Below are 70,841 nucleotides of genomic sequence, written 5' to 3' on the forward strand. Positions count from 1 at the left end.
TGAAGAATGAAAGTGTTTGTAGGTGTTTTTGGTCGTTGGTGTATGGATTAGATATAAAGGATATGTAATTTTGTTTTCATGTAAATAAGTCATGAATGATTACTCATATTTTTGTAATTTTATGAGATATTTCATGCTAGTTGCCAAATGATGGTTCCCACATGTGTTAGGTGACTCACATGGGCTGCTAAGAGCTGATCATTGGAGTGTATATACCAATAGTACATACATCTAAAAGCTGAGTATTGTACGAGTACGAATACGGGTGCATACGAGTAGAATTGTTGATGAAACTTAATGAGGATGTAATTGTAAGCATTTTTGTTAAGTAGAAGTATTTTGATAAGTGTCTTGAAGTCTTTCAAAAGTGTATGAATACATATTAAAACACTACATGTATATACATTTTAACTGGGTCGTTAAGTCATCGTTAGTCGTTACATGTAAATGTTGTTTTGAAACCTTTAGGTTAACGATCTTGTTGAATGTTGTTAACCCATTGTTTATTATAACAAATGAGATGTTAAATTGTTATATTATCATGATATTATGATATATAATATATCTCAGTATGATGTATATACAGTTAAATGTCATTACAACGATAATCGTTACATATATGTCTCGTTTCGAAATCATTAAGTTAGTAGTCTTATTTTTACATATGTATTTCATTGTTAATACACTTAATAATATATTTACTTATCATTTAACATAATTAACCAAGTGTATCAATATCTTAATATGATTCATATGTACCTAGTAAGACGTTGTTATAACGATAATCGTTATATATATCGTTTTCGAGTTTCTTAAATTAATAGTCTCATTTTTATGTATATAACTCATTGTTAAAATACCTAATGAGATACATACTTATAATAAAAACATGTTAACTATATATATAACCATATATATGTCATCGTATAGTTTTTACAAGTTTTAACGTTCGTGAATCACCGGTCAACTTGGGTGGTCAATTGTCTATATGAAACATATTTCAATTAATCAAGTCTTAACAAGTTTGATTGCTTAACATGTTGGAAACATTTAATCATGTAAATATCAATCTCAATTAATATATATAAACATGGAAAAGTTCGGGTCACTACACCTCCCTGGTCTATAGAGATGCAACCACCGTATCCTACGTATAACCCAGCCGAAGCATTTTATAGCACCTATGGTTATGCATGGAACCCCTATTGGTATCAGTATCATCCCTAGTCAACTTAGTTTTATTTATTTTGTAATTTGTAATGTTGATACGTTTAATACTTATGTTAATATTGTAATAGTTGTTATAATTTTTTAACTTTTATTCTTAGATTTTAATAATTTTTGAATGTGGGGTAATATACCAAACTTCAAAAATATGTATATATGTTTGCAGTTTATCTTATGTACACAACAGGGTAAAACAACGCATTTTCAAAGACTGGCATTAAGTTCAGCAAAAGCAACTAATTTTGACGACAAGATGCAAAATATATGTGAAATAACAACAAGACGGAATGAACAAATGATGTGCACCATTTATCATTCAGTAAACAAACGCCAATATGTTTGGAAACTTTGGAAAAATTTAATCATTTTCACACAAATCACCCTCAATAATTTAAATTGTTACTGATTTCTTGCAAATGAGGGCATTGCAAGATCTTAAGTGTGGGAAGGGGTTAAAATCTTTCGGATTTTAAAATTTTTACTTTATACACTTGGTTACCATTAGAAATACTAGTAAAGTAGTAGTTGTATTAGAATCTAGTGCTCTCTGATAATAAAGAACAGCCCTAGTCTTATATACTGACTACCCAATTCTAGTAAAATTTTTCAAAATTTTCAATTAAATGAACTCAAAATCATGTTTATACATATTTATGAACGATAAAACTAGGTTTTAACACCGAAATTATTGTAACCTCGGAAAGGACATAAATTGAGAAACAAACAAAAATGTTAAAATTCATTTAAAATGGAATAGAGGACAATAAAAAGGAAAATAAAAGCCAAGGGTGGGAAAATTCTCCAAGTTATTCAAAACATATATCACATATTTTTGTACAAATAACTGAAAATACTTTTGCTTTGGACTAAACTAAAAAGTTTTACCTGATTTACTGTAAGAAAGATGGATCTACACGATGAATCAATTCCATCATTAAAAGGAAGTAAAGTCTTCCGAAAAAGACACGCGCTTCTTGATTTAGGTCAAGAAGTTGTCGTCCAGACCAGCTGTAGGTTGACGAAAAATCTAGAAAAGTCATCACTAAAATCAGCAGGAAATCCACGGACCTCAGCATTAAACAGGGTCGCCAAGTGGTCAGATTTATCCCAACCATGAGAAGGATTTATCTCGTACAATGGGGGGCACCATGCAAATTAGCTTGATAAGACTAATGAATCAGATCCCCAGAAAGGATAATCTCCTTAAAAGATCAAAAATCAGCTTTTAAACCTGATATTACTCAATCCTAGAGATTGACCTTAAAGATTGAGAATTCAAACTCATGGAATTCAATGATATCTAAACTCGAGCTTGAACGAGAAAATATTTTGATCAAAATTACAAACCGAATTGTTTTCTGAAAACCCTATTTTCAATGCGTTCATTACCATTGAACGTAAAATCCTAGGAATTCACCTGGAATTCATTAGGTCACCTGAACTAAATCGGGTGTCAACCGTAAGAACGGTGGTTGCATAGTGGTCAAAGACAGGACCTTGTGCCAGACCGAAAAATCATAAGGGTGAGCTTTACTATTGCTCCTACCAAGGATAGTAATTGCATCCGACACGTTATAGACCATAATTAAAAGCATGTCAGGGGACATTGCCTTAACAGTTGCTTGTTCAACGCTTTCCTTTACAACCGGACGGTAGTTTACCGAAAGGTAATATACGGGACAAGTAAACTGGACGTGTTGCTTTCCTAATACAAGGTTAGCAAGTGGGTGACACAAAACCGCAAGTTTTGAGCTAAAATTTTCAAATCTGAAACCCACCAAACCCACAAAAATATTTTGCAAACACCGGTGAAGGGTTATTCCGGAAAACTTATCTAGGGTAAAAACTAGATTTAATTTACAAAAGATCAAATGTTTTCATAAAGATCCAATTTCCTTAATGGATCTAAATTTTTATAGTCATGTGGGACTGTAAACCATATCATTACTACCATTGTTTATACCACCGTATAGAAATCACTGATGTACAAAGTGTGAAGAATAAAGAAGTGATTCTAGTATTTCAAGACGATATTGCTTGAGGACAAGCAACGCTTAAGTGTGGGAATATTTGATAATGCTAAAAACGAACATATATTTCATAGCATTATTCCTCAAGAAAGACAAGCTTTTAATTGCAATTGTTCTATTTACAAGTGATATTCGTTTAAATAATAAAAGGTGAATATAAAAGACAGATTCGACGAATTGAAGACACAAACGACCAAAAAGCTCAAAAGTACAAAAGACAATCAAAGAGGTTCCAATTATTGATAAGAAACGTCTCGAAATTACAAGAGTACAAGATTCAAAACGCAAAGTACAAAATATAAAATTGTACGCAAGGACGTTCGAAAATCCGGAACCGGTACACGAGCCAACTATCAACGCCCGACGCAATGGACCAAAAATTACAAGTCAACTATGCACATAAATATAATATAATATTTAAATAATTCTTATAATTATTTATATATTATATAATATATTATAAACCGTCGGCAAGAAAGGCTCCAAACTTGTGTGAGCTGTAAAAGCAAACTTCGCGACTCGCGGAGTTTGAAGGAAAAAAGGGCCACGAGTTGCGGAGCCCCAAATTCTGAAACTCCCTATAAAAGCAAACGAATTCTGATCGCAAAAACCAACATATATCTCCATCTCTCTATCTATATACGTAATATATATATATATATATATATATATATATATATATATATATATATATATATATTATAATTTTAATTTTAATTCTAATAATAAGGGTATGTTAGCGAATGTTGTAAGGGTGTAAGTCGAAATTCTGTCCGTGTAACGCTACGCTATTTTTAATCATTGTAAGTTATGTTCAACCTTTTTACATTAATGTCTCGTAGCTAAATTATTATTATGCTTATTTAAAACGAAGTAATCATGATGTTGGGCTAATTACTAAAATTGGGTAATTGGGCTTTGTACCATAATTGGGGTTTGGATAAAAGAACGACACTTGTGGAAATTAGACTATGGGTTATTAATGGGTTTTATATTAACTAAACAATACCTTGTTAATTTAATATACAAACTTATAATTCGACGTATTTATATATAACCACATACGCTTGACTGGGTACGGTGGGCGGGATATCTATAAATACCAATAATTATTCATTTTACCGGATACGGAACTGGATTAATAGTTAATAGACTTGTTGAAACAGGGGTGAATTACATTCAAGGGTAATTGGTGTAATTGTTAACAAAGTAGTAAAACCTTGGTTTACACGCAGTCGATAACCTGGTGTATTCATTAAACAAAGTATTAAAACCTTGTTACAATTCGAATCCCCAATTAGTTGGAATATTTAACTTCGGGTATAAGGATAATTTGACGAGGACACTCGCACTTTATATTTATGACTGATGGACTGTTATGGACAAAAACCAGACGGACATATTAAATAATCCAGGACAAAGGACAATTAACCCATGGGAATAAACTAAAAATCAACACGTCAAACATCATGATTACGGAAGTTTAAATAAGCATAATTCTTTTATTTCATATTTAATTTCCTTTATTTTATATTTAATTGCACTTCTAATTATCGCATTTTTATTGTTATTGTATTTAATTGCACTTTTAATTATCGTACTTTTTAATTATCGCAAGTTTATTTTATCGCACTTTTATTATTCGCAATTTCATTATCGTTATTTACTTTACGCTTTAATTTAAGTCTTGTATTTATTTTTAATATTTTACATTTGGTTTTAACTGCGACTAAAGTTTTAAAATCGACAAACTGGTCATTAAACGGTAAAAACCCCCCTTTATAATAATAATATTACTTATATATATATTTGTATTTTTATAAAAGTAAACTAATATAGCGTTAAGCTTTGTTTAAAGATTTTCCCTGTGGAACGAACCGGACTTACTAAAAACTACACTACTGTACGATTAGGTACACTGCCTATAAGTGTTGTAGCAAGGTTTAAGTATATCCATTCTCTAAATAAATAAATATCTTGTGTAAAATTGTATCGTATTTAATAGTTTTTCCTAGTAAAATATAAGCTATTTCATATACACCTCGCTTAAACATCAGTCACATCAAACGTTTAAAGGTTTTTCAAAACTTCCTTGGTTGATTTTATTAAAGGTTTTCGTATTAGACTACACCATGTATGGATCACACTACTTCTCGTCCTCCGTTTAGGGATGAAGCTTACCATTAAGATTTTTGTTAAAAACTCTTGATCTACTTTGGATGGCAGTTTTATAAAATTTGTTAGGAAGTCTTTGCGCTCATAAAATGTTCCTTTTAAGGTTAGACATGGCAAAAACGTGGGCCGATGAATCAGTTTTCTGAAGTACACTCAGTGGTCACCCCATTGTAGGAAAGGCACTAGGTAGGTTTCTACTCTCAATATTTCACGGCTAATCGCAACACCCTCGTAAACATCAACTCTATGAATCGGTATGTCGAGGAACAAGAAATCATTTTTGAGATTCTTTTCACTTGGAGTAAACCATTCTTTATGACCAAGGGTTTACGTATCTTCTCATCTGTGCATCCCCTTAAGTATAAGGATAAATTCAGAACAACCCACTCGAAGAAGTTCACTCTCGTTCAAAGATCACACCCTTCGTGCGATTTTCTTTCGGAAATGTAATGTAAAATACTTTAAGAATCTATGAATCGTGTTATCCGCTTGGAAGGGACTGCTTAAAACATCTATAACTCAGATGTGGTTACTCTACATATTCCTTCCTTCGTTGGTTGCAACTATATGTTGTTCTAGTTAATATTAACCATAACTTCAACATGTAACTGAAAGGATAAAGTTACATTATGGAGCTGTGCTTTCATTCCATCCAAGGATAAGTTCACATGAAGTATGTTGTGATCGCCATATTTTCCATTCTATCTGTCAGCTTTATATTGCGACATGAGCGCTCAAAGTTTTAGATGAGTTTGGTAACATTCATGATGCATTTCATGCATCCAGCTTACTGAAGATGCCTATAAGGCTGAAAACATCATCTTTCCTTTTGTAGATATATATTCAGATGACATATTCATGTTAACAAGAAACGAAATTAATTTGTTGATCTCTAAGGTCAAGAGACTTTGTTAATGGCATATACCTAATCATACGTTTATGGTCCCAAGTACCTTTCAAGGTAAATAGCTCACTACTGAGCCCACGAGTCCCTTGGAACTTTGATACGCTCATTCTTCTTCAAATTAGGTACCATTGTTAGTCACTCCTCAAAATTTCGGGACGAAATTTTCTTTAACAGGTGGGTAATGTAACGACCCGACTTTTTCGACTTATATTTTTGTGCTCTATACTTTCACGAATCTGCGTATATATGCGTACTGAGCTATTTTATGCTCTGGGATATTTATTCATGATTAATTACTTTCGTTAATACCTTACAGCGCGTTATTAAGTGCGTAATCACTTAACTTGATCCCCGAATGCTTTATGACCGTTAGTGTCACTTGACGTTTAGAACGAGCTATGTACTTTGTACACGTTTAACTTTTGTCGTAATTGGAATATTATGACTACGTAATACTAATTGTTATTTCCTAATAACAATTACTTGGGTTTTTGGTTGCTTAATTACGCTTAGTAATTTACTTATGCTCACTAGTTAGTCTTGTTAGACTTTCTACCTTGTTGGACTTTAGCCCACCCTACTCTAGCTAATGGACCATTTAATTAGCCCAATTTTAATAAGTTTATGACCCATATAAATGTAAGACAAAAACCCATTTATAAGAGCCAACATACTAGCATTTTTGTTAACCATAATCACAAATGTTGCATGTGATCCTAACAATAAGCACCACCTTTAGACCACCACTAACCAAAAAGCAAAAAGGTGTCCCCCTTGTCCCCCCATGTACCCACGGTTTTGGAAGACCACCACCACCATCACCACACTATAAATACAAGCCTTGATCATCCATTTTACACTTGATCTCATTCACATTTTACATACACTTACTCTCTAATTTTCTCTCTAGTCTTTCTCACTCTAAAAATTGTAAGTTTTAAATTTTCTTCTTCTTCTTCTTCTCTTCTTCATGTACACGACATCATCATCATAAGATCAAGCTTTTTAGCTTTTGATCTTGTTATATCTTGTAGATTCAAACTTTGATTTGAATCCTTCAAGAACATGAAAGATTCAATCTTTCTAGCTTTGAATCTTCATTTACTTTGTTGGATCTAAGTTTCTAGCTTGTGATCTCTTTATTTTGTTAAAAAGATCAAAACTTGTGTTTATTTTCATGTAACTTGTAGATCTAGCTTTTTGCTTTAAGTATCTTCAAGAACATCAAAGATCAAAGCTTTCTAGCTTAGGATTTCATTATTTTGTTTAGATCTTAGCTTTTTAGCTTATGGTCTCATTACTTTTACTAGATCTTAGCTTTCTAGCTTATGGTCTCATTAATCTTGTAAAGATCCAAGCTTTCTAGCTTAGGGTTTTCTTAATACTTGAGATATAAGTTATTATTGTAGATCTCACTTACTTGGAACCTTTTTGTGATTTTTGTGATGATAAAGATCAAGTCTTCATCATCTCATATGATGAAGATGCATAAACTTGTGTCAAAAGGGCAAAGGTTGAAGCTTTATTGTGTTTATGCAATAAAGAGGCAACCTTGATGTTCAAAACTTGTAGATTGTTAGCTTTTACTCTTAGTTGTGTGTTGATGGTTGAAACTTGGTCAAAGTAATGCTAAAACATCAAAGAGTTGTACACTTGAAGCTTACACGCATCAAGGATGAGAACCGTGATGAGCATCAAGCACCATGAAACCTACCAGAGCATTTGTTTAATGTTTTTCGGGTCTAATCAGACTCCTGGGACTTTTGGAAAATTGATTTTCAGATATTTCGTTTCGAGTAGATGACTTTTCGTTTAGGACTCGCCTAAATTTGATATACGGTTTAGGATTTATAGCCTTCCAAAAGTCACTACGCCTTTGTAACGACGTGTTGAAAATTCTGACCTACTCGCGCTTGAACTGTCGCCACGGTCAAACGACATCTAGTTAGGATCTAAAAATTGGACAGCAGTTAGAGGACTCACATACGGAGCCTTGGCCACTGACCAAGCATCTTTTTGATTTGTATAGAGGTCGTAACAGCTGTCTGAAGTCAGCCTATTATTTTGATCTCTATTCTTGTTGAAAACTTACTTTAGCTTTTACGAATGATGATGATGATGATGATGATACTTAAGACTTAATTTATTCACTTTTTAAACCTTTGGGGACAAACTTACTGATTTAGTAACCATTGACTTAGGTTGAGGACCTTTTGAATCGACCAACTTACCTGTTTGGGCCGACTTACTACTTGCTTACATTTTCGCATCGACTTTTACCGCACATTCATTGTGAGTTATAGCTTCTCTTTTTACTTTAACTATTTTTGGGACTGAGAATATATGCGCTTTTTATGTTTTACATATTAGACACGAGTACATAAACTTTATATATGTGTGGGTGATATAATGGCACAAAAATTCCCTTAGCTCGGTAACGTTTAGTCATTTGTTTATGAACTGGTGAACGCGAATCTTAGATATGAATCCATAGGGTTTGACATCCCCACTCAGGCTAGTCGCGCTAGCATTCAACGGGTGTTTAATACTTCGTAAACAGACGCACTCGCCAAGTGTACTTTTAGGGGGTAATATTACGTTAAGTTAGTTACCGGGTGCCCACGGATAAGCATATACTTTATCATACTGATTAGAAATACTGATTTGAAACGCTGGTTTGAAGCACTGAAATCTCGTTGTCTACATTACATTACTGATTACAAACAAACTATAGCTCACCAACATTTGTGTTGACTTTTTAGCATGTATTTCTCAGGTGCTTAGACGTTGTTACTTCCGCTGTTAGACTTGCTGTTATAGTCTTGGTGTTATAGACTTGCTGTTACAGACTCGCTGTGTTAGACTTCCGCTGCATTACTTAGAGATGTCCCAAGCATGGAACTTTTACTTTGCATTCACAACTCATGTTATTTACGAGCTATGGTTTTGTAATGACCTTTGTGTCACATACTTATGTTAATGCTAGAAGCACGTTATCTTTTGTAAAACATTTGACGTTGGTAAAAACGTCACCTTTTCATGAATGCAAAACTTGTTTTAAAACAGCATATAGTATTGTAACCGTGTAATGGACCTGTTGTTGATGATCCGTACACGATGATTTTGTACGGGGTGTCACACGCATTAGCCATGAACGAGAAGATCGAATCGTTACCGGTTCCGACACCGGTGCAAGCCCCCGACATAAGAGGACTAAAATCGTGTTGTTTAAATTCATCGAGAAAACCCCTTTTATCTAAAGAACGTCCCAACCCCGAACACACATACAACCACTTGCAAAACCCGTCCACTTGAGCAAAGTCGGCAGCCGGTTCCTCATCAAACAAGTCTTAAACCGCAACACCATAAGTTAAATCATCCTCGTTGTCTCGTAAGTGAAAAGATGTACTTTTACCCTTAAACAATAATTATTATATATAATTATTAATCCTATATACTAATAGGAGTAAAAAAAAATGGTCGTTTGGTGAAATATACTAATAGGAGTAAAAAAAATGGTCGTTTGGTGAAACAAAAACGACACCACAAAATTACACCCAACCCCCTCAAGAATTCAACAAATACAATTTTTCAAGGGTATAATCTGTAAATTTTCAGGGTTTTAAATGTAAATTTAATTTTTTTAATTAAATAAACAAAATCCACTATAAACTTCAACGGTCTTTATCTTCCTACTCGACGAGAGTTAATTTTCACCGCTATCACCATTAAACTTGAAATAATTTTTGAAACAAAATAAGACTAACTACGTTCAAAACGGACAATTTTTCAAAAACGGTACGCGCATCTACATCTAAAATGGATCTTAACACATGAGCCGTTTTTCTTTCTGTACATACACAACGCTACGTTAAATATGAATATGCAGACCGAAAGATCCCGCCGCATTGCGCGTCGCACGGATGAGCGGGACAGAAGGACTGTTTTGCAATTTATATATATAAGTTGAGGGACTCGATTGCAATTTTTCATGTCCGGTTTTGGGTGCTATTTGGTCATATCCAAAGCTCATCTTTCTCATTTCTTCTTCATTCAAACACATTTTCTAGTAAGAGAGTTATTTAGAGTGAGAAAGCTTGCTTTGGTGAAGATGGTGACCATGAGAGCTCAAATTGGAGCACCAACCTTGTTATGGCTGTTCCTTAGTTGTTTCACACTTGAGGTAAAGCCTCAAATCCGAATTGTATTGTTTAATTTCAAATGGGATTAGGGTTTGGGTTGGTTTTGAGATATAAACCTCATTTTCTTTAAAATTTGGGGGGTTTTGGTGTAAGTATGGGTATGTAAACCCTAATGTTGTGGGTTTTGGGTCTAATAACGAATTGGAATTGTGTGAGTTTGGTCATGATTATTAGGTGTTAATCAATAGATTACTAGTGTATTATTGTGGTGGAACTAGAGTTTGGTGGTTTTGGGTGTTGGATCGTCAAGGAAATTGGTCATGCACACTAAGTGTTTGATGAAATGCTCCATCTAGAAATTGTTGTTGTTGATGATAATATTTATGGTTAAAATGAGTCATTTAAGTGTGTATAAACTGATTTTGATTAAATAAAAGTGTTATGGTTCATTTTGAGTTGAAATGGTGTCATTTTGGTGAAACTCGTATTTTGGACAAATTCGGAGTGTCATTTTGTGAGATCATATCTTGTAAACCGTAGCTCCGTTTGAAGCGTGTGAGCACTTTTTAAAAAGGTTTTTGAGTATACTTTCCAATGAATAAGTATGTATCTACTGATTTAGCGATTAAATGGGTCAAAATCTGCTGTCAATAAGGGGCTGTCCAAATCGTCAATTTAGGTAAAAAGTGATTAAAATGTTGTTGATGCAGACTTTGGGCTTGGTTCTAGTGTCATTTAATTATAGGGTGTTTTTAGGATTGAATTACCACATGTAGTAATGATGGGTCGAGTCCTTTTTGGGTTAAGTGCAACTTGGTTAAATTGTACTTGTTTGTGTGGTTGGAATTACCAACCGTAGTGGTTATTTGGTTATGTCCATTTAGGTGACTAAATGGGCAGGTTTTTGTAAGCAAGATGGAAACCCTAGGCCAAGGGTGTTTGTGTCGAATTCTCTTATAAAGAATGGTTGTTTATGTGTTTATATGCCTATATTTATATATGTGATTACTTGCTTGGATGCGGTGGCGATGGTATAGCATACATGACTTGCGTGTGCGTTCCAAGGTGAGTGGAGTATTTATATGTGTATGCATATAAGTTGGTTGCTTGCGAGTGATGTGGCGAGTGACATCTGGGCGTGAGGATTCACTCTTTGTTGGTCATTTGGTGCAAAGTGGTAAGTGTTATCCGTAAGGATTCACTTTTTGTTGGTCACGTTTGCGATTGTGACATGTGGTGGGTTCTATTCGTAAGAATTCACTCTTTGTTGGCCACATTTGTGTGATGTATGTGGTGAGTGTCTTCCGTAAGAATTCACTCTTTGTCGGCCACATACATGCGTTGAATAGTGTTATATCATTTGATGAGTAACATTATTGTGTATGGTTTATTTGTGTGTTTGTAGTGTAGCATATTATATTGATTATATGCGTTTGTGATGATAGCTTGTATGCGGATTTATGTAAGTATGTGCAAGGAAGTAAGTTATGTATGTATGCATATAACTATTGCACTCACTAAGTATGTTGCTTACTCCCTTGTTGTTTACCTTTTTATAGGTACCCGTTGGATGTATTGGAAAATTATAGTAGTTCAACTAGAATGTTGGGAGCTTGCTAGAGCTTGGAGGAATGGCTTGTAGCTTTTGGACTTGGGTGTGGGATTGGTAAATTCCCTCGATCGTGCTCGTGATATTGGGTTAGGTTATCGAGTCAAAACCCGACATTTTGTGTAATTGGGTTGGGAATCACCACTTTATTTGTAACGGGTCGTTGTGTCCCATTGGTTGGATCGTTATGAATTGTCGTTTAAATTGTTGAAAACATGATGTATCTTGTGAATGGCAGGTTTTAAGTATCAAACGATGCAATAAATCGACTTTGGTAAAACTTGATTTGGTGTAAAACTTAAAAATAGGCCTGACCTGCCTCTCAGTTATACGGCGCGCCGCGCCAGTATTTCACGCGCCGCGCAAACTGCCTATAACTGGTGGTCAGGTCTGGTTGAAAGCTTCGGGATTGAAATCCCATTGTGGGGTGCGCCACACGGCCTTTGGACAGCCTTTCCAAAACTCCAAGGGAGATACTGTTAACGAAGCCCGTAAAGGCAAAGTTCACCCCTCCGGCACCATTAGAAAAACGGGATGGTCAAAAGTCAGACAAATACTGTAAATTCCACGAAGACAATGGTCATGACACCGATGAATGCAAAGCACTTATACGTGAAATCATTATCAAAATCAAGGCAGGCGAACTTAATCACTTGTTATCAGGTCGGAAGTTCAAAAAGGCTGACCCCAGCAAAACATTCAGTTGGCAAAAGGAAGATGGCAAGAAGCGTGAGAAGGCGAAAGATAAAGTTGTCATTAACATGATCAACATCGAGAAGGACGAGTTTACTCCTCAAAGTTCCTGGAAAGATGCTACCGTCACATTCCCGGAACTACCGGCGCGACACTCTAGGGATGAACCGGTAGTAATTACCGACTTGATAGATGGATTCCCGGTCAGCGAAATGTACACCGACACGGGAAGTGAAGTTGAAGTCTTGTATGCCTATTGCCTTTCAAAGCTCCCAAAGTATGTCGGAAGGAAGATGAGACAATCTAATGCTGTCATTTCTGGGTTCACGGGTTCCAATGAAGAACCCATAGGTAGACTCAAGGCAACGGTCACGGTGGGTACTCAACCCTACCTCCGTAGTGAAGTAATCAACTTTTATGTCGTCAAATCTGTGACTGCTAAAAATGTGATACTAGGAAGACAGTTCTTCAGGAAGTTCGGTGCAATAGTGTCTACCGTTCACGGTATACTCAAACTCCCAACCCGGCGAGGCGTGGCAACAGTTCAATCCACCCGACACCCTTTCCCTGGGAATGAAGGCACTCGAGATAGGCAATGTGCCGAATCATGGAAGACACCACACGTCATGGAGGAAAAACGTGTATCTGTTCTTAAGAGGCTAACTTTCTTCTCCCTATCGGCACACCTCGGTAGCAAAAATCCAGTCATTGTTAATGAGGCAGAGAAGGCAGTTGTCGGCTGGCGTCGCAGGCCAGTATGGGAGAAACCATTTAATGGCTTGTACGAAAAGGCTGAACCCTTCAATCCGACACTCAAACGTTCCAGGACTGAAAGTTGTGAAAGCTCCAACCGAGACAAGGTAGCGGTTGAAGGAAACAAAAGTGGCTAAATGAAACAATTGAGATTTAGATAGATACCGTGATTGAAACTGATCACTTTAACTCATGATTATCTTGATGTTTGTTTTTTTCTTTTAATAAAGAACTCATGTATGTTTTTCCTTTTTAGGAATGAATAAAAGCATTTTACCGTTTACAATAACTTGGTCATTATGTTATTTACAACGATGTTCAAATAATTATAACCGGCTAGCGGTAGACGGATTTCGGCATCCACATAAGTCCCATGCAAGTTATTTTGTACCCCCTTAAGAGGTGATTGTCTAGCCCTCGTCTGTACAAGTTTATACTGATAAACGGCCAATGAGTAGATGACATAAACACGCGTGTCTGCACGGTGTACACGCCAAAACTAATACAAGTGTAGTCTAGAGCTACATATGAAGATATGAGCTAGTTCAACTGAAGAAAATTCGATACAAAATACTTGGATTTAAACTTTCATTAATTACACGTGATTTCATTACAAGTTTCTTCAAAAATACACAACAATGTGCAATACAATAAACTAAAAATTAAAATCTAAGAGTTGCTGCACGGTTGTACCATCATCGGTGCAAAGGTCCTCGAAACTGCCAAAACAGATCTCCGCAAAGGCCTTCTGAGCAGCCTGGAGCTCCTGCACAGCATCCGGATTAACCTTCCCGGCAATATCCGAATGCAAGGAGACGGCCCCACTAACATGATGCTTCTGCATCAGCCTAACGATGTGGGTAAAATTGGCCGCCCCAAAGCTATCCAAATAAGCCTGAAAGGGTGACTTCACGGTGGAGGAGTTGATAGCCTTCCTCAAAATAGAAGGAAGACCACCCCGCAATCCTTTACACTCTTCCAGGGCAGCCTCCTTGGCAGCAACAGCAGCGGCAACCTCCTTATCCTTCTCCCCTACCACCCGGCCAAGCTCATTCTTGGCAGCCCTCAGCTGGGTCTCCAAGCTCTTAACAGTTTCCCGGGCAATGGGTACCTGGGACAGCTCATCACGGGCGGTTTTCAGCTGACGCTCCAGATCCGCCACCTGCTCCTCCCGGTCAAAACTGTCCAGAAAAAGTGTATTAATCGCCATGAGTGCCCGGGCTCGGACAACCTTGGAATCTTCCCGGGGGAGGGCAGAAACTGCTTGGCGAAGGGAAGAAGAAGACCCCTTCTCCAAAACACTCTTGCAACCGGGGTAATCAATATCTAGCTGAGAGAAGGCACGAACAAGATCATCGCCTGCAGAGAAATTGAAGTGCAGGTCATTAAAGCTTTCTAGGGTAAACTGTTCACCCTCCCCACCCAAGTTTATGGGCTCTGTCTCGGTCGTACCGGCACCCACAGACGGCTCAGCAGCAGTTGCAAAAAAAAAATTATTAAAGTTAGGCATGAGGTAAATCAAAATACTAGAAAAGATTGGTTTACCAAAACAATACAGTCACCTTTGGCCTTCTTTCGAAGATGAGGAAGCTCCTGAATCCTCCTCTTCAGCACCGTGTGCCCCTCCGGCACATCAGGACCGGGAAGAAACAAGTCAGCCCCGTCGCCGGCATTTTGCTCCAGGTCCTGGGGAGTGACATCCGGCTCGGCTCCCGGATTGACCGGGACGCTGTCCACCCGGATCTCCGCCAGATCACCAAAATTCATTGCAGTAGCAAACTCCATTACTGTTGTATAAACATCAAACACAAACAAGGTCAGTATACGATTAATAAACTAGACGACATAGCAGTTGGCTAGGATCAGTCTTCACCTGCTGATGTTTGCAGCGGGGTATACGAAATACTATTAAATTTTACAAGAAAATACTATTAAATACGATACATTTTTACACAAGATATTTATTTATTTATAGAATGGATATACTTAAACCTTGCTACAACACTTATAGGCAGTGTACCTAATCGTACAGTAGTGTAGTTTTTAGTAAGTCCGGTTCGTTCCACAGGGAAATCTTTAAACAAAGCTTAACGCTATATTAGTTTACTTTTATAAAAATACAAATATATATATAAGTAATATTATTATTATAAAGGGGGGTTTTTACCGTTTAATGACCGGTTTGTCGATTTTAAAACTTTAGTCGCAGTTAAAACCAAATGTAAAATAATAAATAAATACAATACTTAATTTAAAGCGTAAAGTAAATAACGATAATGAAATTGCGAATAATAAAAGTGCGATAAAATAAACTTGCGATAATTAAAAAATGCGATAATTAGAAGTGCAATTAAATACAATAACAATAAAAATGCGATAATTAGAAGTGCAATTAAATATAAAATAAAGGAAATTAAATATGAAATAAAAGAATTATGCTTATTTAAACTTCCGTAATCATGATGTTTGACGTGTTGATTTTAGTTTTATGCCCATGGGTTAATTGTCCTTTGTCCTGGATTATTTAATATGTCCATACGGATTTGTCCATAATAGTCCATCAGTCATAAATATAAAGAGCGAAAGCCTTCGTCAAATTATTTTTATTCCCGAAGTCAAATATTCCAACTAATTGGGGATTCGAATTGTAACAAGGTTTTAATACTTTGTTTAATGAATACACCAGGTTATTGACTGCGTGTAAACCAAGGTTTTACTACTTTGTTAACAATTACACCAATTACCCTTGAATGTAATTCACCCCTGTTTCAACAAATCTATTAACTATTAATCCAGTTCCGTATCCGGTAAAATGAATAATTATTGGTATTTATAGATATCCCGCCCACCATACCCAGTCAAGCGTATGTGGTTATATATAAATACATCGAATTATAAGTTTGTATATTAAATTAACAAGGTATTGTTTAGTTAATATAAAACCCATTAATAGCCCATAGTCTAATTTCCACAAGTGTCGTTCTTTTGTCCAAACCCCAATTATGGTACAAAGCCCAATTACCCAATTTTAGTAATTAGCCCAACATCATGATTACTTCGGATTAAATAAGCATAATAATAACTTAGCTACGAGACATTAAATTAAAAAGGTTGAACATAACTTACAATGATTAAAAATAGCGTAGCGTTACACGGACAGAATTTCGACTTACACCCTTACAACATTCGCTAACATACCCTTATTATTAGGATTTAAAATTAAAATTAAAATTAAAATATAAATTATATATATATTTTTACGTATATATTGAAAGAGAGATAGATTAGGAATGTTCAAAAATGATCAGAATTCGGTTTGCTTTATAGGGAGTTTCAAAACTTGGGGCTCCGCGACTCGCGGCCCTTTTGGCCTTCAAACTCCGCGAGTCGCGGAGATTGAAATTACAGCTCAGTCCCTTTTGGAGTCTTTCTTGCCGACGGTTTTAAATATTAATATAATATATAAATAATTATAAGAATTATTTAAATATTATATTATATTTATGTGCATAGTTGCCTTGTAATTTTTAGTCCGTTGCGTCGAGCGTTGACTCTGGTCCCGGTTCCGGATTTTCGAACGTCCTTGCGTACAATTTAATATCTTGTACTTTGCGTTTTGAATCTTGTACTCTTGTAATTTCGAGACGTTTCTTATCAATAATTGGAACCTCTTTGATTGTCTTTTGTACTTTTGAGCTTTTTGGTCGTTTGCGTCTTCAATTCAACGAATCTGTCTTTTGTCTTCACCTTTTATTATTTAAACGAATATTACTTGTAAATAGAGCAATTGCAACTAAAAGCTTGTCTTTCTTGAGGAATAATGCTATGAAATATATGTTCGTTTTTAGCATTATCAAATATTCCCACACTTAAGCGTTGCTTGTCCTCAAGCAATATCGTCTTGAAATACAAGAATCACTTCTTTATTCTTCACACTTTGTACATCAGTGATTTCTATACGGTGGTATAAACAATGGTAGTAACGATATGGTTTACAGTCCCACATGACTATAAAAATTTAGATCCAAATTGGATCTTTATGAAAACATTTGATCTTTTGAAAATTAAATCTAGTTTTTACCCTAGATAAGTTTTCCGGAATAACCCTTTACCGGTGTTTGCAAAATATTTTTGTGGGTTTGGTGGGTTTCAGATTTGAAAATTTTAGCTCAAAACTTATGGTTTTGTGTCACCTACTTGCTAACCTTGTATTTGGAAAGCAACACATCCAGTTTACTTGTCCCGTATATTACCTTTCGGTAAACTACCGTCCGGTTGTAAAGGAAAGCGTTGAACAAGCAACTGTTAAGGCAATGTCCCCTGACATGCTTTTAATTATGGTCTATAACGTGTCGGACGCAATTACTATCCTTGGTAGGAGCAATAGTAAAGCTCACCCTTATAATTTTTCGGTCTGGCACAAGGTCCTGTCTTTGACCACTATGCAACCACCGTTCTTACGGTTGACACCCGATTTGGTTCAGGTGACCTAATGAATTCCAGGTGAATTCCTAGGATTTTACGTTCAATGGTAATGAACGCATTGAAAATAGGGTTTTCAGAAAACAAATCGGTTTGTAATTTTGATCAAAATATTTTCTCGTTCAATCTCGAGTTTAAATATCATTGAATTCCATGAGTTTGAATTCTCAACCTTTAAGGTCAATCTCAAGGATTGAGTAATATCAGTCTTAAAAGCTGATTTTTAATCTTTAAGGAGATTATCCTTTCTGGGGATCTGATTCATTAGTCTTATCCAGCTAATTTGCACGGTGCCCCCCCATTTTACGAGATAAATCCTTCTCATGGTTAGGATAAATCTGACCACTTGGCGACCCTGTTTAATGCTGAGGTCAGTAGATTTCCTGCTGATTTTATTGATGACTTTTCTAGATTTTTCGTCAACCTACAGCTGGTCTGGACGACAACTTCTTGACCTAAATCAAGAAGCGCATTTCTTTTTCGGAAGACTTTACTTCCTTTTAATGATGGAATTGATTCATCGTGTAGATCCATCTTTCTTACAGTAAATCAGGTAAAACAGTTTAGTTTAGTTCAAAGCAAAAGTATTTTCAGTTATTTGTATAAAAATATGTGACATATGTTTAAGATAACTTGGTAAATTTTCCCACACTTGGCTTTTATTTTCCTTTTTATCGTCCTCTATTCCATTTTAAATGAATTTTAACATTTTGGTTTGTTTTTCAATTTATGTCCTTTCTGAGGTAACAATAATTTCGGTGTTAAAATCTAGTTTTATCGTTCATAAATATGTATAAACATGATTTTGAGTTCATTTAATTGAAAATTTTGAAAAATTTTACTAGAATTGGGTAGTCAGTATATAAGACTAGGGCTGTTCTTTATTATCAGAGAGCACTAGATTCTAATACAACTACTGCTTTACTAGTATTTTTAATGGTAACCAAGTGTATAAAGTAAAAATTTTAAAATCCGAAAGAATTTAACCCCTTCCCACACTTAAGATCTTGCAATGCCCTCATTTGCAAGAAATCAGTAACAATTTAAATTACTAAAGTTTCCAAATATATTGGCGTTTGTTTGCTGAATGATAAATGGTGTACATCATTTGTTCATTCCGTCTTGTTGTTATTTCACATATATTTTGCATCTTGTCGTCAAAATTAGTTGCTTTTGCTGAACTTAATGCCAGTCTTTGAAAATGCGTTGTTTTACCCTGTTGTGTACATAAGATAAACTGCAAACATATATACATATTTTTGAAGTTTGGTATATTACCCCACATTCAAAAATTATTAAAATCTAAGAATAAAAGTTAGAAAATTAAAAAAAATATTACAATATTAACATAAGTATTAAACGTATCAACATTACAAATTACAAAATAAATAAAACTAAGTAGACTAGGGATGATATTGATACCAATAGGGGTTCCAGGCATAACCATAGGTGCTATAGAAAGCTTCGGCAGGGTTATACGTAGGATACGGTGGCTGCATCTCTATAGACCAGGGAGGGAAGATGGGTTTTGGTGTAGGAATATAGTTTCTACCTATATGTTGGCAATGAGCTATGATTTGGTTCTGATGAACTTGCCAATCTTCAAATGCTCTCTGTCCAGCATTTTCGTACTCCTGTGAAGCTATAAACCTTTGCATTTCTTGCATCTCATTTCCCCCTCCTACATTACCTTGCTGTTGGTTTCTCTCAACCTGCGGATGTCTACCATGGTATTGTACTGCGGCGTTATTTCGCCTCTTCAAAACTTTCGCACCATGGTATACATTTAAACCTATAGTATCGCGGGGTTCTGGTTCTTCGACTAATAATCCCCCCCGACTTATATCCACACCGAGATATTCAGCAATCAAAGTAATAAAAATACCACCTCCTATTATGCTATGCGGTCTCATCCCCCTAATCATAGCTGATAAATAATAACCCACACAATACGGTATACTTACAGCGCTTTGTGGGTCTCGAATACACATATGGTAAAACAAATCCTGTTCATTTACCTTTTCCTTGTTCTTACCTCTTTGTGTAATCGAATTAGCTAAAAACCTATGAATCACTCTTAATTCAGCTCTATCTATATCCAAATAAGAGTAATTTCCCCCTTTGAATCGGTGATGGCTTGTCATTTGACTCCATACACCGTGTGTATCAAAATTTTCATCTGTCTTTCTACCATTTAGTATCAACCCTCTACAATCGGCAGATGCTAACTCCTCAGGCGTATATATACGTAAAGCCTGAGCCATGTCTAGTAAATACATGTGGCGCATCGAACCTCCTAACAAAAATCTAATAAAAGATCAGTCGGTTAAACTAGCTACCCGATCATTTGATTCTATACTACACAACAATTCTTCACACCATACTTTATATACAGGTCTACGCATGGTGAATAAACGTACCCAGTCATTAAAAGTAGAATTACCATACCTCTGTACAAGTAATTCCCTAATTGTCCCGGCCAATTCTACAGCTTCTAAGGGTCCCCATTCTATGACCCTAAGTACCTCAACAACCTTAGAATGAAGAGTATGCAAACCCCTTTGGTATTTTGGATAATCAATCCAAAGTCTGTCAAATCTCAGGTTCGGGTGCAACTCTTCCAAGTGCATATCAGAAAATGTCATGACTGGATGAGGTATATCCTGCTTGTAGTAGTTATCCACCTCCTGTTGTTCCGCATTCTCAGCAGGAGCATTGCGAGCTTGGGATGAAGATTCACCCCTTTCAGTCTGCAAAACACATTAAACACAATTTTTGTGCATCCAAATATGCATTAGTGTCAGCAAAATCATCAATCAAAATAATTACAATGACATGATCAATTTATATTAAACTTAAGCTCATTTTCATATTTTCATCAAATCTACACTTTTTCAAAATAGCATATACGAAAATGTTCGCCAAGTTCATAATCATTCAACTCAAATAACATGTCAAAATAATCATTACTAGCAATTAAACAAGTTTCAAATGGCATTATCTTTCAAAAATCAAGTTCATGAATTTTAGACTTGAAAAAGTCCACTTTAATTCTCAAAATCATGTTTAGGCTCAAAGTTTGGATCATTTAACTACCTAAACATGTTACACTACTAAATTTAGCAACAATTCATGACAAAAATCGGCCATAACCTGTTTATATCAAAAAGCCCCAAATTTGCTCAAGAACACAAACCCTAGATTACTCAAAATTTGAAGTTTAAGGCTTCTAATCATGTTAAACAGCATCAATCTAGGTTATACAAGCATAATACATAAACAATTTAAGCATAATTACACTAAAAAGCATCAAAATCAAATTGGGGAAAAAATTGCTCAAGAACACTAATTTTCGGATTAAATGGTGTTTAGGTGTAGAAATTTACCGTTTTTCTTGAGTAATTCCTTGATAGCATCCTTCTCAACATGATTTTAGTAAAAGATTTGATGATTAACGGTTAAAAATTGTGATTTTGGGGTGTATTTTTCGGGGTTTTTCGTGCAGTTATTTCGCAGTTTGTTTGAGTTTGTGGTTTGGGGACTGATCAGTTCTGCGGTTATATTTTTTTTTCTGATTTTTAGTCCCTCCGCGAGTCGCGAAGATTTCCCCTTCAAACTCCGCGAGTCGCGGAGTTTGGTATATTTTTTTTTTATAACTTATATTAATTAAAACAATTAAGTAATTAATTTTAAAATTTTGTTTCCCTTGTTATTTAGGACGAGGTCGTTTCGGATCGATGTCCTAGTCCGTCCTTCGACAAAATTTTAAAATTTGTCTTTTTGTAGCGATTGTTTTAAAAGCTAAGATTTTTGGGTTTTTTAATGTTTTTGGCATACTTTAATTCAATAAGATTAAAAATAATGATAATAAAAGTTCTCGTCCCTCCCTTGGGTAAAGCAATTTCGGTTCAAAGACCTAGTCTTCAACTTACGACGAATTTTAAAAATCATATTTTTAACTTAATGAGATAAAGTAAATTTTTGTTTTTAAATTCACACAACTTAAATATAAAATTCAAAATTAATATTAAAAATTCACACCAAACTTAAAATTTGAAATGCATAAAATTAAAAATTCATATTTTAAAAATTAAAAATTAACACCAAACTTAATTTAAAAAAAAATTCATATTATAAATTCACACCAAACTTACAATTTAAAATGCATAACATTAAAAATTCACACCAAACTTATATTAATTTTTTCAAATATTTACAATTTTAAAAATATTGTTTTTACAAAGTTTACATTATTAATTTAAGATTTATATATATATTTTAAAAACATGGTAAAAATAAAATTAAAAATCTTTTTGGCTTTTTATCCCACTTTAATCAATCAAATATTATCAAAAATATGCGCCCCTCTTTTCGGTAAAGTAATTTCGGTTCCAAGACCTAATTTAACTCATGACGAATTTTTGAAATATTTTGGGTTGATTGATTAAAGATATTTATACCTTAAGAATAAACGTTAAATTTCACAGTGATGTAATAAATTTTTGAATGATATCAATAATTTCGGTCGCCAAACCTAATTTTATTCAACACCAATTTAATACTTTATAGTGAACAAATTAGCGTTTATTATCAAAAGGTTAAAAATAAAAAAAATAAAAAAAAACTGTACAAACATACCTGTGAAATAGATTTCTTAGTTATATGATCTATCCCATTCATAAGATAGTCGGTTTAATTGGTTTTCCATGGCTACATAGGTGTAACCTCGAGCATTCAGCGTCTTTTCTTCTAAACATATGAACGGTCCGTCTCTGCATAAAGTAACAAATTCGGTGTTTGAATAGGTTTGATTATTTAAACATTTACCTCCATGTGACCATTTTCCGCATTTGTGACATTGTTCTAGGTGTCGTGCTCTTCTTTTCGCTGCGGATTTTGATTTTCCTTTACCAAATTGTAACTTATTATCTTCGCATCTCGATTCTTTTCTAACTCCGTCCATTCTTTCTCTGATTACTGATACTATTTCACTCAGTAGTGTGTCATTATTACGTTTAGTGATCAAAGCGTGTAGCATTAGACCATGGTTTAGTTCACGGGCAGTCTTCATTTTTAAAAAACCTAAAAAAAATAAAAATTCAGAATGAGGGGAGAAGACTAGTTCTTTAGGGTCTGCTAGGGAAAGACCATTCGGGTTCCATTTTCGAGAACTACACGAAAACAGACGATCTAACTCTAACAGAAATACATAAACCTTTAAAGACTTGATTCTCCCCACACTTAGTTAGCTGTGGTGTCGAAATTGTGATTAACTTCGTTGTCGACTTCCATCGGACCATGTATGTAATGTTTAACTCTGTGACCATTAACTTTAAATTCAATCCCATTTGAATTTATTAATTCTATCGTTCCGTATGGGAAAACTCTTTTGACTATGAATGGTCCAGACCATCATGATTTCAATTTTCCAGGAAATAGCTTGAATCGTGAATTGAAAAGAAGAACTCTGTCTCCTTCCTTAAATTCTTTTGAACTTCTGATTCTTTTATCATGCCATTTCTTCGTTCTTTCTTTATAGATTAACAAATTTTCGTATGCTTCATGTCTTAATTCTTCTAATTCGTTTAGTTGACTTAATCGTAGACGTCCGGCTTCATGTAAATCAAGATTACATGTCTTCAAAGCCCAAAATGCTTTGTGTTCAATTTCTACTGGAAGATGACATGCTTTTCCATAAACAAGTCTAAAAGGTGTGGTTCCAATTGGAGTTTTGTAGGCTGTTCTAAAAGCCCAGAGTGCATCCTCCAATTTAATGGACCATTCCTCCGGATTTGATCCTACGGTTTTCTCTAGAATACGTTTTAAAGTTCGGTTGGTATTTTCAACTTGTCCACTTGTTTGTGGATGATATGCGGTGGAGATTTTATGAGTTACTCCATATCTTTTAAGAACTTTCTCAAGTTGATTATTACAGAAATGAGTACCCCGATCACTTATTAAAGCTTTCGGTGTTCCAAACCTTGCAAAAAAGACGTTTTAAAAAGTTGACTACAACTCGTGCATCGTTAGTTGGGAGAGCTTGTGCTTCCGCCTATTTAGATACATAATCAATGGCTACGAGTATATATAGATTATTATGAGATTTTGGAAATGGACCCATAAAGTCAATACCCCAAATGTCAAATACTTCACATACTTGGATGACATTTTGTGGCATTTCATCACGTTGACTTATTTTTCCGGCCCTTTGACAAGCATCACAGGATTTGCAAAGAAGGTGTGCGTCTTTGTAAATTGTAGGCCAATAGAATCCAGCATCATAAATTTTTCTTGCTGTTAGTTGAGGCCCATAATGCCCTCCTGTTGGTCCTGTGTGACAATGGTTTAATATTTTACTAGCTTCATCTCCAAATACACATCGGCGTATTATTCCATCGGGACAACTTTTAAACAGATGTGGATCTTCCCAAAAATAGTGTTTTATATCACTGAAGAATTTCTTTCGTCTTTGGTACGATAATCCTTTTTCAAGGAATCCACAAACTAAGTAGTTTGCATAGTCTGCAAACCATGGGATTTCATTATAATCTATCTTCAATAGATATTCATCAGGAAAGTTGTCTTGTATGGCCGATTCATTTAGAACTTCTAATTCGGGATTTTCAAGACGAGAAAGATGATCAGCGGCGAGATTTTCTGCTCCTCTTTTATCTCGGATTTCAATATCAAACTCTTGTAAGAGTAAGATCCAACGGATTAATCTTGGTTTAGCATCTTGTTTTGAAAATAGGTATCTAAGAGCAGAATGGTCGGTATAGACTACCGTTTTTGCTAGAACGAGATATGATCGAAATTTGTCAAAAGCAAAGACAATAGCAAGGAGTTCTTTTTCAGTAGTTGTATAGTTCGTCTGTGCTCCTTGTAACGTCTTACTAGCATAATATATAGGTTGAAATCGTTTTTCAATCCTTTGTCCTAAAACGGCTCCCATTGCAAAATCACTTGCATCGCACATTAGTTCAAATGGTAGATTCCAATTTGGTGTTATCATGATCGGCGCATTAGTGAGTTTCTCTTTAAGAATATTAAAAGATTTGATACACTCATCTGAAAAGATGAATGGAGCATCCTTTTCTAGGAGTTTATTCATAGGAGTGGCAATTTTAGAAAAATCTTTTATGAAACGTCGGTAAAAACCGGCATGCCCTAGAAAACTCCTAACTCCTCTAACATTGGTGGGATGTGGAAGTTTAGCAATTACATCTACTTTAGCTCTATCCACTTCAATTCCTTCTTTTGAAATTTTATGACCAAGAACGATGCTTTCTTTAACCATAAAATGGCATTTCTCCCAATTAAGTACTAGATTTGATTGTTCGCATCTAATAAGCATTCGTTCCAGATTAACTAGACATGTTTCAAATGTATCACCGAAGACTGAAAAGTCATCCATGAATACTTCCATGCATTCTTCTATCATGTCATGAAAAATCGCCATCATGCACCTTTGAAAGGTTGCAGGGGCGTTACAAAGTCCAAATGGCATGCGTTTGTAAGCAAAAGTACCATAAGGGCACGTGAATGTGGTCTTCTCTTGATCTTCAGGTGCTATTGGAATTTGAAAATATCCGGAAAATCCGTCTAGAAAACAATAGTAACTATTTCCGGCTAATCTTTCCAACATTTGATCTATGAAAGGTAAGGGAAAGTGATCTTTTCTGGTGGCGCTATTTAATTTTCTATAATCAATACATACACGCCATCCTGTTACAGTCCTAGTAGGAATAAGCTCATTTTTTGTCATTTGTAATGACAGTCATGCCACCCTTCTTAGGCACGCATTGAACTGGGCTTACCCATGGACTATCAGAAATTGGATAAATTAGACCTGCGTCTAGCAGTTTAATAATCTCTTTCTTAACTACATCTTGCATATTAGGATTTAGTCTTCGTTGGCGTTGCACATACGTTTTATGACCTTCTTCCATAAGGATTTTATGTGTGCAATACGAAGGACTTATTCCTTTAATATCATGAATCTTCCATGCAATGGCTGGTTTATGAGCTTTCAACACAGAAATGAGTTGTGATTTCTCATTTTCAGTAAGAGAAGACGATATTATTACAGATAATTCAGATTCACCATGTAAATAAGCGTATTCCAAATGGTTTGGAAGTGGCTTTAACTCTAATTTCGGAGGTTCTTCTATCGATGATTTATATCAATATCTGTCTTCTTCTTTTAGCATTTGAATTTCTTCTGTTGTTAGTTCATATCCGTTAGCTATAAGTGTAGCTAATATTTCAGCTTCATCAATTGGTTCATTACCTTCTCCTAAAGAACATTCTCCTGTTCCTTGTAATTCTGGAAATTCTTCTAATAATTCTGCATGTGCATCTATAGTTTGAATATAATAACATGTATCATCTGCAGATTGTGGTTGTTGCATTGCTCTATCAACTGAAAAGGTAACACTCTCATCCTCTATACTTAGGGTCAATTTCTTACCGAACACGTCTATCATTGCTTTAGCCGTGTTTAAGAATGGTCTTCCTAATATGAGAGGAACTTGAGAATCTTATTCCATGTCCAGAACAACAAAATCTACTGGAAATACTAAAGTACCAACTTTAACTAGCATGTTCTCCATTATCCCTCTAGGGTATTTTATTGATCTATCGGCTAGTTGTATGCTTATTCTGGTTGGTTTCAATTCTCCAAGGTCTAGTTTAGCGTATAGTGAATACGGCATTAGATTTATACTAGCACCTAAGTCTGCCAATGCTTCTATTGAACTAAGACTACCCAGAAAACATGGAATTGTGAAACTTCCTGGATCAGATAATTTTTCTGGTATCTTATTCAACAGCACTGCTGAACAATTAGCATTCATGGTAACAGCCGAGAGTTCTTTCATTTTCTTTCTATTTGAAATTAGATCTTTCAAGAATTTAGCATATCTAGGCATTCCTGAAATCACATCAATGAAAGGAAGATTTACATTTATCTGTTTAAACATATCCAAGAATTTGGATTGCTCGGCTTCAAGTTTCTCTTTCTTCATTTTACTCGGGTAAGGAAGTGGTGGTTGGTATGGTTTAACATAAGGTTTAGCCTTAACTGTGTTATCTTCATTAACCTTTTCAACTACCAGTTCTTTTTCCTTATCTTGATCAGAAGTTACAGGTATTTCAGGTGGTTTAAGTGTTGTACCACTTCTTGTGGTAATAGCTTTAGCTGTTTCATTCCGGGGGTTAGCATTTGTATCACTAGGTAGACTTCCCGGTTTTTTTTCACCTATTAACCTTGCTAGGTTACTTACTTCTTGTTCCAAATTTTGAATAGAAGCTTGATGATTTCTAAATGCTTGAGCATTTTGTTCATTGGTTTGTTTCTGAGATGTGAAAAACTGCGTTTGAGTTTCAACTAGCTTCGTCATCATATCTTCTAAATTCGGCTTTTTATCATCGGTTTGTTGTGGTGGTTTGTTTTGAAAATTTGGTCTTTGTTGGTTGTAAGTATTATTGGATACTTGTTGATTGCTAGGACCTTGTTGGTTGTTGTATGGAATATTTTTGTTATAATTCTGGTTTTGATTGTAAATCGGTCTTGGCGGTTGATAATTATTCTGATAATTATTTCCAGGCCTTTGGTTTATGTATGAAATATTCTCTCTTTGTTCCATTGTTAATTCAATACTGAGACAATCTTTTGTCAAATGTGGTCCTCCACACTGCTCACAACTAATTCGTATTGAGTGAATATCCTTAGTCATCTTTTCCATTCGTCTCTCGACAGCATCTATCTTTGCGGAAATGGAATCTAAGTCATGGCTAGAATCGGCTCTAGCTGCTTTAGATGATCTAACGATATCTTTTTCTTGATGCCACTCATGTGAGTGGGAAGCAGTGTTATCAATAATTTTGTAAGCATCAGTTTCGGTTTTCTTCATAATAGAACCACCAGCTGCTATATCTATGTCTTTCCTTGTAGTGATGTCGCATCCTTGGTAGAATATTTGTACTATTTGACAGGTGTCTAAACCATGTTGCGGACATCCTCTTAACAACTTTCCATATCTTGTCCACGCCTCATATAGAGTTTCATTTGGTTTCTGTGTAAACGTAACAATTTCTGCTTGAAGTCTTACTGTGACGCCCCGTACTAAATTATCATGTACGGACCATCAACAACAGGATCATTACAAGGTTAAGTACTATATGCGTTTTCAAAACAGAGTTTACATTCATAAATAAAAGTGACGTCATAACATACGTCAATTGTTTTACAAATCCAAGTATGCTTCACTAAGTAGAAGCATTAAATAAGTGTACGTGACCATAATGGTCGTTACATAACATAAGTTCATAAGAAAAAAAGTTTGAATGCAACATAAGTAGTCATGTGATAACAACTCTAGGCAGCGGGTTCTACAGCACGACTAGTAAGATAACGGAAGCGACTTCAAGCACCTGAGAAAATACATGCTTAAAAAGGTCAACACAAAGGTTGGTGAGCTATAGTTTAAGTATAACAGTAATGTAAGTAGGCCACGAGATTTCAGTGCTACAACGAGCGTTTCAAAAGTATGTAAAAGTATATGCTTAACCGTGGGCACCCGGTAACTAACTTAACGTTTAAAGTACCCCCTTAAAGTGCACTTGGCAAGTGCGTATAACCTCGAAGTATTAAACACTCGTTAAATGCTAGCGCTACTAGCCCGAGTGGGGATGTCAAACCCTATGGATCCATATCTAAGATTCGCGTTCACGGTTCAAAAACCAATGATTAAACGTTACCGAGCTAAAGGGAATGTTTCTGCCGTTATATAACCCACACATATATAAAGTTTAAGTACTCGTGCCTAGTATGTAAAACATAAAATCCGCATGTATTCTCAGTTCCCAAAATAAGTTAAAGTAAAAAGGGAATGCTATAACTCACAATGATTAGTAGTAATGGTAAGGTAGTAGTCGGAAAGTGGTGTGCAAGTAACGGTCCAAACGTCCTCAACCTAAGTCAAATAGCACTAAGTCAATAAGTCGTCTCAAAAGGTTTACAAGTACGTAATTAAGGTCATAAGGGTCATCATCAATCATCATTAAACAAAAGGTAACAAGTAAGACTCGTTTATGAAAGTCGTTTAAAACAAAGGCTGACTTCGGTCAGTCACCACGGCCTCTACCCTTACTGAATTAAGGTGAGACCAGTGGTCATGGCTCCGTCTATGAGTCCCTTAAGTGTGGTAAAATTTACAGAAGCAAACTCGTCTTGGTTTGACCGTGGCGACGGTCTAAGTGCGAGTAGGTCAGAAATTTCTGCACAACGTTAAAGGACATGGTAACGATCGGAGGGCCATAAATCCTAAACCGTAACTCGGATTAAGACGAGTCCTATATGAAAAGTTATCTACTCGAAAAGTTCTATCTAAAAATCAAGGTTAGAACAGCCCAGGTCTACTGGTCTGTTCCAGAAGCATCAGGTCAGTAGGTTTTGGACAGAACAGTGGGTTTTGGAGAGTTCCGGTTGTCTCGGTGCTTGACGTTCATCACGGTTCTCATCCTTGATGCGTATAGCTTCAAGTGTACAACTCGTTGATGTGTTAACATCATTTTGACCAAGGTTTGTCCATCATAACTCAAGTGCAAGTGTTGTAAGTGTTTGATGAACCAAGGTTACATGTAAGTTTATGAACAAGTTCATGAACACTAAGAAAGATCACAACCAAGTGTTGGATCCATGATACTTGCACCAAAGTGTAAGCTCTTGTTGGTTTCATGTCCTTGTTCAAATGTGTAGTAAGCAACTAACAATAAGAAATAAATAAAATGAATGATAAGCCTAAACCAACCATGAAGGTGGTATTCTAGTAACATACAACAAACAAGAACACAAGTAACAATTATAAAGATTATAAACTTTAAATCTTTGAAATAAATAAAGTAGAAAGCTAACTAAACAAGAAGATGATTCATAGTTGCTCTTACTTTTAAAGATTCAACCCAAGTTGATCTTTAAGTGAAGTAACTTCAAAGTTACTTCAAGAACTACAAGTAAAGAGTTTATACAACTATGAACTTTAATTCTTTGAAACAAAATATGTAGAACATAACTAGAGAGATTATGTTCTTGATGTTCTTGTTAAATACAAGATATAAATGAAGAATCAAACTAAGAAGTTTGATCTTGTAACATGAAAGTAAGTAAGTAAACAACTTAGTAACTTACAAGTAATTAACTTTAAACAAGAACAAGTAACAAAAGTTTTAACAACAAAGATTAAGTAACAAACAACAAAAGATGATGATGATTTTGATGATGAAGGCCACGGTTTTGTTGTTAGAAAAGGAAGAGGAGATTGTTCATTTTACTTACAAGAAAGAAAGAAAGACTTGAGAGAAAGATAAGAGAAAAGATGAAGCAAGTGTGTGTGTATTTTGAAATGAGAGAATGAGAGAATGAATGTGATAAAAAAATGAATCAAAAACCCTCATCCACACCCCTAAAGGCCGACGGTTTTCATGGTGGGGGAGGGAGGATGGCTTTGTTCTTTGGTCACTTGCAAGTAAAGCTTCAAAAGTGTGGTTAAAATGGGTGATTACATGGGGATTATAAGGCAACAAGATTCTAAATATACAAACTAGCTAGTTATTGATGTAAGTATTACTTACACTATGAAAGACATGGGCTAATAAACCCATTTAAGATGTAGGGTGGGCTTGTGAGTCTTATTCATGAGTCCATTAAACTAATTAAAGCCCAAGTTGCAAGTAATCCAATAAAAGTCCAAGTTAAGCCCAAGTAACTAACTAAAAGCCTTAGTTAATTAAAATGATTAATAAAATTAATCATGGATGTAAATAATATCTTAAAATATTATTCGTGCAAGTTCCGGGTGTCACAAAGACGTTTCGGGCATTTAAAGTTCAAGTACGGGCAATTAAAGCAACATGTAAATGTAATAACATACATTCGTTTAATCAAGCGTATTAATAATAATAATTATTAATAAATAACGTTGGTAAAACCAGGGTCGTTACATTACCCACCTGTTAAAGAAAATTTCGTCCCGAAATTTAAGCTGAGGTGGATGGAGGAGTCGGGAAAAGGTGAGGATACTTTCGCATCATTTGATCCTCTCGCTCCCAAGTAAACTCAGGTCCTCGTTTGGCATTCCATCGTACTCGTACAATCGGAATCTTGTTGCGTTTCAAAGTTTTGATCTCACGATCCATAATCTCAACAGGTTCCTCCACAAAGTGGAGTTTGTCATCAATAGTAAGTTCTTCCAATGGTATGATGAGTTCGGGTGCAGCAAGACACTTCTTCAAGTTTGACACATGGAAGGTAGGATGAACTGAGCTCAATTGTGCTGGTAGCTCCAAACGGTATGCAACTGGTCCAACACGTTCCAAGATCTCGAAAGGACCAATGTATCGTGGGTTCAACTTTCCGCGTTTTCCAAAACGGATCACACCTTTCCAAGGTGCAACCTTCAACATTACACGATCACCAACATTAAATTCAAAGTCTTTCCGTTTAAGATCGGCATAGCTCTTTTGGCGATCACGGGCAGTCTTAAGTCTAGCTTGGATCTGAGCGATCTTCTCCGTGGTTTCGTGAACTACCTCGGGTCCGGTGATTTGCTTTTCGCCTACTTCGGCCCAACAAATAGGAGATCGGCACTTACGACCATACAATGCTTCAAAAGGTGCAGCATTAATGCTTGAGTGATAACTGTTGTTGTACGAGAATTCGGCGAGTGGCAAATGCCTTTCCCAGGCCTTTCCAAAATCAATGACACATGCACGCAGCATGTCCTCCAAGGTCTGAATCGTTCGTTCACTTTGCCCGTCAGTCTGAGGATGATAAGCAGTACTCATGTCAAGACGAGTTCCCATGGCTTCTTGCAAAGAACGCCAAAATCTGGAAGCAAAACGGGGATCGCGATCGGAGATGATTGATAAAGGTACACCATGACGAGATACAACCTCTTTGATGTACAGCTGAGCAAGTCTTTCCATTGTATCAGTTTCCTTCATCGCTAGGAAGTGTGCAGATTTGGTGAGGCGGTCAACAATAACCCAAATAGTATCGCATCCGCCCACCGTCTTCGGCAGCTTAGTAATGAAATCCATTGTGATCCTTTCCCACTTCCATTGTGGGATTTCCGGCTGTTGAAGTAACCCAGAAGGTCTCTGATGTTCGGCTTTAACCTTCGAGCAAGTCAAACACTTACCAACATAAGTCGCAACGTCCTTCTTAAGATTCGGCCACCAATACTGTTCTTTAAGGTCGTGGTACATCTTACCTGCACCAGGGTGAATCGAATATCTCGATTTGTGTGCTTCATCAAGTATCAGGCTTCGTAGATCTCCATAGTAAGGTACCCAAATTCTTCCGGCATAACATCGGAGTCCAGACTCTCTAACCTCGAATCGAGAGACAAGTATGTTCAAATGCTCGTGAGATATGTTCTCCTCTTTGAGAGCCTCAACTTGGGCTACTCTGATCTGGTTGTTGAGGTTCGAATGGATGGTGATGTTCAGAGCCCTAACACGGAGAGGTGCCGTCCTCTCCTTTCGGCTTAAAGCGTCAGCTACAACATTGGCCTTGCCAGGGTGATAACGGAGTTCACAATCGTAGTCGTTGAGCGTCTCAATCCATCGACGCTGTCTCATATTTAGTTGCTTCTGATCAAAGATGTGCTGGAGACTCTTGTGGTCGGTGAAGATAGTGCTCTTAGTTCCATACAGATAATGTCTCCACAATTTGAGTGCAAAGACAACGGCTCCAAGTTCAAGATCATGTGTAGTGTAGTTCCGCTCGTGAATCTTCAATTGGCGGGAGGCATAGGCAATAACCTTTGATCGTTGCATCAGTACACAACCAAAACCACTCTTCGATGCATCGCAATAAACAACAAAGTCGTCACTGCCTTCAGGAAGTGATAGGATAGGTGCGGAGGTTAACTTCTTCTTCAAAGTTTGGAATGCTGATTCGTGTGTGGTTTCCCAAATGAACTTCTTGCCCTTGTGAGTCAGTGCGGTCAAAGGACGCGCAATCAGAGAAAATCCTTCGATAAACCTTCGATAATAACCGGCGAGACCTAGAAATTGGCGAATATGCGTTGGAGTAGTGGGGGTCTCCCACTTGCTGATGGCTTCAATCTTGGCGGGATCAACTTTGATACCCTGGTCGCTCACAACATGACCCAAAAACTGTACTTCCTTCAACCAAAATTCGCACTTGGAGAATTTGGCGTAAAGTTGCTCTTGTCTTAAGAGTTCAAGTACTAGCCGAAGGTGTTGCTCATGTTCTTCTTCGCTCTTAGAGTAGATGAGGATATCATCTATGAAGACGATAACAAACTTATCCAAGTAAGGCTTGCAGACACGATTCATGAGATCCATGAACACGGCAGGTGCATTTGTCAAACCGAATGGCATCACGAGGAACTCATAATGACCATAACGGGTCCTGAATGCAGTTTTCATCACGTCACTTTCCTTCACCCTCAGCTGGTGATATCCGGATCGCAAATCGATCTTTGAATAAACGCTCGATCCTTGTAGTTGATCAAAAAGGTCATCAATTCGTGGAAGAGGATATCGATTCTTGATAGTCAATTTGTTGAGTTCACGGTAGTCGATACACATACGGAAGGATCCATCCTTCTTCTTTACAAACAACACAGGTGCGCCCCAAGGCGAGAAGCTTGGTTGGATAAACCCTCGATCTAATAGCTCTTGTAGTTGACTCTGTAATTCTTGCATCTCGGAAGGTGCGAGTCTATAAGGTGCGCGAGCTACAGGTGCAGCTCCTGGCACTAAGTCAATCTGAAACTCTACTGCCCTCGGTGGCGGTAATCCAGGCAGTTCTTCGGGAAAGACATCGGAAAACTCGTTCACAATACGCACATCGTTCACGTTCTTCACCTCAGTTTCTACCGCTTTCACATGTGCTAGGACAGCAAAGCGTCCCTTCTTCATAATCTTTTGCGCTTTCACGCAACTAATGAGGTTCAACTTCGAGGTACATCTCTCTCCATAGATAACCAGTGGTTCACCATCTCCTTGTGGTATGCGAAGTGCTTTATCTCCACAGATAACATCGGCCTTTATCTTGCTCAACCAATCCATACCGACGATCACGTCAAAACTTCCCAGTTTGATAGGTATCAAATCAATTTCGAAATCTGCACCAGCTATGTTGATAATAGCTCCACGACTAATATGGTCAACCTTTTCAAGTTTTCCATTGGCGACCTCGACAAGCATACTTTCCTTCAAAGGAACTAACGACCAAACTAACTTATCACAAAAATGTCTACACACATAGCTTCTATCGGCACCAGTATCAAATAGGACAGAAGCTAAAAGATTGTTGATCTTGAATATACCTGTCACCAAGTCGGGGTTGTCGCGAGCGTCCCTTGCATTAACATTGAAGGCTCTAGCACGCGGTGGTCCGCCATCCTTACGCTTGTTAGGACACTCGTTTCTGAAATGGCCCGTCTTTCCACATTCATAACACTTCTTAGGCCCATTGTTGTTGTGGTTTGGCTTCACGTTCAAAGTGGTAACCTTGCAATCCTTGCCAACATGTCCAGATCGTTGGCACTTCTCACAGATAACATTGCAATACCCAGTGTGGTGCTTGTAGCACCTATTGCATTGTGGTAAGGTTCCTTTGTAGTTCGGATTGGTGCGGTTGTTGTTGTTGGGGTTGGTGTTGTTGTTGTGCATGTTGTTGTTTTGCCTGAACCCTTCATGTCGTTTTGCCGGGTTTTGATCATAGTTCCTACCCCTGTTGTTGTTGTGGTTGTTGTCCCATTTCCTCTTTTCACCACTAACAGTTTCAAACTTAGCCTTCTCCGGCTCGTCCAGGATGATTTGATTCAAGAGAGTATGCGCCATGCGCATTGCTTCGAGAACGCTTGGCGGCTTGGATGAGGTAACATTACCCTTGATGGACTTAGGAAGTCCCGAGAAGTATTTCTCCAAACGCTTAAATTCGGGGGTGACCATGGTTGGACACATAAGAGCCAATTCCAAAAACCTACGGTTGTAGCTGTTAAGGTCGTTCCCTACGGTTTTCAATTGCATAAATTCGATTTCCATCTTTTGAATCTCGGTTCTCGGACAGTATTCCTCGATCATAGCACATTTAAATTCTTCCCAAGGCGTAGCATACGCCTCATCAATTCCTTTCGCTTGGGCCATGGTATTCCACCATGTGAGCGCGCCATCAGACAGCGTGCAAGACGCAAATTTCGTTTTGTTAGCCTCAGAACAATTGCTAACCCTGAATACCGATTCCAACTTTTCGAACCATCTGGTGAGACCGACGGGTCCCTCAGTGCCACTGAAGTAGTGTGGCTTGCAGTTTTGAAATTCCTTGTAAGTACACCCATCTCGGACGACAGGTGGATTGACAGGCGGTGGTGGTGGAACTTGGGGTTGTCTTTCAGCTAGTGCAGCAGCGACTCGCTCGTTAATCATTTCCTCAATTTGTGCCGCGGTGGGGATAGATCTCCCGTTGGCCATGATGTTCTATACAAACATTTTGACTCAAGTCAAAATCCATTATGCAAATAATAATATAGTATATAACAATCAACATGAAAACAGCACAACACATGTTGATTAAGTAATGCAAGCATATATGAGTACCACAAAACCATGATATGATAACGTAAATAGAACACTTGCGCACAAAGTAACAACACAAATTCCATTCATTAATGATAATAGGTTCATACATTACAATAAGTTCGTACATTACATAAGTGAAATATGAAATTACAAAAGAAATTACAATACAGAATCTAGTACAAAGTCCTACGGCGATGGTGGGTACAAGATGTCCAAAACATGAGTCAACTGCTCCTCGAGCTCAGTAACTCGAGTCTGGAGAATCTCAATCTCCCGCCTCATTTCCTCATTAGAGGAATATGGTGGGGCAGGTGGTGCTGGCGGTGCAGGTGGAGCCGGTGGTGCTGAAGTGGATGGTCCGGCTCTGGGTGGAGACGGTAATATCTGTGGGTCGGCGGGGTACGGCACCAGCCGTTTACGAGCAGTGATCCTACGACGCCGACCATAAGCGTCAGTGACAGTTCGACCAGGAATTATGCCAGCAAAGCGATACCGCTTCTTCGGCGGGGTAGAAGGTGCCTGAATCGGTCGGTCAGCGGGATCCTCCTCATCACTGGAGTCGTCAGATGAGGTGTCGTCTGAAGAAGCATCGGTGGAAGAACCGTCGTCTGAATCATGCGGTGGTGGCGCGGGTGGCTCAACATATCCGAAAGCGGCCAACATCTGTCGGTGTCGGCCTGGCGTAATCACGGCTAAGCGGCCGTCGGCAGTGCGTCGGCAAGGTGTGCGCCAGTGATTACGGAAGGGACCCTCCCCGAACTCTGCGGGGATCTCCATGCCACCAATGTGAGCCAGTTGCCTCGGGGGTCTGGAAGAAGACGCCGGGATGGGCACACTAGAGCTAGCTCCAGAACTAGAGGCGCCGGGGTCGCCAGTGGGTGTCGGGGCCGGAATGTCGGCAGCAGCAGCAGCAGCAACAGGTGCAGCAGTGGGAGGAACAACGGGGCCTGAGCCGCTCGGGATGTCAGTAGGTGGAACGTCCGACATCTGAACAAGGAAAAATAAATTTTCCATGTCAGTATGTCATAAAGCAAGCAAATAATAGGCCAACAGTTTAATTCATGTATAACAATAAGTAGCATGGCAATATCAGTAATCGTACGAAACTAGCATGCAATCGAAAGCAAGTAATAGCATGCAGTAGTGAAATCACGTAGTAGCATACGGCATATAGCAGTAACAGTAAGCAGCAGCATGTAGTAAGTTCAGCGGAAACAAGTAAACTAACAAGTTGTAGATTAGCCCTATTAGTGAATCCTACTCGGGTCGGTCTTAGACTCACTAATGCATCCTAATTCCCTACAACCAATGCTCTGATACCAAATGTGACGCCCCGTACTAAATTATCATGTACGGACCATCAACAACAGGATCATTACAAGGTTAAGTACTATATGCGTTTTCAAAACAGAGTTTACATTCATAAATAAAAGTGACGTCATAACATACGTCAATTGTTTTACAAATCCAAGTATGCTTCACTAAGTAGAAGCATTAAATAAGTGTACGTGACCATAATGGTCGTTACATAACATAAGTTCATAAGAAAAAAAGTTTGAATGCAACATAAGTAGTCATGCGATAACAACTCTAGGCAGCGGGTTCTACAGCACGACTAGTAAGATAGCGGAAGCGACTTCAAGCACCTGAGAAAATACATGCTTAAAAAGGTCAACACAAAGGTTGGTGAGCTATAGTTTAAGTATAACAGTAATGTAAGTAGGCCACGAGATTTCAGTGCTACAACGAACGTTTCAAAAGTATGTAAAAGTATATGCTTAACCGTGGGCACCCGGTAACTAACTTAACGTTTAAAGTACCCCCTTAAAGTGCACTTGGCAAGTGCGTATAACCTCGAAGTATTAAACACTCGTTAAATGCTAGCGCTACTAGCCCGAGTGGGGATGTCAAACCCTATGGATCCATATCTAAGATTCGCGTTCACGGTTCAAAAACCAATGATTAAACGTTACCGAGCTAAAGGGAATGTTTCTGCCGTTATATAACCCACACATATATAAAGTTTAAGTACTCGTGCCTAGTATGTAAAACATAAAATCCGCATGTATTCTCAGTTCCCAAAATAAGTTAAAGTAAAAAGGGAATGCTATAACTCACAATGATTAGTAGTAATGGTAAGGTAGTAGTCGGAAAGTGGTGTGCAAGTAACGGTCCAAACGTCCTCAACCTAAGTCAAATAGCACTAAGTCAATAAGTCGTCTCAAAAGGTTTACAAGTACGTAATTAAGGTCATAAGGGTCATCATCAATCATCATTAAACAAAAGGTAACAAGTAAGACTCGTTTATGAAAGTCGTTTAAAACAAAGGCTGACTTCGGTCAGTCACCACGGCCTCTAACCTTACTGAATTAAGGTGAGACCAGTGGTCATGGCTCCGTCTATGAGTCCCTTAAGTGTGGTAAAATTTACAGAAGCAAACTCGTCTTGGTTTGACCGTGGCGACGGTCTAAGTGTGAGTAGGTCAGAAATTTCTGCACAACGTTAAAGGACATGGTAACGATCGGAGGGCCATAAATCCTAAACCGTAACTCGGATTAAGACGAGTCCTATATGAAAAGTTATCTACTCGAAAAGTTCTATCTAAAAATCAAGGTTAGAACAGCCCAGGTCTACTGGTCTGTTCCAGAAGCATCAGGTCAGTAGGTTTTGGACAGAACAGTGGGTTTTGGAGAGTTCCGGTTGTCTCGGTGCTTGACGTTCATCACGGTTCTCATCCTTGATGCGTATAGCTTCAAGTGTACAACTCGTTGATGTGTTAACATCATTTTGACCAAGGTTTGTCCATCATAACTCAAGTGCAAGTGTTGTAAGTGTTTGATGAACCAAGGTTACATGTAAGTTTATGAACAAGTTCATGAACACTAAGAAAGATCACAACCAAGTGTTGGATCCATGATACTTGCACCAAAGTGTAAGCTCTTGTTGGTTTCATGTCCTTGTTCAAATGTGTAGTAAGCAACTAACAATAAGAAATAAAGAAAATGAATGATAAGCCTAAACCAACCATGAAGGTGGTATTCTAGTAACATACAACAAACAAGAACACAAGTAACAATTATAAAGATTATAAACTTTAAATCTTTGAAATAAATAAAGTAGAAAGCTAACTAAACAAGAAGATGATTCATAGTTGCTCTTACTTTTAAAGATTCAACCCAAGTTGATCTTTAAGTGAAGTAACTTCAAAGTTACTTCAAGAACTACAAGTAAAGAGTTTATACAACTATGAACTTTAATTCTTTGAAACAAAATATGTAGAACATAACTAGAGAGATTATGTTCTTGATGTTCTTGTTAAATACAAGATATAAATGAAGAATCAAACTAAGAAGTTTGATCTTGTAACATGAAAGTAAGTAAGTAAACAACTTAGTAACTTACAAGTAATTAACTTTAAACAAGAACAAGTAACAAAAGTTTTAACAACAAAGATTAAGTAACAAACAACAAAAGATGATGATGATTTTGATGATGAAGGCCACGGTTTTGTTGTAAGAAAAGGAAGAGGAGATTGTTCATTTTACTTACAAGAAAGAAAGAAAGACTTGAGAGAAAGATAAGAGAAAAGATGAAGCAAGTGTGTGTGTATTTTGAAATGAGAGAATGAGAGAATGAATGTGATAAAAAAATGAATCAAAAACCCTCATCCACACCCCTAAAGGCCGACGGTTTTCATGGTGGGGGAGGGAGGATGGCTTTGTTCTTTGGTCACTTGCAAGTAAAGCTTCAAAAGTGTGGTTAAAATGGGTGATTACATGGGGATTATAAGGCAACAAGATTCTAAATATACAAACTAGCTAGTTATTGATGTAAGTATTACTTACACTATGAAAGACATGGGCTAATAAACCCATTTAAGATGTAGGGTGGGCTTGTGAGTCTTATTCATGAGTCCATTAAACTAATTAAAGCCCAAGTTGCAAGTAATCCAATAAAAGTCCAAATTAAGCCCAAGTAACTAACTAAAAGCCTTAGTTAATTAAAATGATTAATAAAATTAATCATGGATGTAAATAATATCTTAAAATATTATTCGTGCAAGTTCCGGGTGTCACAAAGACGTTTCGGGCATTTAAAGTTCAAGTACGGGCAATTAAAGCAACATGTAAATGTAATAACATACATTCGTTTAATCAAGCGTATTAATAATAATAATTATTAATAAATAACGTTGGTAAAACCAGGGTCGTTACACTTACGGCTTTAGATGCAGGAAAAAATTGTTTAAGAAATTTTTCAACTAAAACGTCCCATGTATCAATCGCCCCTTCAGGTAACGATTCCAACCAATCTTTGGCTTCTCCCTTTAAAGTCCAGGGAAATAACATGAGATATATCTGTTCATCCTCCACTTCTCTTATTTTAAATAGTGTGCAGATCCTATTAAAGGTACGTAAATGTTCATTTGGATCTTCCTTCGGTGCACCACTAAATTGGCATTGATTAGTCACCATGTGTAGAATTTGTCCTTTGATTTCATAATCTGGCGCATTAATGTCTGGATGAGTAATTGCGTGACCTTGGCCAGTGCGTTTAGCTCTCATTCGGTCTTCCATACTTAAAGGTTCCAGATTCTCCATAATTGAACTTGTTGAATCGGAATCACTAGAGGATTCTGATTTAATGGTTCGTTCCTCAACAATCTCTGTTTGAATGATTGGTGGTTCCGGAGGAAAATTTAATGGTTCAGGATCTACGAATCGTTCCTGAATATTCTTCAGATTCTCAATTGTGAGGTCGGGTTCAAAAAATGGATTATCGGAAATTTGAACTGAAGTACTTGGTCGACTAGATGACGATTCTAAAGAAAAATCAACGGTGGTAATATTTGCTAAATGTCTTGATCTAGTTACAGGTGGTGAACGTACAAAAGGTGGTGAACGTCTTGCTCGGTGCATTCACTGAATATCCTATTAGTTTTTAAAAAGAAAGAAAAATTATAATAAGTTATCCAATCAATAGACTTTTCTGATTTTGCCCACGTTTCGAATAGCCAAAAGATGCAGCAGAGGGGCAGGATTCGTTTGGTCTCAATATAATTGAGGACTGTTTGGCTCCAATAACCCGGTCCACGTACAAATCCAACTATTACTACGAACCAGAAAATTTTGATGTCTATCAATTTAACCACTTAAAATAAATTTTCGTAATTTTAAGAAATTTAGATAAGAAGTAGAATAAAAATCTATATCCTAAAAACTAGAATAGCAAGAAATAAGAAAGAAAAAGAGTTCGTCGGAAAAAGGTCGAAAAATAAAAGGTGACCGAAAAATAAAAGAAACTTATAAAACTTAAAAATACTTGACTAACCTAACCTTATTACTACAACTAACTTAAAATTATAATCGCAAATTGAGATTATTAATTGGAATGATAATTGATACATAGGTAAAAGTCGTCTAAAAATATTAAAGCTTACAGGAAAAACTAAATCCCAAATGGAAATAACTTAAAAAGAAACTAAAACTTAAAAAGGCGTCACAAAATTCTAAAGTACCTAAATCTTAGTCTAAAGAAAAAGCACTTAAGGGATTTTACGGCAAAGTCTAAAAATCTAGAAGTAAAAATAGCTATGGCAAAAACTAAGTTTAAAACTAAATATGAGCTAAAAATACAAATATTAAGCTAAAACAATTAAAAAGGGACAAAATATAAAAATATACAAAAAGTTGTAAAAATTACAATTTTTATAAAAATATTATTTTTATATTAATTATTTTATAAAACTATTAATTTTATATATAATAAAACTAATTAAAATTTAAAATACAATTTAATTTAAAAAACTTAAACTAATTATAATAATTAAATTAATTAGGGTTTATTAATAATAATAATAATAATAATAAAATCCGTAATTAATGTGAAATTAGGGTTCTGTCCGTGTGTCAGAGAAACTCCGCGACTTGCGGTATTCAAAGCATCAAACCCCGCGACTCGCGGGGTTCCAAAATTCAACTGACAGGTTTAAAATTCGACGCGTTTTTTTTTTTTCTTATTTTATATTTTCTGTTTTTGTATTTTCTGTTTTAAAATCTAATTAAAATATTTATATAATTTAAATAAAACTTATCTTTAATAACTAAGATAAAAATAAAATACTTTATAACAATCTAAAAAAATAGATTTATATATATTTATATTTTTTTTTTATGTAGCGTTGCGCTTTCGGCTTTTAAGAGGTCCCCGGCAGCGGCGCCAAAAATACTTGATGTTTGCAGCGGGGTATACGAAATACTATTAAATTTTACAAGAAAATACTATTAAATACGATACATTTTTACACAAGATATTTATTTATTTATAGAATGGATATACTTAAACCTTGCTACAACACTTATAGGCAGTGTACCTAATCGTACAGTAGTGTAGTTTTTAGTAAGTCCGGTTCGTTCCACAGGAAAATCTTTAAACAAAGCTTAACGCTATATTAGTTTACTTTTATAAAAATACAAATATATATATAAGTAATATTATTATTATAAAGGGGGTTTTTACCGTTTAATGACCGGTTTGTCGATTTTAAAACTTTAGTCGCAGTTAAAACCAAATGTAAAATAATAAATAAATACAAGACTTAATTTAAAGCGTAAAGTAAATAACGATAATGAAATTGCGAATAATAAAAGTGCGATAAAATAAACTTGCGATAATTAAAAAATGCGATAATTAGAAGTGCAATTAAATACAATAACAATAAAAATGCGATAATTAGAAGTACAATTAAATATAAAATAAAGGAAATTAAATATGAAATAAAAGAATTATGCTTATTTAAACTTCCGTAATCATGATGTTTGACGTGTTGATTTTAGTTTTATGCCCATGGGTTAATTGTCCTTTGTCCTGGATTATTTAATATGTCCATACGGATTTGTCCATAATAGTCCATCAGTCATAAATATAAAGAGCGAAAGCCTTCGTCAAATTATTTTTATTCCCGAAGTCAAATATTCCAACTAATTGGGGATTCGAATTGTAACAAGGTTTTAATACTTTGTTTAATGAATACACCAGGTTATTGACTGCGTGTAAACCAAGGTTTTACTACTTTGTTAACAATTACACCAATTACCCTTGAATGTAATTCACCCCTGTTTCAACAAGTCTATTAACTATTAATCCAGTTCCGTATCCGGTAAAATGAATAATTATTGGTATTTATAGATATCCCGCCCACCGTACCCAGTCAAGCGTATGTGGTTATATATAAATACGTCGAATTATAAGTTTGTATATTAAATTAACAAGGTATTGTTTAGTTAATATAAAACCCATTAATAGCCCATAGTCTAATTTCCACAAGTGTCGTTCTTTTGTCCAAACCCCAATTATGGTACAAAGCCCAATTACCCAATTTTAGTAATTAGCCCAACATCATGATTACTTCGGATTAAATAAGCATAATAATAACTTAGCTACGAGACATTAAATTAAAAAGGTTGAACATAACTTACAATGATTAAAAATAGCGTAGCGTTACACGGACAGAATTTCGACTTACACCCTTACAACATTCGCTAACATACCCTTATTATTAGGATTTAAAATTAAAATTAAAATATAAATTATATATATATTTTTACGTATATATTGAAAGAGAGATAGATTAGGAATGTTCAAAAATGATCAGAATTCGGTTTGCTTTATAGGGAGTTTCAAAACTTGGGGCTCCGCGACTCGCGGCCCTTTTGGCCTTCAAACTCCGCGAGTCGCGGAGATTGAAATTACAGCTCAGTCCCTTTTGGAGTCTTTCTTGCCGACGGTTTTAAATATTAATATAATATATAAATAATTATAAGAATTATTTAAATATTATATTATATTTATGTGCATAGTTGCCTTGTAATTTTTAGTCCGTTGCGTCGAGCGTTGAGAGTTGACTCTGGTCCCGGTTCCGGATTTTCGAACGTCCTTGCGTACAATTTAATATCTTGTACTTTGCGTTTTGAATCTTGTACTCTTGTAATTTCGAGACGTTTCTTATCAATAATTGGAACCTCTTTGATTGTCTTTTGTACTTTTGAGCTTTTTGGTCGTTTGCGTCTTCAATTCGTCGAATCTGTCTTTTGTCTTCACCTTTTATTATTTAAACGAATATTACTTGTAAATAGAACAATTGCAACTAAAAGCTTGTCTTTCTTGAGGAATAATGCTATGAAATATATGTTCGTTTTTAGCATTATCACCTGCTTCATTAAAACGAAGAACAGGCTTGGTATTCGGATCTGGCCATTGGTGGCTAACTCCTCCCAACACAAGCATGGCCTCCGGGTATGGCCGTTGGGGAAACTTGAACTCCCGGATGGCTACTATACATGCCTTCTCGGCAGCATTCAGATTCGGGATTCTATTGGCTCCCTTTTCACATCGACTGCCCATTCGCAGCGCTCGACAAATCGTGGCAGTAGCCCTTTGCTATCGACAAAAAAGAAAGACTCCCGCCACTCCTTTAATAAAGTATCCATGTCTCCAGTAAAGTTGAACAACGCTCTCCGTTTGATGGTAAACCATCCAATCTCAGACCTTGAGACGGAAAAGCAGAATCGAAACATGCGGACAGTAGGAAGAATATGATAGTGATTAAGGTACATCTCCCACATTACCAATTTTTGGTAGGCATGGGGATGTACCTGAGCAGGAGTTATTCCATAGTGTGTAAAGAATTGGTACATGAATTTAGAATAGGGCAATCGAAAATTGCCCACGCTAATGGTTGCACCATAAATGGTGACCATGCCCGGGGGAGGCTTATAGGCCCGGTGGATGGCATCAGGCACCCTCAATGTATAACGGGTCAAAAATGGGTACTTATGTACCATCTCGTCAAGGTATCCATCAGACACTTGACTCATAATACCACTAACATCTACAGAAGGCCTAGAAGAAGTCTCAGGAGCGTCTACACTAGTAGAAGTGGAAGACTGATCCGCCATATATACAAAAATATAAAAAGCAAAGTAATAAAAAATAAGGAAACAGAAAAGGTACCTTCTTTCTTAAAAAACTGTTGGTTTTTGAAGAAGAAACGTTTAGGGTACGAAGGCTGTAAAAAGTGAAAATATTGGAAAAGGGAAGCTATTTATAGGTTTCAAGAAAAAAAATGATCTAACGGCTCAGATCAAAAGATGGATTGGCAAAAGCAATGATTAAAATTGCAAAAAGAAGTCCCTCGAACGCCGTTCCAAAAAGTTGAAAAATGGAAAAAACACAAAAAGGGGGCGTATTTGCAGAAACTCTCTTTTCACGCTGACAAACATTAAATGCACATCTAATCGGAAGCATTGCTTCATCTTGAAAGTTTGATGACGGTAACCGTTCCGGCTACCACCATCAAATTGGGGGACTTAATGATACGCATAATGATCCGTCTCAAAACAAACAAGCATCCCGACAAGGATCTTACACGGCACCGACCGTCCCGGAAGACGGACCCTTTCCCAACATTCATCCGGCATCATCTCAGCAACTTTACCACGCCGAACGAATGGCTAGACTGAGAGCTCGGATGACATACACGTAACCGACATCATGTAGCCAGTCATGATGGTTATAACAGTGAAGAAACGCTTGGAATAAATAGAAAGCAAAACCTTCTCGGCTAGACTGAGAGCACCATGATGCCTTAGCCGGAACCAACAGGCCACCGGTACCGTCACCACTTCCCGATTCGATATTCCAACCCGACATAAAGACACCTTCCCGGGTCGAACACGCCGTCCCGGAGAAAGTGCACTGTCCCGGAACAGACACTTCATCCCGGAACAAGCATGCAAACAAGTTGCATGCCACGTCAGCCCACAAATCTAGGAAAGTTTGTTAGGATCTGCCCGATTATTCCCATGAAAGGGACAAGTGCCACGTTACCCCTCGGGATTGGCAAAGTTTGTTACAACCATGAAAGGGACATGCGCCACGTCATCATTCCCTCACAACATATATAAATACGCTGACAAGATCATTCATTCGTACAACACTGGATGCATTAATGTTACTCTGCCCAAATCAACCACGGTAGCATTACTCCAGTCGTTAGCTCTATTCCGATCAATGCTCCGATCATCGTCGGAATTAATCCCCACTCTTAGATATTAACGTATTCGATTTCAATCGAATAAGGTTAATCTGATCGATTGTTTTACGCCCTTGGAATCCAGATTCCAAATCGGGGTTCGCACAATTATTGGAGTTAAAACATTCGACTCACTCTTTTTTCCAAAATCAAGCAATCAAACCCGAAATCTACCTACACTAAACGATTTTGGTTTGATCAGTTTTCTTGCTGAATTTCTCTGTAACTGAATTTCAAAGTTCATCGTATCTTTTCTTATCCGGTTGTCACCTCCCTCCCGGCCTGGAAATAGAGAATCCAATCGTAAACGGTTTTCCATTATTATTCTTATACATTTGCCGAGCTTCTAGAAAAATGTCGATAACTTCTCAACCAGTTTTTCTGATGATGTTATGCCTCCTTGTTGACGTCATGGAACTCATGACAAAATTTGTTGACATTTTTCCACTTTGATGACATTTGATCATTCTCGCGACTTCAATCATAAGAGTTATTTTTGGTAAACATTCGATAAATCGACACAACATTGAGCCTCTTAAGCTTACTATGATCAGGCCAACCTCTTTCGTATACGTTGGTGTGACATCTTTTTATTTACTTATATATAAGAGAAAATTGTGTGGTTGGTCCATATGATTTACATGAAATGAGGTGTTTAGTCAATGAACTTCATTTTCGAGGTTGTTGGTCCCTGTGATTTACTTGACGTGTGTTAATGGTCCCTCAATCAAACGGACGTTTAAATCATCTGTCATCTGGCAACACACGACTGGCATGATGCAAAGTTTCGAGAATGTAAAAGGACATAATTATCGATCACGTGCCAGTTACGTGTTTCCATTTGACAGATGATTTAAACGTCCGTTTGATTGAGGTACCACTAACACACGTCAATTAAACCACAGGGACCAACAACCTCGAAAAAAAAATCGGGGACTAAGCACCCCATTTTATGTAACCTCCAAGGACTAACCACACAATTTTCCGTGAATAATAAAGTATGTATCAAATATAGCCTAGCTCAGAACATCACAAATTTTTTTTATTATAAATAAACAATTCGATGCATTCATTTTTTATTTTATTTTATTTTAATGAAAGTAAATTAACTATTAATAATTAAATTAAATATAAGTAAATACACACTATTGCTTCCGTTACAAACAAAAACAAGTCAACAAGAATTAGATAATCCATAAAGTGTAAAATCAACAACTTATCCCTAAAAACAAAATAATTAAAATAAAAGACCCTTCCATTCTTTCCACACTCCACATCCCAGTCTTTTCTTTTCACCCCTTTTTCAATCAAGTAGTACACACCACGCGCTTCATACGCGCGTAAACCAAACCCTCGTTACACACTCTGCTTGACCAGGAGCGTGCAATAATACTCGACCCCACTTCACTCGCACAGACCCCCTCCCTCTTTCCATCTCCCCTGTTTCTTCAGCTGAATACTGTCATTAGTTCACTCTCTTTCACACAAAAACACACATTAAAACCTTTTCTTTTTTTCTTCCACTAGATCTCATTTTTTCTATATTTACCGTACTACGTTTTCTGTATCTATAACTCATTAATTTATAAACTCTACCGTAGTTTGTGGATCTACATTGCGTAATTTAAGCTAGGTTTTCAGTTAATTTCAGTTACTAATTACTAAACTTTATGGCGTGTTAACGTTTAATTGACTGAATTGATTGCGGTGGAAGCTAGTTCAAGTGCGAGACACTAGCTTTCAGTTGAATGTTGTAGAGTAAATTTTGTTTTAAAAATGGTGTTTATTTGTACGGTTACACGATGTTAACTACTCTGATGCTGCTGTTGTTTATTTTTCGTCTTCTCACTCTCGGTTCCCCTTCTGTTTGTTATGGTAATTAACTAATTATTGAAATTTTAGTCGGTAGTTAAGTTACGTATGTAGTGTATATTTTATATTTTATAATTTGGATTAATTAGGGTTTTGTTTTGTGCTTTATTTTTACCCTAATTTTATGGAATAAAATTTGCGACGATTGATTGAAGTTAAAAGTGTGAAGGATGTTTTTGAATTGATTGTAATTTTGGTGTGCCGACAAAATTGCGGATTACTTGTGACGTGATTTTATATTTTTATTGAATGTTTGATTTTATTGGGCACCTGCTAAATTTGGAAATTGATGTAAAATGGAAGGGATAGTGTAAAATTGGTATCAGTTGTATGAGTAGTTAACAAAAAATTTTGTAGTTGGCAATTCGATTTAGTAGTTTGATAATAATTAGTGCTCTAGTGTGAGTTTTAAATTGCTACAGTAGCTTCTTTTGGATTTGTTAAGTCAATGTTTGGTTCACTTGAACAGGGAGGTTTAATTTTTTTAGGGTTAAATGCTTAAACAGCCCTGTAAGGTAATCAGTATGTTTACGATGACGCTACTAGTTCAATATTATGGAACTTGTTGTTGATTAAAGTATCATCTACTTGCCTTAACAACTGATGAATATTCGTGAAAGATGTAACTGATTTTATTTAAGTGTTCTGTGGCGATTTACTTATACTTTCATGACCTTTGTTGAGCATTTGATTATAGTGAATGATGGTGTTATATTTGAATTGTGATGGTTTCTTAACATTTTTTTTTTCAGGCATTCCTTTCCTGAACATTAATTTGTCTCCATCTCTACTGCCTAGTCAACCCGTTTTAGTTAGAAGAAATGGTTTTGAACATCTCAAAGGTAATGATTTGTACCTCATTTAAAGATGACAATATCATGATCAGACTATCAGAGTAACTGAGTTGTGATAATATTTGATCTTTCATTACCTCTTAAAACTGATTAATCAACGGGTTTATCTAATCAAATCAACTCTTATTGCAAAAGGAATATCACGAACAGGTAAAATTGGTTGTATAAATTGTTAAGATCCGTAAAACGAGTGAGCCAAACTTTGCAATATGCTTGATGTCAGTATTAAGTTTAGGATGCTAAAGAATGACCATATGATAGATTTGTGAGATATACTTTTTCTTGAATATGTCAAAGGCCTCGTTTAAATTTCATATCATGCGACATGCTAATCGGATATCAAGTTTCATTGAAGTCCATACGTTACACATTAACACATACTATGCTAGTTACTTCATATCACATTGATTTGCATAGCATGCTAGCTACCTTAATCTAACAATCATTCTAACTTATGGACTAGGATGGTTTAAACAGGCAAATCTTAAATTTGTTGTATTTTGCGACTTTTATTGACATTTTCGGCTATATAATTTTGTTAATCATATTTAATGTTCACTTAAATTTTGGTGAAATAAATATTTTTTCCTTTCTTGTATTCAGTGAGGTTCATGTCAATGAGCGCTTCAGTTCCATCTATAATATCAGATGCAAATCCACCCGAGCCCTTTATGGAGCCTTCAATTGTTCCTGCTCGTGCTCCTTCTCATATAGTTCAAGGTATTTGCAACTTAAATGTATACGAGTATTGAATATCATGTCGCCGTTTAGTTGAATTTATGCTAAAGTTTAATAATACAACATCTAGGCCCTGTTGCTGGTCCTAGTGTAGCCGTTTGGCGGCGTCATCACCATCATCTCCGTCATGGGAAGATCACTCATGTAGTCTCTCCATCTCCATCTCCAGTACCAGGTATGTGAATTATTATTATTTACCTTCTAATGGTAAAAATAGTAAACCGTCAATTTTTTTTTTTTTTTTTTAAATAAGTTGTATAACATGTGTAACTATAAAATAACATAGGTAAGCATTATAGTGATTGATAAACAGATATACTTGTATCCCTTACTAGATCGTTCTCTTGTTTAGCTGTTTATTAGTTGTGACTATTAGTTGTGACTATTAGTTGTGACTATTAGTTGTGACTCGACCAAGCACCAACAATAAACCTTTCTTATGCGCACAACCGCACACTAACAGATTTGCACACTTTTCCGCATAAAGAACTAATTATCGTCAACATATACTGTAGAAGTTACAAAATCGTTAATGGTATAGCTGTATATCCCCAATCATAAACACAAATTTCTAACATTGAGGTAATTCAAACTGGATTACAATCTCTTTAGCAGGGTTGTCCACATTGTTTTCGTAGTATATAATTATGTATTTATGTATTACATTGTACGTCATTATATAGGTAATAACTTGCTCCCTTAGACTTGTCTAATAAAAAAGTTCCTTATAATACTTTCTTAATTACTTGATATCCGTAAATAAATTATCAAGTAATGAAGTTAATATATAAAATATATTTCCTAATAAAAATATGAAAGGTATTACATACATACTTTGTGTATAATTCTACAGACAATTTTTTTACCGAATTTCTATTAATCGTCTTTACTTGTAATATCTGACAGGTTGTGATCAAACCTGTACGGAACCACTCACTTCAACTCCCATTGGGTCACCTTGCGGTTGTGTTTTTCCAATGAAAGTCAGACTGCTTCTACAAGTATCCGTGTATGCTGTATTCCCCGTTGTAAATGAGCTCGAGATCGAAATTGCAACAGGCACATACCTAACGCAAAGCCAAGTTGTTATAACAGGTGCAAGTGCTGATACTCAAAATCAGGAACAAACAGCAGTTGATATAAATTTGGTTCCACTTGGAGAAAAATTCGATAACACTACGGCTTTACTCACGTATGATAGATTTTGGCGCAAAAAACTTTCTTTAAATAGAACCCTGTTTGGTGATTATCAGGTGGTTTATATTGCTTATCCAGGTATATTTGCAGGCCTTTTTACACCTTTTGTTTCCATAAATGTGCGTGTGTGTGTACGTACAGAACTGCGAGATGTTTTTACGCATTTAAGTGCAATAATTTACATCTTAATGTTATTTAAAGCTCTTATCATTGACAAACAAAAGTTTAAAACCATGAATTACATGTTAAATTGTTAATTATAAGAAATGTTCACTTGTTCAGAAACACATGTGCAGGAGATATTGTATATTTAATTTCAAGGGCTAACTAGAGGTTTTCTTAACTGTTTTATGTTCAATGTTAATCTCAATCAATATTTATATGTGATTTAATATACTCACATGTGAAAATACTTTTAATTTAATGGTTCTCGCAGTTCTGTACCTCTTTTTGATTCTCGTTTGAACTTTTTGACTATATAAACACACACACACACACACACACACACATATACTGGCTCTAATTATTGTAAGTTTTTATCAGGCCTTCCTTCTTCACCGCCGTACGGGGATCGCGCAGGGAGTGGACCAAATGGAAGCCCTGGAAACAGACAATTCCCCATCACTGCTAATTTTGTAACAAAAAATCAGAAGATGAACCCTAAAACTATTTTCGTAATAGTTTTGTCGGCAGTAGTGCTCTTGTTTGTTTGCTGTGCAGCAATGTCTGTATTTATTAAGTACAGAAGGATAAGTAGATCACCAACTGCTGTTGGACCTGTTTTCACAACGCCATCTAGCAAGAGGCGTGGTAAGTCTTTTTATATGTTAAATTTCATAATAGATTGGTTTGGCTCTTTACTTTGACCTTCACAATTAAAGTTTTCCTTTTTATCTTGAATTATTGTTTTTATAACCATTTGTTAACCTTCTTCTAGAAGTGGCTAAATGGGAAGGGTGAGTAACCGGTGGTTGAGTTGACCAAATACACGTTTTGTCAATTTCTTTTACCTTTAATTCACATATTTTTTATAAATAACTATAACCCGCGACCCATTTAGATGTGAATGAATTAAAGTTGCCACCTTTGCATTCGTTTGAATTTGTATCTATTCCAATTTTGATTGTGCTATCATTATTGGACAGAGTGATGGGGTAAACAAAATTACCGTTGCAGTTGCAGTTTAATTATGGATTTATAGAATCTTAAATTCATTTTCATTATTCCCCTTCTTTTTCTCTTAACATCTTAGCATTTTTTTATTTTTATTTATTATTTATTTTTATTTTTTTGCAGGGCTTGGAGCAATGTTATCAAGTGATCCATCAAACTCTACATTCTCTGTTATCTCTGCCATGCCTACTTCGCTTCTTTCCGTCAAAACATTCACATTAGCCGAACTTGAAAAGGCCACTGAAAAATTCAGCTCAAGAAAAATATTGGGCGAAGGTGGTTTTGGAACCGTTTATCATGGGATCATGGAAGATGGAGCTGAAGTTGCAGTGAAATTGCTGAATAGAGATAATAACCAAAATGGAGATCGTGAGTTCATTGCAGAAGTTGAGATGCTTAGCAGGTTGCATCATCGTAATCTTGTTAAACTCATTGGTATATGCATTGAAGGACATACACGCTGCTTGGTCTATGAGCTTGTTCCAAATGGCAGTGTTGAGTCTCATTTGCATGGTATGCCACATCTCCTAAAACTATCTGTTTATATCTGTTCAGGTCCAAATGATCGTTTTTGTACGGGTCAAAAACGAAGTGGGTTGGGTTCGGCTGCAATTACTTTGTTTGCTCTTTGTTTTAAAGATATTTTCAAAATATTATGTAATTATGATTACAAACACAATATTATTACAATAACACTCTAATCTCTCTAATAAGACGAGTTAGGAAATTACATGTCTTTCTTTTATCTGATTTGGTGTCAAAATGGGTTGGTTGCGTAACAGGTCAAATATGTGACCTTTTAAATACATGTGAAGTCAAGATGTGCGAATCCAGCGTGTTTAACTTCGAATTACTCAGTGAGTACTCGGCGAGTAGTCAGTTTTTGTAACTCGGCGAGTACTTAGTCAAACTCGGGATTACTCTGAAAATTGGCCAAATCTCGGGATTATTCGGAAAATCAGTCAAAATTGGTCAAAATTCTCTCAAAATCGGTCAAAGTCAAATTTGGTCAACATCCGAGTACTCCCCGAGTTGCCGAGTACTCAAAAAGTCCCGAACGAGTGCTCCCCGAGTAGTGAGATTTACAACCTTGATCCAATTGCACTTTCTTGTCCAATTTTATTCAAGTTTATTAATAGTTCAATTAATAAACAAGATTCTTAAACACCATGGTTGACTTTTCACCTGTTTGACCCGTTTTTTGAGTAGATAAGTTATAATGTTACATGTGACCTCTGGTATTTGACATGAGAGGTTCTGATTTGTGAAAATTGATGAATGTATGAATGGTTCAGGTGTGGATAAGGAGAAAGGACCGCTCGATTGGGATACTCGATTGAAGATTGCTCTTGGGGCAGCAAGAGGGTTGGCTTATCTTCATGAAGATTCTAATCCACGTGTGATTCATCGTGATTTTAAGGCGAGCAACGTTTTACTAGAAGATGACTTTACTCCTAAGGTATCAGATTTTGGTTTAGCAAGAGAAGCTACAGAAGGGAGTAGTCATATTTCTACTCGTGTCATGGGAACTTTCGGGTATGTATTCTTTCAAATCTATGCTAACTGGTACCAAAAGGGGACCCACTATGAAGATGAAAACACATCTCAGTGGACTTGCTTAAAAAATGGAAATTTGGTCGGATGTTATTGAGATGTTGAATTTGTATACTTTTCAAAACTCAGTTTCTATGTGCAGCATTTGTTACACCTCAAACGCAAGTTCCGGCGTAGAGAAATAAAACGCTTACAGATTAGAGAGAAATAAAACGCTTACAGATTAGAGGTGGCAATATGGGTTGGTTGGGTAATGGTCTGAGCAGGGCCACAAGCCCAGAACATGTTTAACTAGATAATCAGTTTGTCAAATATTATTAATTATACATAGTACTCCCCGGTCCCAAAATTATTGCACTGCTTTGACTTTTAAGTCTTTCTTGTACAACTTTGACTTGAAATATTTTTGCTTGTGTTATATAATATTCGATGAAAGTTATACTAATGAAAGCACATTTTTAAACCGACTCCATTCATATAATCTTCATCAAATATTATATAGTTCAAATAAACATATTTAAAGTCAAATTTTAAAAAGAAAGACTTTGAAAAGTCAAACGGGACAGTTATTTATTATAGGACGGAGGGAGTATTAATCTTTAAAATCATTTCTAAGATGATGAAGAAAATGCTTAGGAATGTTTGCTATGATACTAAATACAGTTTGAGCAATTGATCCTTTTTCTTTTTGATAGTACACGGTTGACCCATTAGTTATAAAACATAACTCACCCATCGTTAGGGAAACGGGTCAAAATAGTTACCTTGAGGAATTGTCGGTTATGTTACAATCACTTACGTTGTATTTAATTTGCAGTTATGTTGCCCCTGAATACGCAATGACAGGGCACCTACTAGTCAAAAGTGATGTTTATAGTTACGGGGTTGTGCTATTAGAGCTTCTATCAGGAAGGAAACCAGTTGACATGTCACAACCTCCCGGTGAAGAAAACCTCGTGACGTGGGCTCGTCCACTTCTCACAACCAGAGAAGGTCTAGAGCAGTTAGTCGACCGCACATTATCCGGGACGTACGATTTTGATGACATGGCAAAAGTAGCTGCAATAGCTTCCATGTGTGTTCACCCCGAGGTAACTCAAAGACCTTTCATGGGTGAAGTAGTACAAGCATTAAAGCTCATATATAACGATAAAGATGAAGTCGGAGGGGACAACTCTACTCAACGAGACTCTTCGGTGGTCGAGTCGGATTTCAAGGGGGACCATGCCCCTTCCGACAGCAGTTGGTGGAATGCTGGTGGTGGTGCCACCCCAAAGTTGATTTTTGGTCAAGCTTCTTCATTTATAACAATGGATTATAGCTCAGGCCCACTTGAAGATATGGAAAACAGACCGTTTTCAGCTTCGAGTTTTGATGGCGGGCTAGGGGTTTCTTTACCCATTAGTCACGGTAACAGGTCGGGCCCGCTTAGGACAGTTCGTAGCAAGCCGTTATTTTATAGATCTAAAGGAAGTATGAGTGAACATGGAGGACTCCTCTCAAAACCTTTTTGGAGTGAAGCTTCTTTCTAACAAATGATAAAAATGGGTTATTTTTGAAGTGTACAGAACCGAAACATCATGGCTGAAGTTTAGAAAGTGGTTCGGGCTGCGTTTGGGTTTGGGTCAGATTTGTTGTATTGGGTTTGATGATTAAAAATGGGAAGGACAATGGGTGGATTGTTGTAGTTTTTGACAATCTTGATTAAAAATTGGAAGCTGGATAAGTTAGGTGTGCTGTATATGTTGATATCTTATCAATTTTATTTATTTAGCTTTGTTTCCATAGGTTAAAACCCTTTTGTACCATAGTTGTGATCAAGTGTCTGTTAGCGAGTTACTATTAATTTATCCGTGATAACGTTTATTAAATCCTTTTATTTATTGATTGACTGATGATTGATTTGGAAGGTACTGGGCTAATTATGTTAGCAAACCAAATTGTTTGTGATTAGGATCATGTGAAGTCATTTATGTTCGTTTATTTAACTATACGAATAAACATAAACAAGAATGTACGTTCGTTTAGTTATCCGAATAACTGAATAAGCATGAATATATGTCTCGTTCGTGCGTTTACATTGGTTAAATGTTTGATGGCATATTCGTTAACTTTAAATGACGTTTCTTACTATTAGTTAAATAATGAGCGGAGAGATGAGTCAGATGACTAATGATGTTTCTTACTATTAGTTAAATAACGAGCAGAGAGATTGCATGTTATTGTGGTAAATAGTTTCGTTCTATAACTTAAACTTAAACATTGCTTTAGTAGTATACTAGTTTTCGAACCCTCGCTTCGTGCCGGAGGTTCGGTTTTCAATGTATTTTATTGCGTTTAGTTTGTAAAATTATTTCGTGGCTAACGATGATGTCGTTGAAGCGCAACTCGAGTCGAACTAAAAGGTATAACCCACGAAAGATTTAAATGTTATTTTAAATTAACAATATATGTGCATCTCCGCGTTTCGCTATGGAATTTTCGACTTTTAAAAATTTAACGCAAAATCAACCTGTATGAAAAGTACATCAAATATTTAGCATTTTTTAAAAAGCGTCAGTTTTGCGTATAGTTAGTGACATTGTGTTCCTGAAACGACCCGTCCATATTACTATAAACGCAGTACGTTCTCATTGGTCTCATAGCGAGGTATTTGACCTCTATATGATACGTTTTAGAAAATATTGCATTCGTTTCATAAAAAGTACATCATTATTATACATAATGCATGTTTTAAACAAGTGGGCGATTATTTAAGAAATAATCCCCAAAATACATCGGTTTTCAAATACTACATACGTGACGTAACAGTCGAATATAATACATGACAAAGGTTTTATTGAATGCAACACTTTATTTAAATAAAAGTATGAGACTCCATGCACAGCTTGCTCAGATAATGCAACAGCGGAAGACTTTCTTAAGGACCTGAGAATAAACATGCGTAAACAGTCAACACAAAGGTTGGTGAGATATATAGGTTTATCATCGATATAAATATAGACCACAAGATTTCATAGTTATAAATATATGTACACTCACAAGTGTATAAAAGTATTCTATAAGTTGTTGAGCGCTTCGGTAACCATACTTAACCATTAATGTGGCATATTTCATTTATTATGAAATCTCCCCACACTGTACCAAGTGTAGTAAAAACGAAGTACTATGCAACCGTTTAGGATACTAGAGCGACTAGCCCGGTTGGGGTTGTCAAACCCGATAGATCTATCAATAGGATTCGCGTATACATGTTCTTACAACATGTAAATATTAGTTACCAAGCTATTAGGGAAGATATGCAAAGTGGTACAACTCAACGTAGAATATATTTTAAGTACTTGTGTCTATGGCGTAAAACATAAAATGCATGTATTCTCATCCCAAAATATTTGTAGAGTTTAAAAATGGGACTATGTACTCACAGTAGTAAAAGTATATTAATAATAAGTTTTCAACTTTTTAAAAATATGACCGTCGTCCTTGGATTCAAGAACCTATAACAATAATAACGATTCAGATAATAATACGACATATGAATAAAATAAAGCAAGTTCATAGAATACTTATATAATAATTTTTAACATTTTATGTTAGCAGCCCATTGTTAGTAGTCCTTTGTTAGTAGTCCAAAATAGTCCGAAAAGTCCAACAGTCCAATAATCGGTATATATATATATATATATATATATATATATATATATATATATATATATATATATATATATACATATATATATATAATCTTAGAATTACCCCCACGACGTATTGTATACGTATTGTCTTTGCATCAACCCAGAGACGTATTGTATACATATTGTCTTAGAATTAACTAAGACGTATTGTGTACGTATTGTCTTAGGATTTATCAAAACGTATTGTATACTTATTGTGTTAGGACGTACCAAGAATATTATTATACATATATACAATCACAGAATTAACCAAGATTATAATATTTTGTTATACTACTGATAACATGTCCAAATATATATAGGATATAGGAAAAGTTAACAAGGATATGGTTAATATAGTTTTTATAATATAAATTTCGTCCATACAACGTTAATTTTAGTAGATTTTGTTTTGCTCGCCAAATATTCATTACAACTCCGTTTAAAGTGAATCAAATTGCTATGGATTCATTAAGAAGTAAATTTTACAAAACCAATTCGAAAATTTCATCCCAAGTAGTAATTTTTAGAGCTTTACCCTCTTTTTGTGTCGATGGACAGATTTGGAAAAATCCCGGCATCCACCCAATATATGATTTTTGATAAAATACTTTCACTTTGTATAAAATCATGAAAAAAATACTGGAAGTCTTATTTACATATATTAACATATTTCCAAAGTCTTAGACTCGAACTCAAAGTCTAAGATATGTTTTTAATTCCCAACCCAAAATAGCTCGCTTTTTACCGAATGGAGATTAAAGGATATATGTTAAGTTTCAAGGTGTTCTTCATATGTACAAGTTATAAGTTCATATATTAACTTAATATAACATCATAATACATATAAATAAGTGTTATTAGAGTTAAGTTAGAAAGATTAGATTAGTTTTTCAAACAAGCTTGGTGTTCACCAAAACAAGTTCTAGTTTTTACAAGTTTTATAAGTATAATAAGATAGCAACTATACAAGGAATTGAACAAGGATTTTGAGAAGTATTTTACCTTGATTATGAAGAGGAAAGTTGCTGAGATTAAAGTATGATATGAGAGCATTCAAGTGTGTATTTTTAGTTTAAGAAAATGTGGAGTAAAAATGAGTTAAAATGATCCTTATTTATAAGCTTATAATTTTGGCTTTTAGTAAAAATATCTAAGATAAGTTAAATTGTATTAAGTCATGCATGATATATTAAATTGATTAGGTCATGGATGACATATTACACAAATAATTGCAGATTTCTATTGGTATATACCAATAGTAAATACTTCTAGAAGCTGTATATAATACGGGTAAAAATACCGTATTAATGCGAGTAGAATTCTTTGAGGAAATTGAACGGCAATACGAGTATAATTATCCTTTATATGTATTGGTATATTATAAAGTGTATACAATACTTGTAAGGATGTATTTACACTCGTAATACATTATATGTAAATACATTTTAACATAAGTTAATTACGTCGTTTAAATAGTAATATATATATATTGTTTGAAAACTCTTTAAATTAGTAGTATGAAAATATATATATAATACTTTGTTAATATACTTAATGAGATATTTAATTATCATATTTTCAAGTTAAATATATATAAATCCATATATATATATACACAATAATTAAATGGTTAAACAATCAAATCAAGTTATGACGTTCGTGAATCGTCGGAATAAAAGGGTGACCAAAAGCTTGTGTAAAACTCTTTTCGGAGGTTCAAGATTTATTAAAATTCATTGCTTATCAAGTTGAAATTATATAAAGATTAAGTTTAAATTTGGTCGGAAATTTCCGGGTCGTCACGGTACCTACCCGTTAAAGAAATTTCGTCCCGAAATTTGATCGAGGTCGTCATGGCTAACAATAAGAATGTTATTATGATGAATATAAGTTGATTCATAGGGTTTTATCATGATTGAGAAATATGGATAAAATAATTCGATTACTCGAAATGTATGAGTGAAGCTATCGTAAAAGAGTGAAATGAGAAAATAGGGATTCGTCTTATCTTTTGACGTCATCACGGTTGATCTCCGGATTAAAGAAAATCTTTGTAATCTATATAAGATTTGATTCTTCGGCGATTAAGGAAATTATGATCCTCTTCGATTTAATGCAATAATCTGTCTCGATTTTTCTGTCGGATATTTTACTATAAATCAACCTCCTACGTTTCCTTATTTTCACATCTCCCATCTTTTATACTTTCTTCCTTTCTCCGTACTTCCAAAACATTTGTCAATATGCTCCATCTAGTTTTAATTCTTGATATATTCTTGACTATCACATCTGTCATTCTTCTTTTTCATCTTCCACCAGAGGAATCCGTTAATTTCTACTGTGCTCTTGGGTTTATAGTGTTCTTAGTTTTCTCGTGTCTTTATATTGCTATACGCATCGATATACACGGTTTGTAAATTTCCGCGTTGTCTTCGTGCTTATATTTTTCCTTATATTTTGGAGTTTCATGCTTCCGTCTTCTTTTCTCGACTTCAAGTCAAGCGAATAATGGTCTAGAATTCATAGATATGAAATTCGGAATGAACATAGCTAATGATCCAAGAAAGAAATTGTAATAGCACAATTTGACTTGTGAAATTACCAGAATTCAAGAGGAAAGATAGAACTATCAAGAGAATATGTTCTTGCTATGTTTAGAGATTTGATTGAATGTAAGAGTCATGTAACATGGCACATGATGACGGTATGGTCTGTGAATCATCATGTTCCATTAGAACTCAACATAACTTACTGTAATATAATCATGTTGATCAAGTGTCATTATATTATACTAACTCATGCTTCAGTTCCCAACATTACTTCAAAAACATTCATACTTTACACTCAGAAGTTTCAGATATTTAGAAACTAAAACAGTTTTCTTTATGATGTGATACAGATAACGCGAAGGAATAAATGATTTCAGATAAGAATGGTTATGAAAATATCTTCAGAAATATGAAGGATATTTATAATGGAAGATACGATGATATCTTAGAATATTTAAGATAAGAGGATGATGAAGAATACTGTCCGCAAGGGTTTTAGAGTAAGGATCAAGGTATTTGCTAAGGATTTTAGCAGACACCGAATCATTTGGATTCTTTGAAGGTAGATTTCGTCCTTGTGATTTGTCCACAGCCTCCTTCAGGGTTTGCTCAATCCGTTTTCCAGTTTCAAACCTTCTCTTTTTCTGTGCTTTGCTAACACAATATTCTTTATCATCAACTTTTGACTGTTACAGTTGTCTACAGTTTCTGCTGCTTCATTCAGCTTTTTCAAAACTTCATAGCACTGATTCGTAGGCTGAAGTACTATTCCGGATTTCAGAATTATAATTCCAGGAAATAACGTTATATGTATATGCAGAAATGAAGTGAGATTCAAGAATAATTATTGATGCTTCCTGGGGTTTGGTATGACAATTATTATTACAAGATGTATATGGGTACATGACAAGGTTTTATAGTGATCTTTCAGAGAGATTTAAGTCAAAGAACAATAAAGTTGCTGGTAAGCTTACTACTAATGTGGTAGAATATAAAAGGTTCTCCAGTAACGATGGTGAAAAGACAACGTATATATCAAGGTTATAATAAGGCTACTCCGGATGAAAAGTCGAAGTTGTCTTTTTTGGAGCTGTGATAAAATTCGCTATTTTGAAAAGGGATTGTAAAGTTATTTTGGGTAATAATAATGCTAAAGGATCTGACACGGATACGTGTTGAACCTTTGCTTAGGTTCAAGTGTCCTCCGAATGTATATCTATATGCATATATTCTTCGTATGTATCGTGTTATTGGTTCATTCTCTCGATTGTTCCTTAGTTGAGATGTTTTCAAGAATTTTGAAGGGTTTAGACGCAGGTTGTCATCGTCAATATCCGTATAATGAATGCGTCGTAAATCTTGAATGATATGAATATCTTTATGAGTTCTGTGAATGAAAGTGATGTTCTAGTATAGTTTGAATTTAAAGTATGATTTTGAATAATGTAGGAATTTAAGATTGATGGCACTTCTTAAATCTTGACTTGGATTTTGATCTGTCAAAATCAGAATATGTAAATGAATTGGTATGGAAAATGGTTGTCTTGAATTTTGTGAAATGATGTATATTGCTATGAAAAGAGAGAGTATAATTAACGATTGTCGAAACATCATTGAAAATGTACAGTGTAACATATTAATGTGAACTTAAGTATTTCTCGGGTATTACCTACCCGTTAAAATAAAATTTCACAAGTAATATTTTGTACAAAAGAATTTTTATTACAGTCTTTATGAAAATATATGTATGTATATTTTCTTCAGAGGTAATATGGATTTAATGAGTTAATATTATATTAATCTCATTTGGTTTACAGTTGGAACTAGAAATGAATAATCCCTAAAACTTTAGAGATTACATAATCGCCGCGGAATATTTCTTCAACGTAAATGAAATAATGAATTAATACTTCATCACTCATTATTGTTGGTATCCCTCAGTGCCTGCGGTGCGTATGATGTTGATGCTCGTAATGCGGCTTGCGATGTTGAGGCTTGTGATGTTGTTGGTAATGCTGCTGCTGGTGCTGGTAGTGGTTTGATGTGAGTATAGATGATGAGAATTTGTTTTGTTTTGTATTGTGAAAGAAGATGTTTAAAGTTTCTTGAATAAAAAGAGAGGTCAAGAGCTTTATAAAGGGAATGAAATGATGTAGGATGCACTTGCTAATGAAGTTTTGCTTTTCATGACAGTAATTTTTTTTTTTTACTAAATAATTCACCATGCAAGATACGGAGTAAAGGTCGGATAGCCTCAATAATATTAGTAATATTATACTCGTTGCGGCATATCCTGGAAAGGAGAGAGAAAATGGTGTTACGAACGGGTTCGCCGGTAAGTGCCTCATGTTCTTCACCAAGAGGGCAATGTGGTGGATGGAAGGGATCACCTTCTTCTTGTCTCCAATGATTAAGTAGGCTACGAACCTATCCCCAATTCATCCAAAATAGATGATGGCTAATTGGTTGATCCATTCCGGTCACACTGCTTTCGGAGCTCGAGTGAAATTCCATATCGGAATTCGAGGGACTTGAACTAGTGGAGAGTTCCATTTCGTACGATTGAATAAAGGATTTTTCGATATGAAATGATTTCCGGCTATCGGATGGTATTCTAATTACATAGAGTATCTATATATAGAGAGCAAAAGATTTCATAGATTACGGAGGAATTTACGGAATATGTTAGGCAAAGTTTACAGTAACAGATACGCTAAGATATGATTTAGCAGATATACTAAGATATGAATTGTAACGACCCGACTTTTTCGACTTGCTTTTGTGCCTTGTATTTTAGCGAAACTGCGTATTTGTGCGTACTGTGTTACTTTATACTCTGGAAACTTGATATACGTGGTTTACTTCCAATTATATGTTAAAACACGCCTTAGAGTACGTAGGATACTTAACTTGTTCACCGGATGCTTTTATAACCGTAAGTGTTATTTAACGTTTCGAATAAACCGCGAACTGCGCGCACGTTTGACTTTTGTCGTAACCGGAATATTATGACTGCGAAATATTGATTATTATTTTATAATAATAATTACCTGGGCTTTTGGATGCTTACTTTTATTTATTTAATTGCTAAAGCCCAATAGTTAGCCTTGTTGGACTTTTTACCTTGTTGGGCTCAAGCCCACCCTACTCTAGCTAGTGACCCAATTAATTAGCCCAAGTATTATTACTAGTGGCCCATAATAATAAATAAATAAAAAATAAATTAATTAGTGAGTCATACTAGCATAATGGATAAGGTTTATCTAATTGTCACATGAGATTCTAGCATAAGGACACACTTTAGACACCATTAGCCAAAAAGCAAAACTTTGTCTCCCTCCCCCTCCCCTCAAAATCACGGCCAAGATGGCCTTGCCATATCATCAATCCAAGTGAAATTCTTATCTATAAATACTAGCCTTTAGCCTCTCATTCCAACACTTGATAATTTTGGCTTTTCACACACTTATTCTTTCTTTGTAGCTTGTAAGTTTTCTTTTTCTTCCTATTTTCTTCATCATTTTCGTGTATATCATCATCATTCTTATGGAGATCAAGTTCCTTGTAGCTTTGATCTTACTTATATCTTGTTGATTCAAGCATGAATCTTTCAAGAACATTGAATATTCAAGCTTTCTAGCTTGAATCTTCATATCTTTTGTAGATCTACTTCTTTTATACTTTAATCTTTCTATTTTATGATAAAGATTCAAACTTTTGTTTGTAATCTTCATGCATCTTCAAGATCCAAGCTTTATGCTTCAAGATCTTCAAGAACAATTAAGATGCAAGCTTTCTAGCTTGAATCTTCATATCTTTTTGTTAGATCTAAGTTCTTTTTGCTTTGATCTTGTTATTTGGTTGAAAAGATTCAAACTCTTGTTTGTAATCTTCATATATCTTCAAGATCAAAGCTTTATGCTTCAAGATCTTCAAGAACACTTAAAGGTTCAAGCTTTCTAGCTTTGCAACCTTGTAACTTGTGTGAAATGGATCCAAGCTCTCTAGATTAGGGTTCCATCACCTCTTTTGACTTGGATTGTGCTTATACTTGTTGAATTGATGTAAAGTTTGTAGCTTTAGTTGTTATTGTGAATTGAAATTGTGTTAAGACTAAGGATATGATGTAACTTTGGTTCATCATCCATCTAAGACTCATGAATGAGTTGTGTTCTTACTTGGTCTTAACATATTGTGTATTGATGGTGAATCTTGGTCAAAAGTGATGCTAAACCATCAACGACTTGTACACTTGAAGCTACAAGCATCAAGGATGAGAACCGTGATGAGCATCAAGCACCAAGAACCCCACCGGAGCACTTACCTACTGTTTTTCGTATCTGATCAGACCACCTGGGCTACTGGAAAGTTGATTTTCAGTTAGTTCGGTTCGATTAGATGATTTTCCATTTAGGCCTCATCTTAATCCGAGTTACGGTTTAGGATTTATGGCCCTCCGATAGTCACTACACCCTATTAACGTTGTGCTGAAATTTCTGACCTACTCGCACTTAAACCATCGCCAGGGTCAAACGAAGATGAGTTAGGTTCTGGAAATTGGTCAGTGGATAGGGGACTCATATACAGAGCCATAGCCACTGACTATGCGTCTTTTAGATTTACGTAGAGGTCGTAGCAGCTGAACGAAGTCAGCCTATTGTTTCAATCTATATTCTTGTCAAACTTACTTAGCTTTTATGATGATGAATGATGATGATGATGACACTTAAACTTATTTATGCACTATTAGAATTTATAAAAACAACCTACTGACCTAGTAACCTTTGATTTAGGTTGACTACCTTTCGGACCGACTTACTACTTGCGTACTTTCATTACCGACTTTACCGCTTTTATCACTGTGAGTTATAGCATCCCTTTTTACTTTAACTATTTTGGGACTGAGAATACATGCGCTTTTACGTTTTACATACTAGGCACGAGTACTTAAACTTTATATGTGTGTGGGTTATACAACGGCATAAACATTCCCCTTAGCACGGTAACGTTTAGTCATTGGTTTTTGAACCGGTGAACGCGAATCTTAGATATGGATCCATAGGGTTTGACATCCCCACTCGGGCTAGTCGCGCTAGCATTTAACGAGTGTTTAATACTTCGTGAACATACGCACTCGCCAAGTGTACTTTCAGGGGGTTATAAACGTTAAGTCTAGTTACCGGGTGCCCACGGTTATACATATACTTTTCATACTGTTTGATACGTTGTTTGCAGCACTGAAATCTCGTGGCCTATCTTACGTTACTATTACAACTTAAACTATAGCTCACCAACATTCGTGTTGACTTTTTAAGCGTGTATTTCTCAGGTGCCTAGAGCTTTATTGCTTCCGCTGTTAGACTTGCTGTCATGCTGTTATTGAATTGCTGTTATGGACCTACTGTACTAGTTATCCGCTGCATTACTAGAGATGTCTCAAATTATGAAAATTATGTTTTGCATTCGTAAACTTATGTTATTTTGGAACAATGGTTTGTAATAAGTCTTATGACATGTTATCTTTGTAAAACGTTATCTTTTTAATGAATGCAAATCGGTTTTCAAACAGCATATAGTGTTTGACCTTGTGATGATCCTGTTGTTGATGATCCGTACACGATGGTTTTGTACGGGGCGTCACAGTTGGTATCAGAGTATTGGTTGTAGGGAATTAGGTTGCATTAGTGAGTCTAGACCGACCCGAGTAGGATTCATTAATAGGACTAATCTACAACTTGCTAGTTTACTTGTTTCTGCAAAACTTACTACAAGCTTTTGTCTACTATTCTCAGCTGTATGATCTTACTGCATGCTATTGCTTATCTTCACTGCCATGTGAACTTGTTGTATGCTTACTTCCGCTAATGCATGATTACTATCTGCTTTCACATGTTATTTCTGTTTAGCACTGTTGTTATTGCCATGCTAGGTTGCTATAGTGCCTAATACATGCTTGCTTATGACTTACTGATATGAAAAAGTTATTTTCTTTGTTCAGATGTCGGATATTCCACCTGTCATCATTTTGGACAGTGATTCAGACTCGTCAGCCACCTCACCTACTGCTGCTACCGACACACAGATCCCGTTAACCAGTGACCCCGGCGCTTCATCCTCCGGAACCAACAGCCATACACCTGTAACAGTGGTTCCGCAGTCGGAGGCCAGGACCCTCTGGAGATTCCAGCTCCAGTTCCCCCGGTACCTCAGGAGCCACAGCCCCGCCCCGGTGGTGTTGTGATTCCCGCGGAATTCGGGGAAGGTCCATTCCGTAATCATTTACGCATGTGGTGCCGACGCACTCCTGATGGACGTCTTGTGCCGATTTCGCCCGGCAGATACCGACAGATGATGGCCGCCCGAGGACAGCCAGTACAGCCACCCGTGCAGCCACTCCCAGCTGATTCATCATCCGACAGCTCATCCACAGACGACTCTAGTGAAGATAACTCCGACGAGGAGGACCTTGATGATGCACCTGTGCAACCACCCTCCACCCCGCCGAAGAAGCGGTACCGTTTCGATGGCACCGTCATTCCGGGGATCAACGGAGGACGAGCATTCACTGACGCACATGGCCAGCGTTGTAGGGTTACCGCTCGTAAGCGGGTCGTGCCTTACCCGGCTGATCCGTTCATGCGTAAGCCTTACCGCCGTGCAGCATCTACCTCTGGAGCCGGACCATCTGCACCACCAGCACCACCTGCACCAGCAGCTCCGCCTGCTCTGCCAGCCCCTCCCTCTGTCGAGGAACTGACGAGGGAGGTGGAGATCCTCCTTGCTCGGGTGACTGAGCTCGAGGAGCAGATGTCCTATGTGCTGGACATCCTTTACCCACCGTCACCATAGAGCTTTGTAGTAGGTTTCATTTTGTAATCTCGTTTGTAGTTCCATGTTTTCCTTATGTAATGTGCGAACTTATGTATGCAACTCTTTATTAATGGAACTTTGCGTTGTTTAATCCTTGCATAGTGTTCTATTTACGTTACTGTATGTTGGTTTTGCGGTATTTATACCTGGTTGCGTTACTATATTGGCATACGTTGTGTTGTTTCCCTGTTTACTATATACTGTATTATTGTATGTTGTATGCTGTATTTTGACTTAAGTCAAAATTTCTGTCTCGAAGGGCAATGGCAAACACACGAACAACACCCACAGCAGCTCAAATCGAAGAAATGATTAATGAACGAGTCGCCGCAGCCTTGGCGGAAATGAACCCTCAAGCTGAACCACCGCCGGTTATCCAACCCATTCGAAACGGGTGCACCTACAAGGAATTCCAGAGCTGTAAACCACATAACTTCATCGGAACTGAGGGGCCTGTTGGTCTCACAAGATGGTTTGAAAAGCTTGAATCAGTATTCCGAGTCAGCAATTGTTTCGAGTCTAATAAAACCAAATTTGCTTCATGCACGCTATCTGATGGCGCCCTCACGTGGTGGAACACCAGGGCTCAGGCACAAGGTATTGATGAGGCGTATGCTACGCCATGGGAGGAGTTCAAAGCGGCTATGATTGATGAGTATTGTCCGAGAACCGAGATACAAAAGATGGAAATGGAGTTTATGCAATTGAAAGCAGTTGGTAATGATCTCGATGGTTACAATCGGAGGTTTCTTGAGTTAGCTCTTATGTGTCCTACCATGGTCACCCCGGAATTCAAGCGTATGGAGAGATACTTTTGGGGACTCCCTAAGTCCATCAAGGGTAATGTCACCTCGTCCAAGCCACTAAATGTTTCCGAAGCAATGCGCATGGCGCATACACTCATAAATCAGATTCTCATTGATGAACCGGAGAAGTCCAAGTCTGAAGCGGGTAGTAGTGACAAGTGAAAGTGGGATAACAGTAAGGGGAGGACCTATGATCAAACCCCCGCTAAGAGACACAACAACGGTGGAAACCCCAACCCCGGCACAAGCTCCAACCCGAACTACAAAGGTACCCTACCGCAATGCAAGAGGTGTTACAAACACCACACTGGGTATTGTAATGTTGTTTGTGAGAAGTGCCAACGGTCTGGGCACATAGGTAAGGATTGCAAGGTCACTACTTTGAATGCAAGGGCAAACCCCACCGGGCCGAAGAAGTGCTACGGATGCAGAAAGACGGGCCACTTCAGGAATGAGTGTCCCGACAAGCGAAAAGACGGCGGACCACTGCGAGGTAGAGCTTTTAATGTTAATGCAAGGAATGCACGCGAGAACCCCGACTTGGTGACAGGTATATTCACTATCAACAACCTTTTAGCTTTTGTCCTATTTGATATTGGTGCCGATAGAAGTTATGTATGTAGACACTTTTGCGATAAGATAAATTGGTCATTAGTTCCTTTAAAAGAAAGTATGCTAGTTGAGGTAGCCAATGGGAAACTTGAGAAATTTGACCAAATTGGCCGAGGAGCTATTATTAACATAGCTGGCATGGATTTCGAAATTGACTTGATACCCATCAAATTGGGAAGCTTTGACGTGATTGTCGGCATGGACTGGTTGACTAAAGTAAGGGCCGATATTATCTATGGAGATAAAGCTCTTCGTATACCACAAGGAGATGGTGAGCCACTGGTTATATACGGAGAGAGATGTAGTTCGAAACTGAACCTCATTAGTTGTATGAAAGCGCAGAAGATCATGAAGAAAGGACGTCTTGCTGTTTTAGCACACGTGAAGGTTTTAGAAACAGAAGAGAAGAGTGTGAATGATGTGTGAATCGTGAATGAATTCCCCGACGTCTTTCTGGAAGAACTGCCTGGATTACCGCCACCGAGAGCCGTGGAGTTCCAGATCGATCTAGTGCCGGGAGCTGCACCCGTAGCTCGTGCGCCTTATCGTCTGGCACCTTCTGAACTACAAGAGTTGCAGAGTCAACTACAGGAATTGCTCGACCGAGGGTTTATCCAACCGAGCTCGTCGCCTTGGGGCGCACCTGTTTTATTCGTGAAGAAGAAGGACGGATCTTTCTACATGTGTATCAACTACCGCGAACTCAACAAATTGACGATCAAGATTCGATATCCTCTTCCCCGAATTGACGATCTTTTTGATCAGCTGCAAGGATCAAGCGTGTACTCTAAGATCGATTTGCGATCCGGTTATCACCAGTTGAGGGTGAAGGAGAGTGATGTGATGAAGACTGCGTTTAGAACCCGCTATGGTCATTATGAGTTTCTCGTGATGCCATTCGGTTTAACCAACGCACCCGCTGTATTCATAGACCTCATGAATCGTGTCTGCAAGCCATACCAGGATAAGTTCGTTATCGTTTTCATAGATGATATCCTCATCTATTCCTGAAGTAAAGAAGAACATGAGCAACATCTTCGGTTAGTGCTCGAACTCTTGAGACAAGAGCAGCTTTATGCCAAATTCTCCAAGTGTGAATTTTGGCTGAAGGAAGTCCAATTTCTGGGTCATATTGTGAGTGATCAAGGTATCAAAGTTGACCCCGCTAAGATTGAAGCTATCATTAAGTGGGAGACACCCACTACTCCGACTCACATCCGCCAATTTCTAGGTCTTGCCGGTTACTACAGAAGGTTTATTGAAGGTTTTTCGTTGATTTCGCGTCCTTTGACCGCACTGATTCATAAAGGGAAGAAGTTTGTATGGGAAAAAGAACAAGAAGCATCATTTCAAACCCTGAAGCAGAAGTTAACCACCACACCTATCTTATCTCTTCCCGAAGGTAGTGACGACTTCGTTGTATACTGCGATGCTTCGAAGAATGGTTTTGGTTGTGTGTTGATGCAAAGAACGAAGGTTATTACCTATGCATCTCGTCAACTGAAGGTCCACGAGCGAAACTACACTACTCATGATCTCGAACTTGGAGCCGTTGTCTTCGCATTGAAGCTGTGGAGACACTATCTTTATGGAACAAAGAGTACTATCTTTACCGATCACAAGAGTCTCCAACATATCTTCAATCAGAAGCAACTGAACATGAGACAGCGTCGATGGATTGAGACGCTAAACGACTACGATTGTGAACTTCGCTACCATCCGGGCAAGGCCAATGTTGCAGCTGATGCATTAAGTCGAAAGGAGAGGACGGTACCTCTTCGCGTTCGGGCTCTGAACATCACCATCCATTCGAATCTTCACATCCAGATCCGAGTAGCCCAAGAAGAGGCTCTCAAGGAGGAGAACATATCTCGTGAATACTTGAATATCCTCGTCTCTAAATTCGAGGTTAAGGAGTCTGGACTCCGATGTTATGCCGGAAGAATTTGGGTACCTCGTTATGGAGATCTACGGAACCTTATACTTGATGAAGCCCACAAGTCGAGATATTCGATTCATTCAGGAGCCGGAAAAATGTACCACGATCTTAAGGAACAGTATTGGTGGCCAAATCTTAAGAAGGATGTTGCAACTTATGTTGGAAGGTGTTTGACTTGTTCGAAGGTTAAGGCTGAACATCAGAGGCCATCTAGATTACTTCAACAACCAGAAATCCCACAATGGAAATGGGAAGCAATTACAATGGATTTCATCATGAAACTACCAAAGACGGTGGGCGGATACGATATAATCTGGGTTATCGTTGACCGTCTTACCAAATCTGCTCATTTTCTAGCGATGAAAGAAACAGATACAATGGAGAGACTTGCTCAAATGTACATCAAAGAGGTTGTATCTTGTCATGGTGTGCCCTTATCAATCATCTCACATCGTAATCCCCGTTTTGCTTCCAGATTCTGGCGTTCCTTGCAAGAAGCCTTGGGAACCCATCTCGACATGAGCACCACGTATCACCCCCAGACCGACGGTCAGAGTGAATGAACGATTCAGACTTTGGAGGACATGTTGCGTGCATGTGTTATTGACTTTGTAAAGTCTTGGGAAAGGCACCTGCCGCTAGCCTAATTCTCTTACAACAGCAGTGATCATTCGAGTATTAAAGCCGCACCTTTTGAAGAGTTGTATGGCCGCAAGTGTCGTTCTCCTATTTGTTGGGCTGAGTTAGGTGAAGTACAAATAACCGGACCCGAGATAGTCCATGAAACCTCAGAGAAGATTGCCCTGATTCAAGCGAGACTTAAGACTGCCCGTGATCGCCAAAAGAGTTATGCTGATCTTAAACGTAAAGATTTTGAATTCAATGTGGGTGACCGTGTCATGTTGAAGGTCGCACCTTGGAAAGGTGTAATTCAATTTGGAAAGCGCGGAAAGTTAAACCCGCGATACATCTGACCCTTTGAAATTGTGGAACGTGTCGGACCGGTTGCTTACCGTTTGGATCTTCCGACTCAGTTGAGTGCTGTTCATCCTACCTTCCATGTATCAAATTTGAAAAAGTGTCTTGCTCCACCGAAACTTATCATACCCCTGGAGGAACTTACGATTGATGACAAACTCTACTTCATAGAGGAACCTGTAGAAATTATGGACCGTGAGGTCAAAACCTTGAAACGCAATAAGATTCCAATTGTCCGAGTTCGATGGAATACCAAGCGTGGACCTGAGTTTACCTGGGAACGAGAGGATCA

General features: G+C 36.7%; 1 protein-coding gene across 1 annotated transcript; it reads left to right on the forward strand.

The window, feature by feature from the left end:
* The first annotated feature begins 48,050 nt into the window (after positions 1–48,050).
* LOC139870122 (receptor-like serine/threonine-protein kinase ALE2) lies at positions 48,051–54,968 on the forward strand. The gene is made up of 9 exons (XM_071857973.1): positions 48,051–48,075; positions 48,355–48,444; positions 49,060–49,176; positions 49,265–49,369; positions 50,101–50,469; positions 50,935–51,201; positions 51,688–52,077; positions 52,860–53,100; positions 53,936–54,968. Exons 1-9 carry the CDS (start codon positions 48,051–48,053, stop codon positions 54,648–54,650), a joined length of 2,319 nt encoding a protein of 772 aa, XP_071714074.1. The 3' UTR covers positions 54,651–54,968.
* Positions 54,969–70,841: the final 15,873 nt, after the last annotated feature.

This window comes from Rutidosis leptorrhynchoides, chromosome 10 (genome assembly GCF_046630445.1).
Source record: "Rutidosis leptorrhynchoides isolate AG116_Rl617_1_P2 chromosome 10, CSIRO_AGI_Rlap_v1, whole genome shotgun sequence".
Classification (NCBI taxonomy): Eukaryota; Viridiplantae; Streptophyta; class Magnoliopsida; order Asterales; family Asteraceae; genus Rutidosis; species Rutidosis leptorrhynchoides.

Excerpts from the sequence above, each read along its gene's own strand:
- LOC139870122 (XM_071857973.1), top strand. The coding sequence starts at position 48,051 with ATGTTTGGTTCACTTGAACAGGGAG. Across the intron at positions 50,470-50,934 it reads GGTTTATATTGCTTATCCAG|GCCTTCCTTCTTCACCGCCG; the intron begins GTATATTTGCAG and ends AGTTTTTATCAG. Across the intron at positions 52,078-52,859 it reads TGTTGAGTCTCATTTGCATG|GTGTGGATAAGGAGAAAGGA; the intron begins GTATGCCACATC and ends TGAATGGTTCAG.